The 60,948-nt window shown below is 43.5% G+C and overlaps 6 protein-coding genes across 13 annotated transcripts in view; 4 read left to right on the top strand and 2 right to left on the bottom strand.

Annotated features, from left to right (window-relative positions):
* The window catches only part of capsla (calcyphosine-like a), a 2,730-nt gene extending 1,626 nt beyond the window's left edge, over positions 1 to 1,104 (top strand). For all 4 annotated transcript variants that reach the window (XM_063218550.1, XM_063218549.1, XM_063218551.1 and 1 more), the window contains exons 4-5: positions 175 to 384; positions 658 to 1,104. In XM_063218550.1, the coding sequence (XP_063074620.1) occupies positions 175 to 384; positions 658 to 759 (312 nt within the window). In that variant the 3' untranslated portion in view covers positions 760 to 1,104. The remainder of the gene's footprint in view (positions 1 to 174; positions 385 to 657) is intronic.
* Positions 1,105 to 1,486: 382 nt separating this feature from the next.
* On the bottom strand, positions 1,487 to 22,633 carry ranbp3b (RAN binding protein 3b). Of its 4 annotated transcripts, none has more exons than XM_063218546.1 (17): positions 22,571 to 22,633; positions 19,206 to 19,261; positions 19,048 to 19,084; positions 17,821 to 17,907; positions 16,520 to 16,591; positions 12,553 to 12,618; positions 11,632 to 11,724; positions 10,003 to 10,103; positions 9,479 to 9,601; positions 9,258 to 9,355; positions 9,068 to 9,143; positions 8,491 to 8,587; positions 7,011 to 7,147; positions 5,166 to 5,286; positions 4,581 to 4,723; positions 3,309 to 3,552; positions 1,487 to 2,550 (listed from the first exon to the last, which is right to left on the bottom strand). In XM_063218546.1, exons 1-17 carry the CDS (start codon positions 22,590 to 22,592, stop codon positions 2,507 to 2,509), a joined length of 1,617 nt encoding a protein of 538 aa, XP_063074616.1. In that variant the 5' UTR covers positions 22,593 to 22,633; the 3' UTR covers positions 1,487 to 2,506. The 4 variants fall into 4 exon arrangements, with proteins under 4 accessions (XP_063074616.1, XP_063074618.1, XP_063074617.1 ...); XM_063218548.1 differs by having other exon boundaries at positions 9,479 to 9,598; positions 10,015 to 10,103; positions 11,632 to 11,736; XM_063218547.1 differs by having other exon boundaries at positions 10,015 to 10,103; positions 11,632 to 11,736.
* A 9,435-nt stretch (positions 22,634 to 32,068) lies between these two features.
* On the top strand, positions 32,069 to 36,976 carry ccl25a (chemokine (C-C motif) ligand 25a). Of its 2 annotated transcripts, none has more exons than XM_063220168.1 (5): positions 32,069 to 32,123; positions 32,906 to 33,014; positions 33,926 to 34,043; positions 35,303 to 35,396; positions 35,499 to 36,976. In XM_063220168.1, the coding sequence occupies exons 2-5, from the start codon at positions 32,951 to 32,953 to the stop codon at positions 35,511 to 35,513; spliced, it is 291 nt and encodes a 96-aa protein (XP_063076238.1). In that variant the 5' UTR covers positions 32,069 to 32,123; positions 32,906 to 32,950; the 3' UTR covers positions 35,514 to 36,976. The 2 variants fall into 2 exon arrangements, with proteins under 2 accessions (XP_063076238.1, XP_063076239.1); XM_063220169.1 differs by having other exon boundaries at positions 32,070 to 32,123; positions 32,903 to 33,014.
* Positions 36,977 to 41,609: 4,633 nt separating this feature from the next.
* On the bottom strand, positions 41,610 to 45,628 carry LOC134465968 (serine/threonine-protein kinase NIM1). Its single transcript, XM_063219866.1, has 3 exons — positions 45,313 to 45,628; positions 43,143 to 43,411; positions 41,610 to 42,380 (listed from the first exon to the last, which is right to left on the bottom strand). The coding sequence occupies exons 1-3, from the start codon at positions 45,626 to 45,628 to the stop codon at positions 41,610 to 41,612; spliced, it is 1,356 nt and encodes a 451-aa protein (XP_063075936.1).
* Positions 45,629 to 49,670: 4,042 nt separating this feature from the next.
* On the top strand, positions 49,671 to 54,525 carry pnhd (pinhead). The gene is made up of 7 exons (XM_063219868.1): positions 49,671 to 49,728; positions 50,397 to 50,492; positions 50,800 to 50,942; positions 51,170 to 51,446; positions 51,684 to 51,865; positions 53,030 to 53,088; positions 54,375 to 54,525. Exons 1-7 carry the CDS (start codon positions 49,671 to 49,673, stop codon positions 54,523 to 54,525), a joined length of 966 nt encoding a protein of 321 aa, XP_063075938.1.
* A 2,379-nt stretch (positions 54,526 to 56,904) lies between these two features.
* admp (anti-dorsalizing morphogenic protein) lies at positions 56,905 to 60,167 on the top strand. The gene is made up of 5 exons (XM_063219869.1): positions 56,905 to 57,205; positions 57,344 to 57,480; positions 57,632 to 57,754; positions 57,963 to 58,164; positions 59,004 to 60,167. Exons 1-5 carry the CDS (start codon positions 56,905 to 56,907, stop codon positions 59,426 to 59,428), a joined length of 1,188 nt encoding a protein of 395 aa, XP_063075939.1. The 3' UTR covers positions 59,429 to 60,167.
* Positions 60,168 to 60,948: the final 781 nt, after the last annotated feature.

Raw genomic sequence — 60,948 nt, forward strand, 5'->3', positions numbered from 1 at the left:
TTTTCAAGACAAATGTGTTATCAGTGAAATTACTCACAGTCAACAAACGGCTCCGTTTTAAATATTTTGTGCATAGCAATAGTCACCAAAACATTCCATTAAGATTTGAATATTTAATTGTTAAAAATTATGGTATCCCCTTGCAATGTGATGTTTTGTAATGTACCCCATCAGCCCCCAATGTCAGACACGAGAAAGCAGATCATAGGAAAGGCCTTCAATAAGCTGGACAAGACGGGGGACGGAGTGGTCACCATCGAGGACCTGAAGGGCGTGTACAACTGCCGTCAGCACCCCAAGTTCAAGAGCGGAGAGTGGAGCGAGGACGACGTGTTTCGCTCGTTCCTGGACAGCTTTGACTCCCCCAACGACAAAGACGGCAAGGTTTGGATGAATAGAATAAACAAAACTAAACCAAAAAATGCACATCATTATACCATTACACATCATTTGTCATGAGAGCTGTACAACAGATGACTAATGCCGGCAGCATCTGGTAAGAGGGGATGGAACAGAGTCAGTGCGGCCATTCCTCAAATCCCCCAACTCTCTAGCGGCATCTGAAGTGTTTCATTCATCCATAACATTGTCCACTAGATACGCATAATGAAATACATTTCTTTTCTTTTACTGACTTAACAATTCTCCTTTACACAGGTGACCAGCGAGGAGTTCATAAACTACTACAGTGGAGTGAGTGCCTCCATCGATGAAGATGAATACTTTGTCCACATGATAACAAATGCCTGGAAGCTGTAGGACAGCGTTTAACAAGTTGATGCTGAAACTGTTTTTGCCATTTTGGAGCATGTGTTCAAATGTAGTGCCCTTAGTGTGGCTCTTTGGAACTGCAGTTTATAAATAAAGTAATAATTAAATTAAATTATCAATAAGATCATGTTTTGAGGATGGAGCGTTCTCCATAATTGCTCCTGCATCTTCATAGCCAAGAGTTTACTTTTTTTTACTGAATAGCAAGTCAGCTGGGTATTTTGACATAACATTTTTCACCTTCACCAAAGGATTATACACTTCCTTTTTTGTTTTTGTAATGAGTTGTCTGTTGAGAAGAGATACATTAAACAAAATTACATTTTCACTAAACAGTGTGTGTTCCATATTTGGTACCATGTTTCAATATGTTCTGCTTATTTTGTTCTCTTCTGTATCAACACCCCCATCTGCTGGTCACTGGATGAACTACTACATTTATATAGTTCGGCTCTGCTGGCACACATGGCCATTCAGCAGTAGGGATGTCGACAGGGGGGAGAAAGGGGTCACTTGTCCCGGTCCCAGGAAGAGAGGCTGCCCAGAATTGGGCCCTAATTACATTGCATTGCATTTATTGGGTTTGGTTTGGAGCCCTTTCAGATCACTTTGTCCTGGCCTCGACCGGAGCGGTCAACGGCCCTGGTCAGCAGCATACCCAAATCACAAGCTACAGTATAGTGATCAAACAAATAAAAAACATTTCATATTGATGTCTGATTTTGAAGATTTATTCTGTAAAGCATGTAGGAAGCCTGGGATCCTAATAAAAGGTGTTATACAACATTTAAATGGTCGGCAAGGACCAAGAAACAAGGGTATGTGTTGCACTCTAACTCAGCACACGGACAATTTCAACTTGGGCTCTCAAAATAGAGTATGAAATGAAATTCTGAAAAATGTCCAACCAGCAGAGATGTTAAAAAAAGAAACAAACAAAAAAAATCAAAAGACTGGGTGGAAAATTCATGTAGGATTGGTGAAAAAATGGTTAACACATACATAGACTCCCAGAACATGGAAGACTGCATGGTTTAAAAAGTCTTAGCGAGCCAATAACAAAACAGCTTTCACTATCGATGTTAAGGAATAAACTAATGGACTTTTGTTAACAATCAGTGCATGGATGTCAATGTGCATACAAAAATAAAGAATTGCGAAAGGAAAAAAAAGAAAAATAAATTAGACTTTGAGTGACTTTCTGGGGAGGATGTGCTGGTATGGGGGTAGGGGGAGATGAAGAGGCGTATGGAATGGTGTAACCATTGACAACATGAAGGGTGCTGAGAGAGCGTGGTGTCCTCGTGCGAGGCTGTGGTGAGCAAGCGGTGGCGTTGAAAAGAATAGAAAAGGGGTCTCGTATTTAGAAACGTGCTGTGTTTCAAATGTAGAGGAGCTCCCTTGAACTCATCAATATGATGAGTATCCAAGTCCTAAGCTAAAATGGAAAAAGTCTTTTTTTCCTTGCAGTCCAACAAAAACCCTAAGACACACGATAGATAAAAAAAACAAAAGGATAATTCCAAAAAATTCCAGATGTACATTTATAAGGAGAGGGTAAGGGTGGAAAAAGGACAAAAACTGCACACAAGGGGTTAGACTTCTACTGTCAACTGCACTTGTCTGAAGGACCCATGTTGTTTACAAGATGTCCACAGAGATGCCTGCTTGGAAAAAAATAAGACAAAAATCCCTGTACAACAGCTTCCTAGAAGTCAGGTGGATGCCAGAGGTGCTATGTTCCCCCAGTGTCCTCAGTCTCCGTTCCTTCAGACGTGCCTGCAGAGATAGGAGGGAGGGAAAGGGAGAGAGAGAGAGAGAAGTGACTTTTCACTCCTTGATGCCTAAAACTCCAGCAAAAAAAAAGACCTGCTAAAAGCCCAAGCCATTTGTGGGGAAAGGTACTGCCAGCCTCTAAATACCTAAATATCTCAGCCTCTAAAGCACATAAAACATTAATTAAATTGTATTTACAAGCCAATACCCTTATCTTGCATTAAAAATGTTCACTCAGCTCTAACACATTTTAATTAAAAAAATAAAATAAAAAAATCACGAGACTAATGGTGAGTTATGCAGCTCCCAGCACTAGGATCAATGTCCTTATCTATATTTTTAATGCATCATTGCTGGGTACTATGGGAAAGGCATAGTAACACCTGAGTCAAGGAGCACTTAGTCATCCTACTGATATCTTCATAAAGTAGTGCCCCTTTTCATCCGCACAGAAAATAGTCACGTTTCATTGTATGGAACTACACTTGGCTCTTGTCACACGTGTGTATTTAAATACATGTGGAAGAGCTTGTCACCTCTAACTTCGGCCATACTGAGCTAGCTAAATGCTAAAAAAAACAGCCAACAAAACAAAATGGCATAGTGCCGTGCGGCAGACTGATTGTGGGCACACGCAACCACCAAAGAGATACACATGAGCTCGTCTCAGAACCGAAAAGAACATAGAACCGAAAAGAACATAGTTCACTATTGAAACAGGGTGGACTGCTCCTTTAACGTAACAGCATGTCTTTACTTACCACTGGTGGTTGGCGTGGCAGCGGTAGCGGTAGCAGTAGCCGCAGCGGTGGTGGTGGTGTTGGTCGCGGTGGTTGCCGTGGTGCCATTGTTGGGCTCATCGTCGCTGTCGTCCTCGTGGTGCTGCGGCATGTCGGGCACAGGGATGCAGGGGGCGGGCTCAGACTCCTGCTCCGCCCAGCTCTTCAGGGCCAGGATACGGTGGTGCAGCGCCGCTGCCAGCTGCCCCGCATCCTTAGAACTGGCCTGTGGGGCGGGACAGGAGGACAGTGAGTGGGAGTGGGAGTGCGTGTGTGTGTGACGTGTGTGTGTGTGTGTGTGTGTGTGTGTGTGTGTGTGTGTGTGTGTGTGTGTGTGTGCAGGAAAGCCGACAGAGGGGGCCAATCAGGTCAGTTGTCCCAGACCCAAGCAGAGAGAGGGGGCCCAAAACTGGGTCTTGATTACATTGTATGTATTGCAAAGAGGGCCCTTTTTAGATGACCTTGTCCTGGACCCAGCAAAAGCTGTCAGCGGCCCTGTGTGTGTGTGTGTGTGTGTGTGTGTGTGTGTGTGTGTGTGTGTGTGTGTGTGTGTGTGTGTGTGTGTGTGTGTGTGTGTGTGTGTGTGTGTGTGTTTTAGTGAGTGAGAGAGAGAGGGGCAGGGAGGGTGTCCAATACCTAGTCAAACTTAGATGTGCAAACAAGCTGAAATGTGCTTCAGATCAGCATTGTTTTTCAATCCACTGTGGAGGAATGGCCAACTTTTTTACATAACCATTCAGTTATGAGTGTTACTATTTCGGTCACAAATCCTGGCGGCTTGCTCAGTGTCAAAGTATGAGAGAGCGAGAGAGAGCGAGAGCACTGTTATTGTTGTCTGAATATTGTTGCAGCCCGGGATCTTCACGGGCCAAAGAAACTACTGTGTAACCACAGCTTTCATTTGGTGTGATGACTGACACATAACAGATCTCTAAAGTTACACACAACATGTTAACTGCAAAGAAACTGACATTCAATTTTTTTCACGTTAAGTGGAAAGAAAATTTCGACTTCAGCAAGAGATAAATTATTGGGAGGTGCTATGGCAAAGTACACTAAGCCCCATCCATATGGGTTTGCTTGCCCATGGGGACCCAGGTTCAGGTCCGATCTGACTAGGTCAATTCTAAACCCTACCAAATCTCTCTCTCCCACCAATTTCCTCACCGGTCAAACCATCCTGTCATGATAAAGCCCCAAGAAACTAGAAAAAAAACCTTTAAAAATACACTTGTTGTTAACAGTTCCACCTACCGAAATGAGGAATACTTTGAGTCCCTGGTCCTCTGTGTCCATGGCGGTGATGCGGACGCTCTTCTCGCTGGCCTTGTCCACCTGCATCTGAGGCCAGAGCTTGGTGTTGAGGATGAGGCGCAAGCTGCCCTGGGTACGCATCACTGGGGCACGCAAGTGGAGAACACAACAATACAAATTACCAGTAGTAGTAGTGGTAGTCTTCATTTGTCCTAGTATGGGCAATCGTTTTGCAGTGATGGCGCACACACACACACACACACACACACACACACACGAGGAGGGTAAAGGACAATACGGGTGTGATCAGCCAGGAAAGACAGGACTAGGCTGGACAACGGCAATGGCTAGAGGAAGGTCGAAGGTGATAAGAGTGTGCAGCTGGCGGAGGACAGCCAAGGAAAGTCAAGGGAACACTCAGGTTCACGGAAGGAAAAACAAAACAAAACCAGAGGCAGATTAAGGGCTGATTACCCGGGCAGGGCAGCACATAGGACAAGAGAGCATGTGGTAAATACCACTGGCCAGACGGCATTAGGCGGAGGAGGAGGAGGAGGAGGAGGGACCAGGGAGCAGTGGCCGTACCTAATCTTGACTGTAACGTGCCGTCTTCCGTGGACGCCATATCGTTGAGCCTCAAAAGACCCCGGCCTCGCTCGATCCACAGCTGCGCAGTCTTGTCGAACACAAACAACTTGCACTGCATCTGCAAGGGAGACAGCAGCCATCGATCGCCACAGTCAGAGATCAGCAGCCAGTATTCCACTCACTCTCCCAACCACAGACTCTATGTGGCATTCTAGAATCCTTGCTACCAAAGCTGGTGGGATGGAGCATAAATGCTTTGAGGACATTGACGGAACCAGGTTGTGTGTCTGTGTGCGTGTCTGGCTTTCTTTTTGGAATTTCAAGATGTTTTACATAGCCTCAAAGAGGCTGAGACACAAGACGTTTGTGGTAAATTCGCAAAGCTCCTTTTTGGCCACTTAGTCCAGCCTAAAAGAGAATCCGTCCTAAGCTAGTGGCAAGGGCAAGTATAGTGTGATATTATGACAACACATAAAAGGCCCTGCAATGTCTGGTAAGTGTTCGGCCACTGACAAATTCACCTTGTCTGGTATTGGTGAATAATCTCGCCTTGCCCTTGATAGATAACAATGAGCCCGTTTATATGCACATCAATAAACCGTTTATAATCAGGGTTTTGGAGTAACCGGTGTATTCAAGTGCTCATGTAAACCGACTTAACAGTTTATAATAATCGGTTTATGACAAATTACCCGTTACCCGTTCTAGAGCACACCCTAGCTACGACTATGGCATTGCTGAGTTCCTGTAACATTTCGACTCCGTGGTATCCTAACACCCACAACCATTCTATACAAAATGTGAAATTACAGGTACACAAAGTGGGAGGTGAAAGCATTCAGTGCTAACAATCCCATCGTTACCATTGTGATAACAAACCTTGGCTTTCTATAACAATCGTACACATGCATAGGCTAATTATAATTAAAGATGCACAGTAAGATATCACGTGACACTATGGTGCTTCCACCACAGGGAAATTTCTTTACCTGAACAGTTCGTATTTTTGCCATGGTAGGAATTGCTTGTCAAGGGATTTGTTTTAGCTTCTTTTGCTTTTTATGCTACTAGATATCTACCTAGCAAAGCAACATTCAGCCGGGATTATTTCATCCTGAGTAGTAGGGAGAGTATATTAAGATAATCAAAAATAATAGCATAAATATGGATTACATAAAAATCTGTACTAACATACTATTGACTATCTATTAGGTACAAAAAAGCCATCTGAGGAAATGTAGCAATTTCCCAGCGAAACAACCCATTAGCTAAAGGTCATTGTGTCCACTACAAGCAAATGTCCTCTGAAATGACTATGCCATTTTAAAACCAGAGATCACCAAGGCTGAACAGACCCCCACAATAAGAAGGTGATTTTGGAATGTTAACTCTTGTAAACAGTACATTTCAAAATACTGTATAACAAACTATTAAAACCGAATTAATAGTTTCAATAAAAATCAATAGCAAATTCAGACATTAGATTAACCCTAAATGTCCTTTGTTTTTTCCCCATTATGCTTTTAGATGGATTACACAACACTTGAGACTAAAAGGTGCCACACAAACAAAAACTGAAAATTGAAAGAAAAATGTCCACACACTCGCCAAGCTTTCGTTCAATGACCTTCCCCTAGGCAAACCCCCCAATGTTTTTTTTTCCCTTCTTGCTGACCCGATTTGCTGAAATTATTTGCACATCCGATAGATTCACCTTGCGTAGTATTTGTGGATAACAATGCCTTGCCTCGCCCTTTATGGATAAACATGACTGAAAATTGAATTGCTTTTCCCCCCTTCCTTTAAATTTTTTTTTTTTTTTTTCAATTATGTTTTGCTGACCTGTAATACGTTGCTCTCGGCCTCCTCCCCCGTCCGCACCTCCACCTTCTCCAGGATGCACCTCTTGGCCGTGGCCTTGGTGTAGGCCGCTGCAGACTCCTCCAGGGACTCCGCCGTGCTGCTGCTGGGGGCACCAGCTACAGAGACACCGGGACATCAGACACGATATTGATTGGTTCAGCAGCTCTGAGGATGTGCTCTGTAACCCCTGTGTTCTAACACCCCTCATATCGTATTTAGACAGATAAAGACAGAAGGCATGTCACACAGTACTGGAAGTAGTGTGTGTAAATAATCCCAATGTCCACACAAGGATACCCCACAAGAGGATTATTATATTGACAGACTTGGAGGAAACACAAACTGATTTCATGTACCTTACTTTCTAACTGGAATAGTGTGCATAAATGGACATGGCTTTTCGGGAGAAAATGGGAAAAGAAATTCCCTAGTGACAACTATGAACAGAACCAGGTTACTCCTGCAGACTCATTGACTGTGTCTCAAATCACGCACTTGTGCACTTCGGGCACTGTGTTTCAGTGAAAATTTTGGTTGAGCCAGTGCACTGAAAGTACCAGGATGATCCCCTAACTATGGCGGACAGTGCATGAATGATGGACACTGCAGTGCACGCACAAAACGACAGCCATCATGTTGACATCATGTGCCCATTGCCCTTTGGGATGAAGGAAATGTAAATACAAGCACCAGGCGCTGTGCATTGTAAACAGTAGCCAACCAATATTTTGACGAGCTCATGCCATGGTCTTGATATTTGGTGTCTGGGACACGTGCACTAACAATCTGTGCATGGGTTGAGACTGACATGGCTTCCAAAAGCAAGAGAAAAACAGCTGCAAAATTCTGCTCCATATCAGCTGCAATCGTCAGTCTTGCCATGTGGAGAAGCCGTTGCTTTTTGTACCAGTGAATTGCCCTGTGTAACTTCTGGGTAATATTTGAATCCTATACATGTTATTCTGAACACGTGATTATAATAGAAGAATTAATGTGTGTGTGTGTGTGTGTGTGTGTGTGTGTGTGTGTGTGTGTGTGTGTGTGTGTGTGTGTGTGTGTGTGTGTGTGTGTGTGTGTGTGTGTGTAATGTGTTCTTGAGTTTGTGAGAGATGGGACCATCACAACATGCACACATTTCTCCAAACCTTCCCCAAACCCAACCTCCTACTTTCCAAAAACGTTAAACCAGCTGTTCGCATACACACGACCAAGCAAAGGTGTGTCTGAAGACAATTGCATACCCAGTGCTTTTCAGATGAAGCACAAGCACTCACAATTGTAGCACTTTGGTTTGGGGAATTATGTTGCTTTAGCAGCTGTGGAGGCTTTAGGTGGCAAGGCTTTTCCGAGCTATATGTCCTCTCTAAAAAAATCTTCACATGTGTGCATGTATAAGATGACAACCGCAAGTGGAAAATGTTAAGGAGAATTAAGAACATGAGACATGAGGAGGTTTAACCTTTTTCAGGTGTGCCGTCTGGTGGGGACGGTTCAGAAACGGGGCCGGGGCTGTCCTTGTTGGTCTCCACACTATCGTCCACACCCTTGGGAGGACTCTGCAAACACAAGTGCACGCACGCACGCATACACGCACACACACTTTAACTGCTTGTGAACTTTCTCATTCATCTAGGTTATGTTAATCCAAGTAATTACAACCTCAAACTAGTAATCTTGTTAAAAAGTTGATCATTCTTCGACCACTTTTGCTTGGACCTAAAAGCCACCTCATTGAGTCACTTCTATGGTTTAAAACAGACATGAATAACAGTTATGGTTAACTAAAATATCCCACTCTTAAATGGCACCATTAGAGAGGGTTTGAATAGGTTTTTAACTATGCACCACCCCCCCCATCCCTTTGCAGTGAACATAGAGACTTTACAGAGCTGAACGCCGCATTTTCCACACTATGCATGTGCCGTTTGTTTAAGCACAAGAATGTAGAGTATGTTCATCTTCAGAAAAGAGAAATGGCCGGGCATGAATGTCTTGAAAAACATGCCCACTTTGCTCCTGTGAAAACATGAACTCACCAACACTCGATCAGACATATTCTGCCCAAAGACAAACTTGGCTTCTTTATCTGCACTTGCTGCTGCATTCTGAGAGCTGCCAACAAAGAGGGGACATTTTACAGTTTTAATTTAACTCACTATTTCAATCCCCATAGTAATGTATGCTTCAATTTGATTAAATGCATTGCATTGCATTGCATTGCATTACCTGGGAGTGCCTTTAAACTGCAGGAAATAATTGGTTCCACCAGACTGTGAATCTGATGAGTCTTGAGAGTCATTGGGTGGACTGCTGTTCTCTTCTACCTGAAGAGAAGCACAGCCATCAGAAAGGTTAATAACAGTCAGTCATCCAACGTACATCACAAAGGTTCCACTCAAGTCACACAGACAGACACACACACACACACACACACGAAAAGGGCAGACCTTGGCTCTTTCTCTGATGTTCTGGCCAAATACGAAACTAGACTCTGCGAGTGCGTCCTTCTTCGGGTGGCCATCGATCTTCTGGTCACTCGCCTCGCTGCTGTTCTCCTTGTCCTTGTTCTGCTGTAGTGGGGAAAGGGTCGTATAAATCAGACACTGTGTGTGTGCACTTATGAAGGGTGCTTCTACAAAGCTTCACAACTCAGGGACATGCATGACGAGGAACGGTTTGATTCAAACCTGGAAATCACTCAATTATAGCATGGCTGTTGTAAGTATTTGGTAAGCCAGAGTCTTTGGTGTATTGGCAAGCCTGATCGTAGAAGAAAGTGCTGAGCATGAGACCATCACAATTTTTGAAATAAGAATAACCTAATGACTACATTTTATTCTTGTAAATAAATCACCAAGCCTGAATACTATCAGCCCTGTATTGACAGAGCCACAAATTAGTATCCAAAAAGGGCCTGGGTTCGAGTCCCAGCGGGGCAACTTGACTCCCCTTCGCTACTTACTGCCCTCACCGGTTTGCCCACCTTGTCAACGTTGTTCTGGGTGATGTTTTGACTGTGTTCCGCCCCTTCATCTGATAGTTTCTCCACGCCGTTCGTCCCACAACTGGATTCTGCAAGGTGTTGCAAGTTCAAAAGGTCAAATGGTGTACAACAAGGTCAAAGGTTCACTGAAATCTCTGACACAGCAGGCACCTAACAGAGCTATGCTAAAGACGACAACAGGAGTCCACAACACACTTATATCATCAGAAAGGGGGTTGGAAGACACGACACTCCTTTCAAAAAAGTACAAACGGCTTTATTCCAACATCTAAACTTGTAGAATATTTGCTACATGTACATTTAGGAAGGGCAAGAAGGAGTTCAGTAAAACTGTAGTAAAAAGATGAAAATAAAGAAAAGCTTTTAAATACGGTTTCACCAAATTGCATCCAGTTCCTGTGTGCAACGCCTTCCCAAATCAGACTTTTGGAAAAACATACAGGCTACGTCTCAAATCACGCCCTTGTGTCAGTGCACTAACAGTCAGTGCACAGTGCACACAGTGCACTGAGGTCTTTAGTGCATAGTAGCGTGGAAAAATTTGAGCACTATGCACTGTGCCCTCGCTGGTAGTGATGGCTGAGCATGGCATTAGCTCGCCAAAATATGAGTTGGCTACTGTTTAAGCTTACAATGCACAGCGTCTGGTGCTTGTATTTCCATTTCCTTCACCCCAAAGGACAACAATCGCACATACAATACTTGGCATGAAAAGGTTGGTGTCCCATCAACATTACTTACAGAATTAGACTGTTGAACAAACTCTTCTACTGAACTGAATGCCACATTTCCTCCCTGTCATTGTCAACATGGCCGCCGTTTAGTGCGTCCAGTGTCCATCATTCAAGCACTACATTTTTTCCGCCATTGTTAGGGGATCATCCTGGCACTTTCAGTGCACTGGCTCAACTGAAATTTTCAGCGTGAGCGCCCTAGCCACTGAAAAACAGTGCCCGAAGTGCACAAGTGCGTGATTTGAGACATAATAGCCAGAGACACAGGCCAGGACGCCAGTTCTACTTCATCTACATTTTCCAGACTATATGCACATGCCAGATTGGCTGAGCTCCTCATCTGAGTCTTTGTTCAAACACCAAGTTTGTGTGCGTACATCAAGTTCCTTTCAGGGTTTTCGTACCCATTGCTTGACAAATGTAAAGAGCTTTTTTTAGCATTTCTGTGTGTGTGTGTGTGCGTGTGTGTGTGTGTGTGTGTGTGTGTGTGTGTGTGTGTGTGTGTGTGTGTGTGTGTGTGTGTTTTGTCTTCGAGCCAAGAAGACAACTCAACTGAAACAGATAAACTGTACCATGTGTGTGGAGGTACAAATGTGCAGTGTTGATGTTTACACATGTGCAAGTTGAGAAGGTATATGTTTGGGCATGAAAGAGCGAGTCAGTCAGTGAGGGCAAGAGAGAGAGCTGTGTGTGAGTAGAGAGGGAGCAACAGAAGAAGAGGTAGGAGTAGCGAAAGTGGTAGAGGGGAGGGGGAGACAGAGGGACAGACGAAGTACAGTCACTGTGTGTGTGTGTGTGTGTGTGTGTGTGTGTGTGTGTGTGTGTGTGTGTGTGTGTGTGTGTGTGTGTGGACAAGACTTACTGGTGTCTGTGAATGTCTTGGTGGGCGGTGCCTGCAGCATGGCGGGCCGTAGCACACTGCGTTGCTGCTCCTTGGGCTTCTGGCTGGGCACACCTGGAAGAGAATCTGCTGAGGGATTGGATCTGAAGCAGGGTGCCCCCCTCCCTCAAAACTCAAACTCCACAACACACACACACACTTGGAGTTCTCTACCTCCACCCCAAATACACACAAACGTTCAATCCAACACTTGGCCTGGCCCCTTCTGAAACACACACACACACACACACACACACACACACACACACACACACACACACACACACACACACACACACACACACACACACACTCCCACTTTAAGGGGCCCTTAACCCTAACCACCCACAATGTATGCCAAGCACAACAACATATTAAATCAAGCGCAATCCTCCCCTACCTCAACACTAGGGCTGTAACGATACACCCAACTCACGACTCGATTCAAATCGCGGTTCGATATGCGATTTTTTTTTTTTTTTAAACAATTTAAAAAAAAATGAATTACTTTGCTTTTTCACATTTACCAACATTGTAAATGAAATAACTGCAGTTATGTAGAATATTAAAAAGTTTAAAAATAATGTTAATGATGATGTGAAGCTTGGAAGCACCATCGCCTCATGTCACAGTCGTTTTCTGGACTGAAGAGTAACAGAAGTTTAAAAGGCTGTGTCACGATTCTGCCTTCGTGCACTGCAAGACAGGTTCGTGGCAGGCTCTGCACATCGCGATTTCTCGGTTCGATACAATATCGTTACAGCCCTAGAGAGCACGCATGAATGAATGCACACACAAAATGAGCTGTATGTTGATGGGACAAATGGCACTGTTTTTTTCCCCTTCACCCATCTTGTGACTGGCAGTGTGATGGAATACCCATCGTTGACAGAGCACCCTTACCTGCACTAGGGGCCTGTCCATGGATGAGTGTTGGAGGCTTCAAGCGAAATCCCACCGCTTTCTCCTCTGGAAAAACAGTGAGAAACGAGTTTTCATATCAGACACACAGAAAGGTGTATAAATTAGAAGTAGACATACTCTTACTGATACAATTACACTCGTACATGAGAATCAAGTTTATACACAGTTATTCCACTGTACCTAATGACATAGATCAGGAGTAAGGAACTGTTTTGATTACAGGGCCACTTCAAATTTTGAGAAGTCCTTAAACGGCCATACTATGAATGAACACAAAACAGGATTTCCCCCTGCTCTTTAGGTCTATATAGAAGGTAGTCACCTTTACAACAGTCCCCACATTCACCCTGAAAATATAACTTAAATCTATTGCGAATGTAATTTCTAAGATTTCTTTACAAAACATAGCATATTTCATGCGAAACTGCATAACATTAACATTATATTGGCGGCCCTCGACACATAGGTTCCCCACCCCTGAGGTAGATATGCTGATGTCTGATGATTAAATATTCCTAGAACTGGAAAAGTGGTGTAAAAAAAGGGACACTGAATATATAATATACACAACTGTTGAGGAAACATGGTGAGGTTTGTGTGTTTTGCAGGCATGGAAAAATTCTACACACCCTACATTCCACAGCGGCTGCAACCGTGACTTGGGGCAGGCAGAATTAAGTGAGGTACAGTGTTTCACGGTTGCCTTACCATTGCAACATTGGAATTACATTTTCTGCCCATTATTACAGCCGAATCAAAAATTTCAGCCACACGTCACGTTTGTCTCGTCTATTGCCTTGGCCGAGAGATGGTGTGCATTATATGTAAGTGTGAGCCCGCTGCCATGTTACCACACTGAGAAATGCCTCCATGTGTGCCGTCAACCACCACGTTTACACAGCCACAACCACATCAACACAAACTGAGGGTGCTGAGTGACAATAGCCAAACTCTGCCGAAACGCTAAAACAGACAACCACACCGCAGACGGTGGTCTTTCGCAGTGCTATGATGAGTATGCAGATCTTAACTACATCACACTCCTTTCCACCCTTTCACACAGGCAAACTAAGGCCATCACCCCCACATCCATCTGTCTGGATGTGGCTGGGTGAATGGAAAATGCCAGCCTGTTATGCATGCTTGACATTATGGAATAATATTGGTCAGCAATGTTGGCCAGTGGTACAGTGTAGGGCCCGTCAAGACTGATCCAGCATCTGCAATCTCACTGATGACTCAGCTGGTGACGTCCAATACCACATGTGGTGATGTGGTGCCCGTGGTAATGCAACATCAGGCTACACAACAGCAGCCACAGGGATTCCTGATATGGCCCTACACAGACTTAATCACTTAATTAACTCACGTAACTAGTCTTCGTTCCCTTAAAAAAGAAAATACAAGGCAGTCCCTGATACTTAATTTCCTTCGGGATTAATAAAAGTAGTCTACTTGTGGATACAGAAACAGCCAGCTTATAACATGTCTGTAACAAGACTTCATAAAAGAGACTTTATTCATGAGGATTATATTTCAATAAGATGACTAATTTGTGTTCTGCATGTCTTTGCAGCATAGCGCATTGAGGCACATTTTGGGACGTCATACCCCAAAACACATTTTCTTAAATCATATTCTTCAGTCTCCCAGGACAAATGTCATGATTCAGAAACCCTCGCTTTCTGCTACTGAAATAGGAATGCCAAGAACAGCAATTCAGCCTCAGGCCACATTATTCTATGTGGAAGCATGACAAAAATGTCACAAAACTACTGTCATGCCATGCCAAGCATGCATTCCGAAACAGCAACATCTGAACTTGAAGCAACTCACGACCACAAGCTCAAATGCAGCCAGCTAGACAGCAGACTCAAATGCCATACTCGCCATCAATGGCAACAAATAGTCTGCAGTTCCACCATCAACAGAATCAACTGCAGTAGCATCAGTAAAGCATTGCGCACATACGTACATGTACACGTACACACTTAACACATGGTGCAATTTCCCTTGTGAGTCACAGTCATTGTGCTGCTTTGCCTTAATCTAGCATAACCATATTAGGGAGGACAGGGGACCCACACACCTAATCTGGTCTCCACTCTGCCGTGTTATTCATCGAGGGAAAAAAACACACACACACCTCCCATGGGGTCGCTGTCTGTACTGTGGACATTCATAGAACTGGCACACCTGATTCGTGCCAAAGCTCTACGACTGGATCAGCTCAGAACATCAGTCGCACGCACGGCAAACGCGCACACACACTGTCGATAAATCAGGCTGACTAGTAGCTACCTAGCCAACGACTGACTAGCTATACCCGCTGACTAACATACCGTTATTGCACAGCAGGGATACAGAAGCAACACACCCTGCATGAGTGGAGAACAATCAGTGAACTCAGTGCTTATGGGGAGGTGCTGTGGCGAAGTATAGATACAGGTTTGCGTGCCCATGGGGACCCAGGTTTGGGTCTGGTCTGGTCTGGGTCAATTCCTAACTCCATCCCTCTCCCCCTCTATACCATCTCCTACTCTCTTCCTGTCATACTCGACTACACTATCATTTATCAAGACACAAACATTTTTTAAAAATCAGTGCTGATAAAAAAAAAAAAAATCAGTGCTTATGATGGACTGAAACACATCACACAGAACTTCTTAATATTTTGTTTACACATATGCAGTCGTGCACGTGCACACACGCACATACCTAGGCCCTTCAGAAAGGCAACACCAATGAACCAGGAAGAATATGCAGACAACCCCCACCCCACCCACATCCCCATCTCATCCTCCTCTCAGTGCTATTTTCTGCCAGCTTCCCTCTCCTCCCGTGCAGCAGAGATCAGGCCTGCCCCTCTACCCCTGGTGGACTGGCCTCCTTGTCTGCCACTTCTCCTTGTCTCAACAGGAGCCGGAAATAGACACACATGCGTCGCATACATGCATGAAGAAGCACTCCAGGCAATTTTACATCTCCTCTCCTTTATTCTGCTCCATACTCCCTCATCTCTTCACTCCCGTTCTCCCTTCCTCTTGACACTAACTTAGGCAGTCACCATGGTTACTCCAGAGCGCGCCTGACCCAGTGTGAATGCGGTACATTATTATGGTCTGTCAAAACAAGTGCAACTCTGCAGAGGGGATATTGTGTGGTGGTGGAGGTGGTGGCAGCTGTGTTGTGAAGGGCCGGCTGCCACAGACACAAAATCATGATAGCTCACTAACAAAGGATCTAGCCATGTTAATTTATATTGATACAAAATAGGAAAAGGATTAAAGGTGCAGATGGCATGTTCTACTGCACCACAGGATAACTAGGGGCTTCCAACTCAACATTGAAGTCAATAATTTACATGGCGACAAAGGGCCACAAGCGCTTTTTCCCTGCGTGGTAAACATGTGTGGGGTGTTTTAGAATGAATGTGTGTGTGTGTGTGTGTGTGTGTGTGTGTGTGTGTGTGTGTGTGTGTGTGTGTGTGTGTGTGTGTGTGTGTGTGTGTGTGTGTGTGTGTGTGTGTGTGTGTGTGTGTGTGTGTGTGTGTGGCCGGATTAAGATAGCTTGGGGCCCCTAGGCTACAGGTTGCTGACAAATAGTTACATATTTTGTGACAAATTTACATAGACCATGTCATTGTTACGAGCTAAGAATTAAGGATAGCATGTCTACCAACTGTAACCAACACGACAGATGAATTTTTCAATATTGCATCTTGTCACAATTCAGCATTTTTCACTTTCAGCCAATCACGAGCCCCCTGGCAGGTGGGGGCATCTAGGCTGCAACCATATCTAGCCTGTGCATTAATCCGGGCCTGTGTGTGTGTGTGTGTGTGTGTGTGTGTGTGTGTGTGTGTGTGTGTGTGTGTGTGTGTGTGTGTGTGTGTGTGTGTGTGTGTGTGTGTGTGTGTGTGTAATAAAAAGATTCAACACATTACCAGGCTCAGAGTCAGAGTTCCCAGTTGGAGACTGGCAGAAACTTGAGGGCATGAATACATTATTTTTTGCAACTGCAGATTGAGGAGAGAAGAGAGAGATCACAGGAAAGAAAACAGAAAGGAGATGAGAATACAGACAGAAGTGTGCAAGGGAGGAGGGGAGGGACTTACAGAGGAGAAGGGATGAAGAGGGAATTACAAAAGAGAACAGTAAATAAAAAGAAAGGTCAGAGAAAAGAAGAGATGAGGGAGAAAAACAGAAAGAATATGGTCAGGCATTTCCAATATTACAGATTTTTTTTACAAACGTGTACGTGCACGCACACACAATCATTATCCTTACTTCCAAAACACACATAAAACAGATAAACTCTGAAGGCTTTGTAACTGTAAATGCAGGACGAGAGCAGTACAAATGCCAATCAAAACATATGACTAATGCAGCAAGAAAACTCCTGATGCCATTTCAATCGGCTATATATACAAACACCACAGCCACAACGGTGTGCTTACACTGGCTGGTGAACATGCAAACAAGACACCAATCACTCAGGCTTTGCCGTCAGAGCATCTAATACTGAGTGGATACCTAAATATGAGACAATCTGCACGCCAGCAAGCAAAAAGCTTACTGCCTGTACAGACAGTAAATCTGTGTCAGACCAATGAATTCACAGTGGTAGCAGAAAATACTTCCCTTTTTTGTGATCAACATTTTCTCCCTTTTCATTGTTACATTTGACAGAACAAACAGAAATAAGCTTTCTGTTGGTACAATATGTCACACATTTTTTTATTATAACTGATAATTTGGGATAAAAAAAAATTGCATCTCGAGCAGTGCATCCGGCAGGAGGCAAAAGGAAAGTGTGAATGGATGCAAAAGTATGACGCTATTGCACCATGCGTGGGTCGATTGAGTAACACACTAGCTGCGGCTTCCCCTTTGCCAAACCACTACTGACCCAACAGGGCTGAGCTGCAACATGTGCCGTGAGGCTAGCTTGCTCCAGCTCAAACCAACCCCAAGCAAAAACAACGAAAATCAAACAAATCACTGAGAGCAAGGTCTTGGATATGTTTCGCAATCTATCCGAATTACCTCATGGGAGTTATAAATAGCCAGTATCAAATTGTGAGAACAACAAGCAACACAGCTCGTGGATGCCCGTCATGCTTTCAGAAATTAGCATAGCTTTAACCAACCTTACGAATGCATGCATTTTCACAGGCGTAACAGAGAGGCAAGATATGCAAAAGCACAACATCAACCTACACTCCACAACATAGTCCTTGCTCACCTGAGTTGGATGGTGGAAATTGTGTTAGAGATGATGTTCTCTCTCTCTTGACTGGAGGACTGTAGTCATTCTCCTCCCTTTCCGAATCTGAAACACAAACACACAAACACAAACACAAACACACACACACACACACACACACACACACACACACACACACACACACACACACACACACACACACACACACACACACACACACACACACACACACACACACACACACACACACACAGGGTTGTGGGGTATTGTACAACAAGACCTTCCTACTGAATCTTCGTCTATGTGAAAATCTTTGTACCCTTAAGTTTGCGCAAGGGGGGATGTTAATACGCAAGCTATGTATGAAAAGCTAGAGGTGATGTGCTAATGTGTTGTGCTTGATTTACTAACTGACAAAGACAAAAACTAATGCACACAAAATGATAATACTTCAGCAATGGAAAAGTAAGATTACATGCAACAAAACCAATTTAGACAAAATTGGTTTTAGTTCACAAATTTCAATCACAGCATTGAACTTGACCTTTGAAAGGTGAGGGACAACAAAGACTGACGAATGAATCCACTGGGGACACACAACAGAACTGGCTGTTTTTTTTGTCTACAATAGCAAGACTAAAATTTGAACAGGAAGATTTGAGATGTGAACAGGAGGAAAGTCTGTTGTTGAGATCAACACCTCCCTAAATGGATGTCAATACACCTCAGATAATAATGGCACAGGGTCATTACATTATAACAATTTTCCCCCATTGTCAGTGAGGGAAAAACAACACAACAACAACTTTTTGTGGTTTTCCCCATTCAACATCCCGACTGCGACTTGAACAGACCACAAGCACGAGGCAGGATGGGAGTTTCGATAAATGTAATGGACCCACAGTCTTGATGTGGCAAAGGCTTCCAAATAATACCCAGACAGCATGTGCAATTCTAAGATTGGACAGTGTTATGTACTAAGATTTGCTTGATGTTTTGGTTTGGAGACATGTGGATAAGTGGGGTAAATGGAACCGTAACATTTGTCCTCTCAGAAACACTTGTCCACTGCTAATGTGCCCTTCAGCAAGGCATCCAACCCATCTGCCCACACAGCTCTGGGTGCACACGTGCTTCCTGGACTCAAATGTGTGTACACTAATTGAAAATGTGTCTAATGCAAAAGACAGCACTAGTATTGCATTGGCTAGCTATATACACATTCACAAAGAAACAGACACTCACCCTCGCCATCTTCGGCGCTCGATCCTTCAGCCGATCGCTGGTAAAAAAAAAGATGCGTATACCAAGTGGGTTAGATACAGCACTGCTCAGGATTTAAATTCTTACAAACATGCATGCACACACACACACAGTATTCAACCATGCTGCTTCAAACTCACCTTTTGTGCTTTATCTTTTTGAAAGACAAACACAGGGGGAGCTATGGCTGGCTTATCTGCATATGACAAAAAAAGAGGGAGAGTTAAGCAAGGCACACACAATACTAGCAAAAAGAGCAAAAACCATAAAAATCTGTAATGTGCTGTAAGGGGTATGTACATCAACACAGACAAATGGACGAATATTATTGGACAGCTCTGCCTTTTGTCCTACACTTTGTGCATCTTAAAGCCATCTTCAAACGACTTGTTAAAAACAGAGTTCACTAAACCTTATGAGAGAAGGCACTACCAAGAAGGCAACCACATGAGCTCAGAGCCAGTGTGGATCTGGAAGGGAGGTTTATACATGTTCCACGCCAAGAAATACTAGCTGGGATCCATTATCAGCGCTGCTGAAATCTTTCCAAGAAGTTAGTCAAAATCTTATTAAGTCAGAAAGTGTGTTGCATACATTAGATGAAATACTGTCTATAAGCCAGTTAATTTTTTGTATATATTCAAGACCATGGCCATGCCTGAAATGTTCACGGGTAGCAGCAGATTGTCATATGCTCATCTCACCACAGCATTTGCCCATATGTTCACCAATGGATGATGACAAGCATGTCAAGTCAATGCAAAAAAAATAACTTTTTTTTCGCAAAAAGACACTCACCAACGGGTCAAAGTGGCTGGCAAGTTGGTCTTTTCTACCATCAAAACTAAAAGTTCACCAGCATTTACCCAGGTGGCCAGTGAGTGTTAATGTAGCCATGATGCTGAGCATATCAAGTCCATGCAAAACATTCTGCAGAGTAGAGTTCCAAATGTGCATGGGCATGTGCATGCGCGTGTGTGTGTGGAATACACAGGCCATAAAGGATTTGCACTTCCTGTGTGAACATGAAACTTGTGCCACCCAAATGTTGTGGAGATCTTATCTGCGGGTGACTATAAAATGAAGCAATCCAGAAAATTACAGGTCTGAGCTTGGACATATAAAGCACATGTGTAAACTGTACATGAGCAGTTTATTCAACTCACAGGCGAAGGCCACTTGGTAATAACAAGCTGGCATTTCGTTCACCAAGATCAATTTGATCCATCAATAATTAAGAAAAACTGGTCTACAACTAATCCTTGCTCCTTGAAATTATTGTTTAGTATCAGTGTCATAAGAAAGACAATATTGGCACTTCCTGGGAGGGGCAACTCCAATAAGGCCAATGATGGACAGACAAAAGGTCTGATGTAAGATCATAGAGCTATGGTGTCTCCCATGCCATCCAGGTATGGGCCTGAGGACAGAGCCATGATCAGCGTGAATACCAGTCTCTCAATCTTTAGGATAGGATAGGATAGGATAGGATAGGATAGGATAGGATAGGATAGGATAGGATAGGATGAGCCTTTATTGCCCCTTCTAGAGAGAAATTTGTTTTAGGCACAGAGAGTTTGTGAATTCACACAAACATGTTAACACAATGCAAAACAAAAATCAATTAACATGCAGGAGTGGACCCAACACAAAACATGTAAAACGTATAGCCTCTCATTCAATGAAAGCAATGAAATAACACAAACTGATGCGCTACGCTCTTGTCCAAGGAAGTATGTGACTTGAGGTGACATATCTGAGAATGTCTTGGTTAGACAGACTTGCGGGTTTGTTGATTTAAGAGTGATTAAACCATTGGCGTTTCATAAACTTCCAGATGTGATGGGATATCCTGACACGTGCCTTAACAGCCCGCATGTAACAGCGTATAAAAATGCATTGAAACAAAGACGCAGATATGAAAAATGTTGGTAGACTAGGGTCCCGCAAAGGCGCCTGCATTACCGCCAGTGGGTGGGCGTATCCGTGTTAGCAAGAAAGCTCAATTACTCGGAGGTTACAGTTAGCAGAGCACTCGACTGTGTGCGCAAATCACTTGAGCAATAAACTGTTCACAATACCAAGTTGCCGGGCACTAGCTTGACATCGCATTGACAATCTTTCGTATGGCCAGTAGTGTGAAAAAAGGATAAATTGACGCATGAAATAATCAACACAGTGCAAATAAATTAAATGCTACAGTTGTATCATGCTAGTAAACCAGCAAGTCAGTTACAATGAAGCAGCGAAGTGTTACCACGGTCTGTGAAAAAGGGAAGACTGACCATGGCATGCATCTCGTGAACAGACCTTGGGTTGACAGGTCTGCTGTAAACGTACGAACACGAGGCGTCAGTCATTCAAAGCCAACTAGTTCTACTGCGTCTGTGATAGCTCGAGACGATAAGTCGGCCTGACCAATGTATTGTGCACCCATTCCGCCAGCCCGTACACACGCTAATCTGGGATAAAGTTAGAGTCGCGGTGGGTTATTTTGAATGCTGCTGACCTAACCTGCATCTTACTGACAATGCGGATGCAGTGTGGTGCGACATGGAGTGCCATCAATGTTGTATGCGCCAGGCATCAATATTGGGCTCGCATTCGCAAATGTTAGCAGGCCAGTTGAACATCAGTTGGCAAACGACACTACAAACAGACCTTAAAACATGAAATGCCACATTCAGACAGACACTGGACGTAAATTAGTGCAAAATACTTAACAAGCGCCAACTCTGCTTTTCAAAAAAGTATTCACTGCGCGCGCATCGAAATGGGCCTAGAACTAGTTGTCTAGCATGCCCGAGGACAAGTCCATCACACTTGTGTCATGACTTGAGAAGTATTAACCTCTTGTATGAAATTCAAAAGAGAACTCCCCAAGTTCACTTTCGTTTCTATACAAGCGACATTGCCTAGAGTTATTACTCTCCACTCTACGTTCACTGTTTGGGAAATGCTGAAATTATCTGGAGTTCAAACGGTAAAAGTTTACATTAGCGAGTAAACTTGTTGGGTGGCTGAAGTGTTCAAGAAGGGTGTAGACTACCATGTTACTGGTCGAGTTTGATCTTCAACCGGCACCACAGTCAGTTACCAAACATAACATCAACTCTGCTTCATTGGTCCCCGCCTAAAATATTTAAGATGAGAATGGCTGCCACACTACAAGATAAAGCTAGCAAATATAGCATGTTTATCAGCCATACTCGGTAGTTCTGGGGAAGATGCGCGAGTTCTGCTAAAGGCATCTTAACCAGGTTAGCCTGTGTAAAAGTCGATGGCAACATAGCATCAGCTAAAGAGCTAATGCTAGCCAGGCGGTATTTTCATACTACCAGCTATCACATAATTATGTCATGCTAATTCCTGCAATGAAATCACAATTATTCGCTCGGCCATGTTTCTTGGGTATGTCTGCCTCAATAAAATAAACCATTCACTGACCAAGTTTCGAAATTATTTCTTTGTTTTGTTATATCAACGCTCACTCCCAAATGCTTACCTTCGTTTGCCAAGTCCGCCATTTTATTCTGTCGCGCACACCCACAAAGCAATGCGCCAGATATTTCTGATCCGAAACAAAGGTATTCTAGCGCGCTCTACCAGTGCGTTTGGAGGGGGCGCCACTGCCACTCCACAGAGAAAAGCAGAGTTTTAGGAGAAGACCAGAGGCACCTGTTGCAAGTAGGCCAGATGTAAACAAATGTCGCTTAAACCGTGTAATCAGTAAGAGAAGTAGCAGTGGACAACGTTGATGAAAAGCAATTGTGAGGTAAAATGTAGGCCTAATTTGCTGTAAGGCTACACTCTGTGGCACCAGTGGTTGTGTGTGTCTGGTGTGGGCCCCATTGGCTCTGCAGACAGGACAGATGGGATGATACAAACGCGAGGGATTGAACCATGATTTTTCTAATGAAGAAATAATCGAATCACCCCTATATTAACGCAGAGGCTAGATAGGGCTGCAGTCTAGGGGCCCCCGCCTGCCGGGGTGCCCTTATTGGGCACAGCCGCACAGGTGAAATATTGTGAGAGGATGCAATATTGTGAGAGGATGCAGTATAGAAAAATTGACTCCAGTTCGCAGATTGTATGTTATCCTTAATTCCTAGCTCATAATTATGACACTTTCTGTGTAAATTTGACGTAGGCCTAAATTTCCCTTCCCCAGGGGGGCACAGACATCTGTAGCCTATAGGGCCAGAGGAAATCTTAATCCGGCCCTGCTAGTAATCCCAAAATATCAGACGCACAGCAGCCATTCTTGCCTTCGAATAGCCTATCATATTATTTGCTTAGAAGGCCTAGGAAAGCAGGCCCTACTTATTATTCTTCAACAGTTTATCTTTCTACATTTCTCAATTTCACCTCTGTCAAGTACAGGGGGGTGAGGAGCCTTTTTCATTCCAAGGGGCACTTCAAATTTTATAAAGTTCTCCAAGGGCCATAATATGAACACAAACTAGGATTTCCCCTCGTACTTTAGGCGTACATTACATTACATTTACTACAGACCCCTCCTTCACTAGGTCCCCTGATATGATAAAATTTAATTGTATTGCGAATGTAATTTCTAAGATTGCTTTACAAAGCATTTCAGTGTTGTGGAACTACACAACATTAAAATTATATCGGGGGGCGGATAAGATGGCCTCGCGGTCCTTAAACACCCCCTGAGACACAGATTTGCCACCCATGGTCAGGGGGATCTCCATTCTACACCACTCTATTCATTCATACACATCATTTGAGATAGAGATGCGTCTCTAATGCCAAAACGACCACACGGTAGACACGTACAAAAGCCTCTATCCTCTTTACCTTTATGCAGGGGTTGCACAGCAGCCAGAGATCGTCCAGTTCTCTGGCATTTATCACATTCAGAGACGTATTAGAAAACAACTGTGATTTGTCATGAAAAACATTTTAGCCTAAGCTAATCTGTATTCATCCAAGTGCAGGACAGAAGGACCATGACATTTAATCAGAGTTATATACGTATTTGAACATCTTTTTGTTTCATTTCCCCCTATTTATTTATGTACTACCACACAGAAGAGACAGTTGAGAGCCATCTTTGTAAATTCTTGTATGAGTATGTTAGTTGTGTGTGTGTGTGTGTGTGTGTGTGTGTGTGTGTGTGTGTGTGTGTGTGCGTGTGTGTGTGAGAGAGAGAGAGAGAGAGAGAGCAGAGAGCAATTAATTCCAATTAATGAAAAATAGTGTAGGGGGAAAAGCATATTAAAATCCATGTACTCAGGAGCTAAGTGTGCCATCAAAATCGGATCTAAAAGAACAGATTATATCCCCCAAGAGTGCGGCGTGAGGCAAGGTTGCCCTTTAAGCCCAACTTTGTTTAATTTATATATAAATGAGCTGGCGACCATCCTAGAAATGTCAACCACCACAGGACCCACTCTGAACAACATCAACGCCAAATTCCTGTTGCTGTTTGCAGATGATCTAGTCCTTCTCTCACCAACAGCAAATGGACTCCAAATGCGGCTTGGGGTCCTCCAAAATTTCTGCCAGACCTGGGCCCTGGCAGTGAACAACAACAAAACCAAAATAATGATATTTCAGAAAGGTTCCAAATACCACGGAAGACAAAATACATTTACTTTAGGACCACAAACAATTGAACATGTCACAGACTACACATACTTAGGCCTCAGAAACAATGGAAGTTTCAATAAGGCAGTGAATGAACTGAAAGACAAGGCACACAGGGCTCTATATGCCATAAAAAGACAAGTACCCTTTGAAATTCCAATCCAAATTTGGCTCAAAATATTCTCATCGGTGATGGAACCAATAGCCTTATATGGCAGTAAAGTGTGGGGTCCACTCACAAATCAGGAATTTGATAAATGGGAAAAGCATCCAATTGAGACCCTGCATGTGGAATTCTGCAAAACCATCCTAAAAGTCCACCGACACACAACAAATAATGCATGCAGGGCAGAACTAGGCCGATACCCTCTTATTATCAACATTCAGAAAAGATCAATTAAATTCTGGAAGCACCTCAAATTAAGTGACCCACACTCTTTATGTCACAGAGCCTTGCAAAACCAAGAGCTGAGCAAAATCACCACCCCACATACCAACCAGGTCCACTGCTATCCCTTCCCACTAACACCTCCACACTCTACAGGCCTGCAAGACCAGATCCAAATTACACAACATACTCCACTAAACCAAATTTTCTTATACTTGAAAAATAACTATTATCAATATTGGCAATTGAAAACCAAAACACAAAGCAAGATGCAATGCTATCTGTCCCTAAACAGAGAGTATGCACTTGCAAACTATCTAACTCAAATCAAAGACCCTATCTTGAGAAAAATATTGACGAAATACAGACTCAGTGAACACCGCCTGGCCATTGAAACCGGCCGACATAAAAAAGACTGGCTCCCCAGAGAAGAACGTTTTTGCAGACAATGCACTGACAATATTGTTGAAACCGAGCTTAGCTTCCTAACCGAATGCAACAAATTTAAAAATATCCGTGAAATGTTCTTCCAAAAATTCGAGCAGAAACACCCAAATTTCACTTCCCTCCCAACCCAGAACAAACTCCCATTTATCATGGGTGAACAAGAACTGAGTTGTTTCTTGTCAGCCCAATACATTTTCACATGCCACCAGCAGAGGGACAATGAGTGATATACCTACATAGTGTATATTATGTGTATTCTTTAAATACCTTATGCTTATGCTTATGCTTATGCACACGGAAACACACACAAACACACACGAACAAACTGAGACACGCGTGCACACACACAGACTCTACATGCACACACACACACACACACACACACACACACACACACACACACACACACACACACACACACACACACACACACACACACACACACACAGACACGAACACACACACACACACACATGAACACACACACACACACACACACGGTATAATTTTATTATGTCTTACTGTTCCTCTTATTGTTGTCTTATATATATTATGTACCATGCTTTGGCAATACAAAGTTTCTTTTGTCATGCCAATGAAGCACTTTTGAATTTGAATTTGAGAGAGAGAGAGAGAGAGAGAGAGAGAGAGAGAGAGAGAGAGAGAGAGAGAGAGAGAGAGAGAGAGAGAGAGAGAGATTATTGTCAATGTCTTATTTAAATGTTTTAGTTAAACTGCACATTGGAGACTGGTCAAACGCAATTTCAAAGTTCTGTGCTAACCCTGTCACATGTCATTGCTAATTGTGCCAACACAAGAAGACATGTAAACAAATAAAAATGAATAATACACATAGGCTACCCATCTGTCTATCTTTCCCCAATAAAAATCGGGACATATGGCCCTCTTCGTTTTTATTGACCCTGTGTGTCCCACAAGTGGATAAAGTGATACTGTCCCATTTTTGGAAATAGGCTCATATTACACCTCCCCTTGAGTTAAATAATTGTGTTATACCTTTCTGTTGTATTTCCAAACGTTCCCCTAGTATGGCAGTGGAATGGCATGGCATTTTACCTCCATACTAGCAATTAACATTGAGTCCTATGAGACCAGCTGGTGGCTAACTGCTCTCATAGGACTCAATGTTAACTGCTAGCTTGGAGGTAAAAATTGCACTGCCGTAACTGGAGAACGGCAGGAAGTACAAGAGAACGGTAAAACTCAATTATTTAACTAAAGGAGAGGTGTAATATGAGCTTATTTCCAAAAATGGGACGGTATCACTTTAAGAGTGGAACTTGTCGAATAAGGCCAGGATGTTGCCAGGAGTTTACTAGGCTACTCTCCAGTCTCCGCGCATGAGATGTCCATCTGCAGGGAGTGATAAACAGCAGCACTTCAGCTGAGGCATTGGCGTGTGTGTGTGTGTGTGTGTGTGTGTGTGTGTGTGTGTGTGTGTGTGTGTGTGTGTGTGTGTGTGTGTGTGTGTGTGTGTGTGTGTGTGTGTGTGTGTGTGTGTGTGTGTGTGTTCTGCTTGGGGCAAGTATTCTAATAAATGACCGGATGGCCTTGGGGCAAGCATACTATTTAGCCTACTATTACTGATAATAATGGCCATTTAGCTTTGGATGTGATGTAGGCCTATTTCTAGATGGTTATTGGACAGTTTATGTTAGCTAGCTACCACTAGGCGGAGTTGTTTGCCAGACATCAGTTACAGCCAATTTGCTGATTTTGGCCTAATTGTGCGAATGCACAAAATGCACCTGCCAAAGTAAAAGATAATCAATATGAAATAGAAAAGCCTAACTTTTGTTTCAAAAAATGAATGAGCCTGTTTCACATGCTAATAATGATATATTATGTGACATGTCAGCCTAGACATTATAAAATAAATCTTAACACCTGCTTCCAATATGTTACCATTTCTATTTCCTCAAATCCGAGATATATGCCACTGGCCAATCATAGTGTGACCTTCGCTGAAGATACACCTTCAATGTTGTATTAAGGATTCATTTCATGATTAACAAGTCAGAGCATTCCCCTGTCCTGGGCAAATGGCTGCATCCCTCCTGTTTAATCAGATATTTTTTCCCCCTTTGTCTCTGCCCTACAGCCTTGACATTGAGAAGGTGGGTGTGCAGAAAGTGTGGAAGCCCATGTTCCTTGAGGCCAGGCTACCTCTCAGATCTGAAACAAAAGCCTGAAGAAGAGCACCTTAAGAGCAACTTCATTGAAAAAGGGGGTATATTTCACAACGTCTGAGATGCATGACACAGCCCTCAAGGCAAAACTCCAGGTAACCACATGTCCCACTCAGCCAGGCTTTAAACACATCCATCACTGCTACAGGAGATAAGAGACTCCTCAAGAATGCTATAATAACAATGGTAATTCACCTCGGGGCTCTTAAACCTTTGCCTGAAAGAAGTGAGGATGAGACCCATTAAGATAAGCAACACAATCTTGTTGTGGAAGAGTCGGAGCGGAGGGGGTCGTCAAGCACTGTGGTCTCGGTTGGGAGTGCCGTGCCGCAGCTCGACCCAAAACACAGAGTAACAGGATATCGTAATGGCAGTAAAGCAGATGGCACATGTTCACAAATCCAAAAAGTCAAAGAATGCACGCACATCAGTAGCACAGGTGCTGGACCAAACAGAAGATAACTGAAAGGAAAAGATTCAAGTCTGCAACTTTGTTCGATGCTGCTGAACAAAGTTGAATGGCACTGCACAGATTTTCAACACCGTTGTGGGGAAGAATGCTGTATTGTGTTAATTACAGTGTTCTCAGAATTAGTGACAAAGTCCTGAATGACTGTGAATGGGAATAGACTTAATTAATGACATGCAGTTCTAGTAGGAGTGTACTGCACTGACAAATAACATAATAATGGCAGCATGAAAACAGGCTGCATCGTGGAGCCAATCACATTCAAGCCTGGCTGAGTAATTTACTTTGAATGACAACATGATGCTGATACTTAACCTTCAGCTCATTAACAACCTTGTGAATCCTTTTGCTATTTTGCAATTTATCACCTCAAAACCATGAACCGTGGCGCCTTCTGGAGTGCCTTGCCTAATTGATTCCGGGTTACTTTTTGCCAGTGATTCTGCGGCTTCTTGGCCATGGCCATGGACCATGACCTAAATTTGTCAAAAGTGGATGACTTATAGGTTTATGGTTATGGAGGCACGTTGACCTCTAGATTTGGACAAGGAATAATGGGGGGAAAACACAATAGAAGTTATGTTTATTGTGTTCATTTCATGATCAGTCAGTCACAATGAGATGCATTGTTTGTTGAACTTATATGTTGGATTTGTCCACATTTAAATAATCCAAATGCAATTATAGAGTCACAACTAGGCCATTTGACGCGTGCACATTTCAGAGATGGGATTCAGTAGTAGTATTTACTACAATGTGCTTGCAGTCTTTTTTTACCTTAACCTGTGAAACCAAAATATTTAATTCATTAGTTAAGAGTTTTAATACTTCTATGACAATAATTCATCCAGCCTTGACTTGCACTGCTGTAACGTGCTGGCATGCTGGCTGAGTATTCCCGGCATGATTTGTCCTGAAAAAGTCTAACCTCTCCTCATTTGTTATTTTAGTTACAGATATACCTCACTTAGTGTATGTGGCAATGAGTGATGTGCCACTAATGCTGCATTTGGTGTCCTTTTATTTGGTGTCATCGCACATCACTGATGGGGTGTGAATGTGGGGTGAAAATGGGAAAGATTCTTGGCAGCCAGCAATGTTTTTGTACAAGGATGGCTGTCCGTGATGCTCTAAAAAATCATCAACATCATGTTGACTTAACAGACACTTAATTTTGTTGTTTTGTCCCTGAAATGTATGCTAAAATCCCCTCAACTGTGAAGCACAGAAAGATGGCACTGACCTGTGTTGCTGAACTGGTGGTTCAAAAAATAAGGGAAAAAAATGTGTGTTTGTGTCTGAACTGAAAGGTGAACTGAAGCACACACCACTACCAGGAAAGACACATCCCTTGCCGATAAAATGCCTCTGTTTATGAGCAAAAATGCAGAGGCTTGTTTTGAAGGGCTTGGTCAAAAGATATATTGATTGTGTATATTGGCAAACATTCAGACACTTCCCACAATGGCTTTCAACAGATTTATGGAGGTAATTTTTCTTGTCAACATAACTGAAAAAATATACTAAAAGTGAAAAGACCATTTTGAGGGATAAAGTAATGTTTTCTTTATTCTTGTTTCGCTCAAAAATCAAATGCCGGTGATCGAGGCATTTCACTGTTTCAAACAAAACGAAAGTTTAAAGCTGTCAATCATAGAGCCGTTTCTTTGACTTGTAAGAACACAGATATTACACAGCAAGCCAGATCCATTAATCATATTAGTCAGTCTGTCTGAACTCATTTTGCTTAGTCGTGGCAGGTTAGTGTGCTCAATGTGACCTTAGCTGTGTGAAACAACCGAGATAAAAACGAAACAGCAAATGACAAGGAAATAAAAGTGGCACTGAGCCGGTTATATATTTCACCACACTCCACTGAATGCTGGAGACAGGGAAGCAAAAGTGAGATCACGTCTTGAGAGAATAACACTATTGAGTGTCAGCCTTATGCTTATGATATACTGCTTTCTGCAGTGGAGCAGAGACCATTGGAATCTGTAAATAGGAACACGAGACAGACAGAGCGTGGGCTATTTAGCACAGTGCTGAAAGATGACAGTGTCATCACGGTATCATGAAATCTGATGCAAAAAAAAAAAAAAAACCTAAGTCTGACGATCTCAATTTCTGTAAAATAGGTTGTAGCATTCACATTGGCTTCTTGTTGGTAGTATTTCTGCCATCCCGTCACAAACATTTTGTGTGTCCACAACAGATATCCTAGTAGCCTACCTTTTGTGTTTCTTTGCCATCAGCCTGATTAGTCCCAACAGCTAAATGATGACAAACAGTTACATTTTGATTCCAGCAATCTATTGTCACTGAGGTCGTTTATCAGAGCAGCACAATTAATCTGATCACTTATCAGATCCTGGCTTCAAATAAGGTTATGGATTGACACACGCATGCACGCACACACACACGCACGCACATACGCACATACACACATTAACACAGCCTTCAAGCAAAGACAATTTCCTGTCATGGCGACACACTAGATAAAAAAGATGATTTGAATTTGAATTGCATATCAGTCTCTCATCAAAGGATATAATGACAGTAAATAAATCATGGATAGATAAGGCATCCTGCGTGATATTATGCTTACTGTTAAATATCGAGTGTATTGCCGTGGACTTTCACATGCAAAAAGATTTCTAGACCTTTGTTCAAATCTGCCCATTTTTGTTGTTGTTGAGACATAACTATTGGTAAACTAAGATGAAATGAAAATTCAGTAAATATGTCTGTGTGAATCTACTTTATACTTTTTCTGCTTTCTATTTTCATTGAACCATGATGCACAACATTGGCCTCTTTAAATTAATGTAGCATTAACTTAATGCAGACTGAGTTTTGTGACAAGCGTATAGTCAGACATGAGTGGAGAGTTGGGGTTCATATTCTGTCAAGTTTGAACAGCTGTGTTTGTTGGGTTAGGTTTCAGCATAACAAAACATTGTTTATAGCTATCCACTTTCCCACTGTCACCTCATGCCTTGCAGCATGCAATTAACTATTTCAGAAAACGATTCTGCACAAAATACATGGCATTGCAGTTAACATATGTACATTGCATTTAAAGCAATTAAAAAACAATGTAGGCCTATGACAATGCAAGACCATGTAAGCTGTGGTTCAAACACAAGACATTTGGCCACAATCCATGTGGTTGTATATGACACCAAAGAGCCACTGGCCACCTTTATGGCTGTGCAGATGGCGACAGGTCCGCTCCTTAATGCTGTTGTAGGTGAATGAAAAATGAAAGCTGTTACGCATCAAAGAGCAGTGGCGGCAACTCACAACTGATCAGTCCTATCCCTTATCAAACCTTTATGGACTTTTATGGGCAAGGTCATAGAAAGAAAAAGAACTAAAGCATTGTTCTCACACTCTCTTTTTTTATTTTGACACACATCCTTTGTCTTTGCAACCAACCCCGGATGAGCCATATCTCTGATCTTGTACAGAAACGAAAAAAAATCCAAAGAAAATGCTGAAAGTGGGGTGACCCCAAAGTCTTACAGGTTTCCCCTAAGTGATTCTCAAACTGTGGGCCGGGGGCCACTGCAGGGCCACAAAGGTGTTCCAAGTGGGCCCTGAAATCATTGTCTACAAATCTAAATAATATTTGTTGCTGTGTTGCTGTTGACTATTCATTTGAGTTGTATTGTTTATTGGTCCAGAGGTGGGCACCGAACATTTGTCAACATCTCAAGTGGGCCCCAAGTTGGAATATGTTGGGATCCCCTACACTATGAGCTTCCCTGCATATTCAGGTAAGGAGGCGGTACCAAGAAGGTGTCTTCAGGAATTGTGCCAAGAGGAGAGCTTATAAAGTGAGAGTGCATACCCTGCAGGCTGTCTTTACAGCAGTTATCACAGAGACAGACCAGCAAAAAGCACTTGAACCACCTTCTCAGAGGTAAGACTTGCGGAGCATGGTACACAGACTACAGGTACTTGATTATTGGATAAGGGGTGGTGGGGGTGATAACTTGTAAAATGCACAAATCCTGTAATTTCCTCCTCCAACAGGATTATAGCCAGCAAGCATTGACTGTGTTTGTATTATTGTCGCTTTAGCTTTACATGGGTAGCATGGAGGTTGAGTGTTAAAAATTACAACATAATGTTGCATGGGCGATTTATGTATAGCCTATATCCCTTTTAAGATGTGTTGTCAATTAATGCTGTTTAATCATTTCAATTTACAAAGTCTCAACACAGCAAATGAGAGAGATTATGGAGCTGTAAGAAAGATCATGACCTTTTTTTGTTCTCTGGGACTCCTCTCTGGGATCACATGCTTACATTCATTTCCCTCCACAACACTGTGATCTTGGATTAGAGGAGAGAAGAGCAGTCTCTCCCACTCCGAGTGCTTCTCATTACAGTTGTAACATTTTAAGGCACCAGTTCAAGGTCCAATGTAATGGCCATTTCAGACAGGCTGGATAGAAAGCACACTGGACCTTACTTACATTGTTACTGAATTGATGTTCAATTGACGAGAACGGAAAGATCAAACAAGTCTCTCTTGCTGCGCCACCACCAACCTTCCTTCACATCTCTCTCTCTCTCTCTCTCTCTCTCTCTCTCTCTCTCTCTCTCTCTCTCTCTCTCTCTCTCGCTCTCTCTCTCTCTCTCTCTCTCTCTCTCTCTCTCTCTCTCTCTCTCTCTCTCTCTCTTTTCTCCTTTCAGCAGATTTTACCAGGACGATCTCACTTCAGTTGTGAATCTGACTCAGCCATGAAGTTCATCACACTTATCTTTCTCATCGTCATCACATGTTTGTGCATGACCTTCTCACAGGGTAAGAAACAACTATATTTTTGAAAATGTGTTTGTGATACACAGGGTGGGCACCAGAAAATTACAGAGCTGTTTAAGTGAATGCTGATTGCTTAAATGAGAGGATTGCTTTGATGTGTTGCTTTTAGCTTCACCTTATTTCTGTATTCTACCCAATTCAGTGTTGTGGTGGAAAATTGTTCTTTAACTTCTCTCTTATCATAGTAAGTGCCTATTCATGCAACTATCGGTGTATGCTTGAGCGTGGGTGTTCCACTGTTTGCCTTTGATAGCCTTTATGTAGACCTATGATGATTAACCTGTAACAACTGGACAGAAGTGGGGCAAGCAATAAGATAGTTACACAGGTGTGGCTATTTTTAAATGCAAACATTTTTTTGTACATTTACGTGTAAGCACGACATGTGGATAAAAATAAAAACACCATTGTGACAGGTGCATTTTAGCCACCCAAATGAGATATTTTTAAAACCGGAAATTCTAAAACTGAGTTTACTTGTAGGCCTAAATGAGAGGCCAAAACCAATGCATTTTCAAAAATATCCACATACATGTAAACAGCTTCTCAATTTGATGCCCAAAGCAGTCCAGTTCCTTCAAAAGACTACGAGGTCACCTGTGGAAAATTAGATATGTAGATGTAAATGAATTACTGGTGTATTGGTGGGAAATCTGTCCATGTATGCTAACAATCAGGGCTCTAAATTAACACCTGCCAACTGGCCAAATGCTGGTGAAATTTCAGTTTGGCTGTAAGAAGAGACCAACTTACCAGCCACTTTGACCCATTAGTGAGTGTGTGTTTGCCTAGTAAAATGAACATCTGCTAGCCATTTTGGCTGGTGATAAAGAAAGTTAATTTAGAGCCCTGCTAACAATGTTTCAACATTATGCTGTTAAACGTGTGGGCAGGTTCCTATGAGGACTGCTGTCTGAAGTATGTGACGAAGTTAAGGCCCTCAATGCATAAAATGGCCCGGAGCTACCGGATACAGAAGCTGGATGGTGGCTGCAACATCCCTGCTATTGTGTGAGTTCCATGAAATCCTTTATTTCAGTGTAATGAAGATAATGATCATGATAATAATAGCCTAATTATAATAAGCTAACTATCAAAATGTAAAGGTCACAAATCTGGCAGTAGTCCAGGGCATCCCAAAAAAACTGAATGATTGTATAGTGGTGGTCATTTAGTTTTATAAAATTGTATAAAAAGTGTAAAAATTCATTGTAACACATTACATTAACTACCCCTAAAAATTGTATAGATGCCTTATAAATAAGGAACTAATTATCAACAAAACATTTACAAATGTTTGTAAATTAGTAAGAAGTACATTGTTAATACAAGTTAAATACTAAGCAGGCACATATAAAACTGCACATTTAAAAATATTTGTAAATGTGTTGTTATGATGAATTCATTTATAAATGTTTGTAAACCTTTTTAGGGGATGTTATTCTTAATCTTACCAAATTCAGAGGTAATTTTATTGCTTTGTTGCCACATGTTCTCAAGATGTCATTTTTCAATTCTTTTATCACCAACCATTCTAAAAATGATTATTGAAGGTCATGAGAACATAAAGTCCCAAGTTGGTGACAAAACAATTAAAGGAAAAAAAGTGAAAATGAAAGAAATAAAACATAAAAAAGGGAAAATCTGCTGAAAGGAGGTGGGAGGTAGAGAGAGAGAGAGAGAGAGAGAGAGAGAGAGAGAGAGAGAGAGAGAGAGAGAGAGAGAGAGAGAGAGAGAGAGAGAGAGAGAGAGAGAGAGAGAAAGAATGAAAGAATGAAAGAAATTCTAATCTAATTTAGTTTGGTTGGACTTGGTGAAGTGGTGAGCATGTTTTGTTAAAGGGACATCTGGGTTCCTTCCCCCTGGACTCCTAGACGGGTAATCTGTCATACAGGGCTGGTGGCCCGACACTCCGTAGGGGTTGGCTTGTGTGTGTGTGTGTGTGTGTGTGTGTGTGTGTGTGTGTGTGTGTGTGTGTGTGTGTGTGTGTGTGTGTGTGTGTGTGTGTGTGTGTGTGTGTGTGTGTGTGTGTGTGTGTGTGTGTGTGTGTGTGTGTGTGTGTGTGTGTGTCTTTCCCTTAGAGACTGGGCGACTGTGTAGATGGGGCAGCTCGTTGGTCCATCTTTACATAGGCCTAGTACAGTGGACTGAGCTTAATCATAACATAGTAGAAAATCAGGGGGGCAGTGTGAGGGGGGTGGTCTATGCCAATAATGGCCTGGCAGTTTTTTGATCCCAGTCCAGCTCTGTAATGTGCAGTGTCTTCCCAGGTTTTCCATGAAGCGGGGGAAGATGTTCTGTGCTGACCCAAAGGCAGCATGGGCGCAGAAGCTGATGAAGCTGATCAACAGGCACAACAAGAAGGTGATGATAACCTCAACATTCATTCAGCACACTTGATTTCATTCAAATATTTTGTTTGCTTGTATTAATTTATTTGTTTTGTGTATACTTGTTTTGTTGAAGGCCATCAAAGGGTGAAGGAGAGACTATCCAACAGACAACAGGAGAGAGACAGAAGCGGAGAGAGCGAGACAGGGCGAAAGAGCAACGATGCTTTCAGCTCCACTCTTTACACCTTCACAATTTTTCACTGCAATCGGACACTCCTACATGATGGGCTGTCTAAATGGGATCCCTCTCGCCCCTGGCTCTTCACTGCTTAGCTCACACCTAGCCTTCGTAAATGCAGCTGAGACGCAAAAACAGTTCAGTCGACTTTTCTCAAAATGTATTTTTTGCACATTAAAATGCACTGACACTAGTCTACACTCATAGGCGGGCACAGATGGGGATGAGGTGGTGCTAAAGCTGAACAAACCTTTGATTGGTATTGAATTCATGTAACAAAATGATTTATGACAAATTATTCAAAAGAAACACAACTGTTTTGTACTTGCACCTCAGCAGCTGGTTTGCTGTCACCTCCTGTTGGGTACAGACAAGAACAACAGCAACTTTAATAGGGCACTGTCATACACATAACTTGTTTGTATATTGATGCTGACAAGGAACCAGAGAGAGAGAGAGAGAGAGAGAGAGAGAGAGAGAGAGAGAGAGAGAGAGAGAGAGAGAGAGAGAGAGAGAGAGAGAGAGAGAGAGAGAGAGAGAGAGAGAGAGAGAGAGAGAGAAAGAATGTGACAGAAAACGTAACTAATCTAGTCATTTTTCAACACTGTGTTATCTTGTGTGTTACTGGCTATAAAATTCCCCCAGTGTCAGTGAGAGCAGTGTCTCACAAGACAGATCAGGGAGGATTCTCTTGTTCCCAATCTGCAGACTCCTCTCCATTCCTCTGCTCTCCACGGACACTGATGACATACGACAGGGAACACAACAAAAATGTATCTCAACAAGTTAACCAAGGGTGTTCTTTCACTTTTCAGTGTTCTGAGTGTATACAACAGGTGCAAATTATTTCTAGCAATCAGTAGTTTGGGGAAATCATGTTGTGGGTGATTAAAATAGCTTTTGAAGTGATTTCAATCAGATCAGATTTCAATGCATCGCGTGTTGTGTATCCCAGCTTATTAATTATCATTCTTAATAACTGATAATTCTATGACATTATAATTGAAGTCTGTCACAAAATGCAGTGTAGAGAGACAACACTAAACCAACAATATGAATGTTATATGCTGCTTTAAATCAGCGGAGTGTGTTGGCAGGATACCCTTATCCTTTATTATTATCCTCTATAGGAATGTGCTACAGCGAGTGCAGCTTTTGACATATTTAAAAGGTGATGCCAAACTTTACTTTATCCGTCGGAAGTTAATTGTCAGGACAAAGGTCTCTGCAACCCTTGTCGTGTCTTATTGATTCACTGTAGGTACTGTTAGGTGTTATCTTGTATTTCCCACAGAAGTGTGTTGTAGATAAGACTTTTTCACACATTTTTTACCACTGTTTGTAAAAAAATAAATAAAACTTCATACCGTTGAGCTAATTGTCCTCCAAGTCATTGTAACCTCGCGTTCACCTTTTGGTCTAAATAGGTAGACCCATTTTGGGCCAGTACAGATTGTGCTTAATGACTCATGTGACTGTTTGCTCAGCATTGGTTTGCACCATTTCCCAACTCAAGCCTGCCATGCCGGGCGCTATGTGAGGAGAAATGTGAGAGAGCATGACCACCTATCGCTCCAAGACATCACTGAACTATGAGAAATACTGAACCCACAGGTACAAGCAGGTGCAGCTTCTTTCCTGGTCAAGCAAACATATAGACTATGCACTGAAATGCTCTCTCTCTCTCTCTCTCTCTCTCTCTCTCTCTCTCTCTCTCTCTCTCTCTCTCTCCCTCTCTCTCTCTCTCTCTCTCTCCAACAAGACAGGGCAGAAGATAATGAATGACAGAGCGAGAGAAATTCATAGACATACTATTACAATGCTCACACACGCAAAATCATTTTCACATTGACATTATGCAGGTGTATGCATACACACACAAACACGTGCTCACACATGCACTTTGCATCTGCACACCCACTACATGCAAGCACACACACACACATGCGCATACACACATACATGCACACTGCACACATATGCTTGCACATACGCGCGCGCGCTCGCTCGCACGCGCGCGCGCACACACACACACACACACACACACACACTACAAGAGAGAAAGAGAGTGAGAGCATTAGTGAGAGCGTAACGTGTACATTTCTGTTGACAGCGTGCATGCTTGTTCCTGCCCTGCTGTCTGTGGTGTCATATTTTGAAGAGGTAAGTAATGGGGTAAAGTCCCTTTTTTTCAACCCGAGCAGACTCCTACATTTCCCGCACATCCACCAAACCTGTCTGGGCCTTGTTGGCCGCAGTGATAGAGATCTCACTCGATCATGTGCATGGCTCCCCAAGTGATTAATAGCCTCAACCTCTTCTGCCCCCAAACCAAAAACTAAAACCAAACCCCTTGTCATACCCCACTCCCCATCTTCTGTCATACCCCACTAATGCAAACAAGCCCTTCTGCCTGCTCACCTTCCTCCATGCTCCAAACCACCCAACTCCGCACCCCCTCCCATGCAAAACAGCTCCAGGCACAACAGCAAGTTTGTATTCTTCCGGCTGCTGTGCCTCCTTGCCTTGACCGCGGTAAATCGTCTCTTGATTACCTCGTGTTTCCATCAACATACTTAGACGCAACCTGTAATACAGCCAGTAATAAGTCATGACATTAAGCTGTCATTGGCTGTGTCATTATCTGATATTTGCAGGTGCAAGCAACCTCAGCACATGTATGCAGTCTCCTTTACCTTATGCCCATGCATTGATGCAAAGCACAGAGTGAACTAATGGATATTTTTTCAAGCAGCAGTGGTGTGTGCGTGTGCGTGTGCGTCTTAGGGGTATAATCAGTGATGGCAAGGATGATGAATACACAAAGAGACATTTTTTTTCTTCATATTGTGTTTAATACCATTGGAGTCGGTTCTGAAGTAGGGCAGACAGCGTTGAAAAGTGGGTCAAGATCATCAATTACTATAATTGCAATAGAAAGATAATTGGAGGTGCTAATGCAAGCAACTTATGCTTGCAGTCTTGCTGGCCTGCAGTTGTAGAGTTGGAGACTTGTGCCAAGATGGCAGTGAGTCAGGTTTGCTTTGTCAGAGTGTCATCCCACAGTACTTCCAATACCTGGGCGGCAGCCATATAGTAGGTCCTTCTATCTGATAATAAGTGACTGGCAGCTGCCTATGCGCCCCATGCTTTCACCTATTGACACTGAGTGAGTGGGTGTGGAGAAATGGTTTTGAAAATCTCTCTCCCATAAGCTGGTAGTAATGAGAGATTATACTGATGACTGGAATTACATAAAGCCCACACAGAGACATGCGCGACACACACACACACACACACACACACACACGTGGGCGCGTGCGCGCTCTCTCGCACACACACACACACACACACACACACACACACACACACACACACACACACACACACACACACACACACACACACACACACACACACACACACACACACACACACACACCCTGCTTAAGGTCTTTAAACAACTGAGTGCACGAAGAGCAAAGCATTGGAAAAATAAACAACTCTTATCAGTTTTATTGTTTAACTCAAGAACCGACAAAACTACAACTCCTTACTCTTTCCGGGTGTTAACTGCCCCTCATTTCATGTTTATGGACTTATGGACTGAAAAAAGAAAAAACAGTAAAATCGAAAAGGAAAACTCTTGTCTTGTCAAATCATTTTGAGTGGAATCTAGTACCTTAAACCAGCAGAAGTCACCATTCATTTCACAAGTTGGGGAAATTGCACCGAGGTCAACCAAACCAAAACTCAAACAAAACAAAACCAAAGCAAGTGTTATAATTATCCATTTACACAGTGAGGTGAGTTTTAGTATCAATCAGTTCAGTCAGTAAAAAATAAAAGTATTTGAAGGCAGTACCTGTTGCTGTCTCAAGCAGTGTGCCTGCATTTTGGTTCCATTGAAACGGCAGTTCCCTTTTCGCTGCGGTTCCTTTATTAAAACTAATTGTACACATTTTATTGTTTACATAGGTTGTTGTCAGCAGTAAATCAAATATTTATAATTATATAGATAAATAGATCCTTTAACCAATCAATCACTAGGTAAATAAATGAATACAGTAAGTGACTGATGACAGAATGTAATAATGATGATGCATTTTTAATGCCTTGTCTTACAGTAACTGATTGCCTTACAAATATCAAATGAACAAAAAATAATTTGCGTAATACTTTTCGCAATAGTTTGTCTGTCCGTATATCAGCCTGTATCTCTCTTTGTTTGTGTCAGTCTCTCTGCCTTCATTTCTCTAGTTAATCTGTCAGCGTCTCTCACTCTTTATCTTCCATTCTCAGGACATCTAACCTGTGATTCATCCAACCCATTACCTGAGGGCTTGCATTAGTCTGACATTGAGTGGCAGAAAAGAAAAGCTCAGCAAAGCACAGCAAAGGAAAGGAAAGCACAGTACAGGACAGCACAGGTGGTACATTTCAGACAGGCCCCAATGGCTTTGCTCTGTTCTGCACCAGACAGGCCTTATAACAGGAGTCATGCCAGGGCCCAGAAGTGAACAAACACAGCATGGCTCTGGGGATGTTGACACAATGGAAGAAATACGGCGGCAGGTGAAAACCGGGGAGGCGGCCCACCCTTGTACCCAACAGTTTGAGGATTGCATAAAACGGCAATAGATCATAAGAAAAAAGAGAATGGCTGTGGGCAAGCTGCGACGTTTTTATCAGGCAAGTCATTCATGAAAGGTGGCTGATATACAGTATACAGGAAATCAGAGAGTGCCAGAGGTTATGCCAAGAGTCACTAGCAGGCGTATGTGTGAATAATGGCAGGCTGTACACCTGTGGGCGGTGGAGGTGTAAAAAACAAAAAGTGCATCTTGAGACGATCTTGACTGACAGTAGACCTTTTCCCAGTGTTTCCTAATCAGTGGTAGAGCCCATAAAAGAGACAGTGCAGGGGCTAATTCTTGTGTAATCGGTTCAGCATGGGAGAAAGATACAACTGTGCAACTATGTCCTTGACTCTCCACTGACTTGTGTATAACAGATAATTATGTTTGCCGTGACAGTTAACGCCGCCAAGTGTCTGAGTCAAGATAAGACAAGGAATGCAGGTATTCACTCTGATGTACCCTCAGCAATGATAAGTAGCACAGAAATACTTAAGTCAGATTTTTATTTTGGTGTATTTTTGTTATGACTTGATGGTTAATTGATTATTGATTGTTAATTGATTGATTGTTGTGTTATGACGTGATGGTTAATTTCTTACAGTTTTAAAACGTATCCTTTTTCTAAGTCCTTTTGAAGTAACATCACACTGCATTATTTTTACAATCAATTGTTACATCAAAAAAAATACACGTAGGCTACAGGTCTTTTTAGATTTCTTACGATCTGCCTCTCTCTCTCTGCCTCACTCTGTACATGTGTCACCTTGAATAAAACTGTAAATGTGTAAATAACATTTTAACAATCATATCTCTATAAGGAACTCGGACAAAACAAACATCAGTGACCCCGTTTAGACCCTTGCAATCAATCACCTACTTGAGTTCTCTACCTTTGGCTGAAGTGCAAATAATTTTGAACATTCGGTTTCATTTCTCTGCCTCTGACAAGGGGGATTAAGTGCAGCCTTTCAGTGTGTCGCTGAAAGTAGCTTTTGGAGAGAGAGCAGGACCCCTAGTAAGCCACCTTTCAGCACTGATGGCATAAAACCAATCTGATCATATCCAACAGCTTAAAGTGCATGTGCAAAATGCATAGAAATGCAGCTAAACACTGTCAACAAGTCCGTAATAAGAATAAGTGGATGTTCAACTTCTCGTTTTGTAGTTGAACAAGAAGCTTCCCTGTCAACAAATTCACCAAATCGTCATCAAGCTGGTTCTAACAAAAACAACGGTTTGCACGAGTTAAGAAAAATAAAGACTCGCTCAAAAAATGTCAATATTACGAAATGGTATACGCCATTTGGAATATGGGGGGACAAGGTTCAAAAGGTCCCGGCCCCTATAGGCCTACTGTATAGACATGTCATAGGATGGTGCACATGTTTGACGGCACCTCTCTCCTCTGCACCATCATGAGAGGAACTGACCATCGGCGGACGGGCTTTAGGTCTGCAGGCGTAAACGACGTGTACCCAACCGCCTCCACCATGGTCCTCCTCTGCGCCCGGTGCAGCAGGATGCGGTACACCCCAGTAACGGGGCTCCGCGAGTCCGCCACGGGTCCGCAGTTGTTGAGCAGCTGCGCGGCGCCGATGCCCATCTCCTGCAGCGTGGCCTTCACGTCTCGCTCCTCCAGGCTCAACTGCCGCTGTGGCTCGGCCAGGTGCACCGCCGACGGCCCCCCGACGGGCGGGTACGGCTGGACGTACTCCACCCCCCGCAGCCACGCGCTGGCCATAACCTGCGCCACTGTCGTGCGGTCGGCCGGGATGATCCGCAGCAGGCCGCGGATCACGTGCTGGCAGGCGTCGGGCACGTACGGCGGGAGGGTGTACGAGCCCTGCAGGATGCAGAACTTGAGGCGCCGCAGGGTGGCGGCGTTGAAGGGCAGCGCGGCCGTCGCCATGAAATACAGCAGCACACCGAGCGCCCACAGGTCCACGGGGCGGCCCACGTACGACTTGTCGCGGAACAGCTCGGGCGCAGAGTAGGGCGGCGAGCCGCAGAAGGTGGTGAGGACGGCGTCCGGCGCGCTCTCCGTGCTAAAGCCGAAGTCGCCGACCTTCACGCAGTAGCTGGAGGAGTAGAAGACGTTCTCCGCCTTCAGGTCTCGGTGCACGATGTTGTTGTCGTGCTGCGTGACGAGGAAGAGAGGAGGAAGAGGGGAGGTGAAAGGTGGAGAGAAATAACATGCAGGCGTTAAGGGTTTACAGAGAGTAGTGGAGGGTAGGTGTATCAAAATAATGTCCTGAAATTATGTAGAAACATAAATCAAGTGGAAAAATGGGCAGAGCTCAGTGAGTAAAAAAGGCTAGATAAAAAACAACCCACACTCTCTGCAATGAAAGGGAAAGGACAAAATCCACTGGAGCAGACTAAAAACAATTGATATTCATCTGTGCATAGTGCTTTTCATCTTGATAACATGGTTAAACAACTGTACATAATAATACAGGTAGCCAATAAGTAGGCTACTACAGGCATTATACAGTAGATCTGCACAGAAATCTGCATTGCTGTGAATGGCAAATACCAGAAGATACAGGGGGGAAAGAGAGCATATTGTGTGTTAGAGAGTTTGTCTATGGGGACACTGATCTTATGCATATATTCCCAGGTTGGAAAGTCAGAAATAAATCCCTGATTAATCTGGGGAAACGTGAAGTATTATGCCTATCAGCTTGGCCCTAATTATATGTATATTGTCTTATGTATTCTGTATTTATGTATAGGCCTATGTACCGTATGCTGCTACTGGACACCTTAACTCAACTCGAGGCTTCACTGAACTCGAAGCTTTCTCAATTTTAATTAACTGACAAACTTAAGGCAGCAGGTCAACTTACTTACTTACTTAACTGGCTCCAATGTTTTACAATGTACTCTATCAACTCACCATGTGTTTGACCGCTGCTATGATCTGGGAGAAGACCAGCTTGCACTCCATGTCGGGCATGCGCCCCCTGGTGACGATACGGGAGAACAGCTCCCCTCCGCCTGCGTACTCCATCACCAGGTAGATGCGGTGCAGGCTCTCCACCACCTCGTAGACGCGCACTATGTTGGGGTGCGACAGCCTCTCCATGCAGGACACCTCGGAGGTGAAGAGGCGGCGGGAACGCCTGTCCAGGCGCGCCTTGTCCAAGATTTTGATGGCGACCCTCTCTTGAGTCCATGAAACAGCAGCACACATAATAAAAGAGGACAGAGAGAGGAGTCACAGAAAAGAAAGTTGGCAAAAGACAATAGCAATATGGACAAAAGCAAGCAAATACACAATTAGAGGTGTGATATCAGGGGTTTATGTTAAAATCTTCTCTAAGCACACTTTTTAAGCTTTTTTGTCCTACAGATAAATGCAAACAAACACAAATCAGGTATTCATTACTCATATTGCTCATAAACCAGTTCTTTTTAAAAGACATTTTATGCCTCAATTTGAGATTTGAAGGTGTAACAGAAAACCAGTGGGGAGAGATAGATGGGGAAGGATCAGCAAAGGACCTCAGGCCGACAAGTGGACCCGGGTCGCCGCATTGAGCTACCGGACCCCACAAAACGGTTCTTAATGTCTGTAGGAACATTGTGTTGAAAAGTCACAGGGTCACCTGGAAATGGTGTGGACCATGTTATAAATTGTTTACAATGAATAATGACCTACTGTACATGAGGACACTGCTCAAGAGCTTGTAAAATGTTTGCAAGACATGGTGTCCTGAAGAACAATACTGTAAACGAGGACAGTTTGCAGAAGTAAAGGTTTGTAAGACATAGTGTCCTAAAGAACCATGGCTTTCCCAGTCCTGACCTGGCCCTCTGTGTCTGGGTGGCTGGTGAACCAGACATACCGTATATAGTACATAGTACACTGCATGTCTATTATCTACTACTGTCTACTACCACTGTGTGATGAACCCTCGGGCTGCGACGAGATTAGCATGTGCTCATTGGCTCACTGGCCTCCAGACTGACCCAGTTACCGTAGCTACACTGAGGCTGAGACGCTGAGCGCAATCAGACACAACACAACCCTCATGTCTGTGACGAGCTAAGATGAGTAAAGACGCCTGACCTGCTCTCTAGCCCACCCCTCAGACAGCCTCAGACTTAACCTCTCAGTGCAGAATCTCAGTTATAACATTACTGACACCAAAATTTGAATGACCAAGTCCTACTGTTGTTATGATGTAGTTGAGTCTATTTTAGCAATGAGTGACTACACAAAGTGGCTACCATTGTACAGTCATTTCTTAGCTACCACACCACTTTTGAAGCTGATTGTGTATAGTCACTTGACCTACAAGTATTACGTATTTGATTGCATTACTTGTACTTTCATATTCCAACTAGGGTAGCCTCCCCTGTCTGACAAAAGACCTGGATATTTCGACAACCCAGTCGGCCCTTTTGCTTGCAAGCAATGACGTCATTCAGTGTCCAGGGGATTTTTTTTTTTTTAAGAGATAAAACCAGGCAACACTAATTACTGTCATATTTCCCTTTCCTTGGTCTCTTTAGAATAGCCTTATCCTGTGCCACGCAGGCTTGCCATTGGTAGGTTTGTTGTACAACGAACTGTACAAGGTGTCAGCAAGAAAAGGCTTTAAGTCTCGAGTGTCTTATCTGCACCTGGGATAGTAGTGCCTTCTAGGTGCAATGTAATGTAAAGAGTATTTGAGAGAGGCTTTATGTTTGCTGGGTTAAGCTGAACTTTTAACACTACTGTACTGTTCCAAGGGGCTTTTGCGAGTGATGAAATACACGATAAGGTAAATTAGGGCCTAGGCCTACTATCAATCATGGCAACAAAGAGTATGAGAGTTCAGATAAATATTTGAAACTAAAAGGACAAGCCAGATTATTAACATGAGAATATGAATACAACAATCTGGGTGCCCTACAGCATGGAAGCAACATTATTCTCTCACTGATGTGTTTTGTCATTATTTATGTTGAAAAAAGGTGTTGCTTTAACTTAACAGAAGGGGAGACCTCTATGTCAAAAAATACAAATGAATGATAAATTGAGAGCACACGTTATTCTTTGGCACGCATGTGGCCCTTACCTCTCGTCAGGGTGTGCACTCCCATCTTCACCTTGGCGAAGTTCCCGCTGCCTATCTCCCCCCGCAACTCGTACAGGCCCACGCGGCGCCCGAGTGTCAGTTCGGCCATCACCTTCTCCGAGTGGGTCATGTCGTACACAGCCTGCGCGAAAGGCGCACGCTTGGCCTGGGGCTCATCGCCGGGAACAGGGGGGCTCCCTGGTCGGGGCTCAAGTACTTTCCCATCATCCATTGCGCTGGTCTTGTCCGGCTCCCTGGGTTTGACGTCAGTCGTGCAGGCGATGCACGGCGTGGGTGCTTTATGGTGTGAGGGCATTTTGAGGTTTGTTTGACCCTTGTTTTGTCCAAACAGAGAGCTGACAATGGTAATGCCTGCAACTTCTGCTCCCAAGTGGTATGTTATTTCCAAATAAAGCACTTCTCCTCAAATCGCTGGTCTGCTCAAGTAGGGTTGATCTATCATCTTTGTCAGTGAAGCCCTGGTAGGCGAGGTGACAAGAGTCCTCAGCAGAATTCCAAACAGTCCAAGGGTCACAGCAGTTCCAAACAGTCCAAATGTCAGAATTCCAAACAGTCCAAGTGTCAGAATTCCAAACAGTTGTCTTACTGTGGGACACAAGGCCAGCAACCTATCATTTGATGAATCAGAGATCCTTATTGCAATTCAAGAGGACAAGAAAAAACAGTCAAAATACAGTGCAATAACAATGAGTGTCCCTTCCCTATCTGTGCAAGTCCATCATTCTGGGAAAAGAAAAAAATAAGTCTAGGTCTGGTCCTTTCCTGAAAAGTCACACACCTTTTCAATCAGAACTGTTTCCAACTCAAGCCTTCCTTTCTCCCAAACAGCCTCGCCATCACCATGCACTCATCCTCTCTCTACCGCCACGATACCTCTGTCTACCTTTCCTCTCTGCTGCGGCGGCTATCCCTTGCCCTGTCTGTGTCTGAGTCGGTCTGTGTATAGGACTCCACTGGTGTCCACGTGCTCTGCTCCGCTGCGCTCCACTGCTCTGTGCTGCGCTGCGCTGGACAGTGTGCTGCTGAGTCTAGTGTAGGAGGCTCCCTTGGTGTACCTAATCCCCCAGACAGGGGCCGCGCCACTGCTCTCAGCTGCCAGACAAGACAGGCAAAGCTGTAAGGTGTCTGGCTGCTGCTGCTGCTGCACTTTCTGCACCGGCGCTAGAGAGTGACCTGTCAGCCACCACCTGAGCGGACAACTGGAACTGACCGGGACACCGAGCGAGTGAGCGACCACTAGCCCACCCTCCTGTCAGGGTGAAGGACAGTCTAATGACATTAGAGGTTGTGTGTGTGTGTGTGTGTGTGTGTGTGTGTGTGTGTGTGTGTGTGTGTGTGTGTGTGTGTGTGTGTGTGTGTGTGTGTGTGTGTGTGTGTGTGTGTGTGTGTGTGTGTGTGTGTGTGTGTGGTTACATACCGATGAGACTGAATAAACTGTTCATCACTATATTGTCCAGTGTTGCAACTAACAATGGTCATTTTCCACTGCACTTTCCATTGTCCAGTACGTCCAAAGGAAATATATTGTGCACCTGCAATTTGTATTTTCCTTCAACATGTCTTCCACACCATAAATGTCTTCAGGGGGCTTTCAGAGCTTCAATAAACCTAATTTTTGGTCTGTGATCACAAACAATGAATATGCAGAATACAGAATTAAAGTACTGAGGGAAGAAAACCCAGGCCAAGGAACGAGACACACAAGTTCTGTGAGACACGTGTTTCCAGACAATACACATACACAGGCGATCAGACAGGTGGAACTATCTTTCACACATACTGACATACATGCCACTACACACACACACGCACACGCACGCACGCACGCACGCACGCACGCACACACACACACACACACACACACACACACACACACACACACACACACACACACACACAGATCTAGGTCTCACATGCGAGGCATTAACTCATGCAGGTGATTCATACATGTAGAAAAGCTGATTATGACATGTGTGACTAAGCACACATGGTTACATGACAGAAATGAAAGAGAGATAGAGAGAGAGAGAGAGAGAGAGAGAGAGAGAGAGAGAGAGAGAGAGAGAGAGAGAGAGAGAGAGAGAGAGAGAGAGAGAGAGAGAGAGAGAGAGGTGAAGGATATAGTATGTAAGTATATTACTCTATGCAAAGTCTTGGAAAACAAAATTGTTCTCTGATTGAGTCACTACCCAGACAACAGCTTGAAGGAGCGTGATGACAGGTTTATTATGATGGCATAGATGGTGATAACATCTTATACTGCAATCAGTAAAAATAGACACCGAAAAATAGAAACTCACACTACAGCTATTTTAAAAGAGGATATTACCTTTTTTCGGATTAAGGGGATGAAGGGAGTTGTTTTCTCACTAAATATCCACTTAAGTCATTTAAAGGTGTCAAGTACAACAAAATAAATAAGGAAAAAACCACCAGCTAACACCTATTCAGTTTGGCCACTACCTGGACTAAAAAGGCTTAAGGGTGTAGTGTTGTTAATCTCTGATAATATTGCTTGATGAACCCTTGTTATTTCTCATTGAGACCGACTACGATGCTGAGCAGTGATTTGTAGTGACTGTTTCTGTTGATTGAAAAGAGCCCCTCCCACGGGTATCAGTGTATTCATGCCAATGGCTGAAGGTGTAAGCCCACTTCAATCACTACAGAAGGCCAAGGTGAAAACGGGTGAGGATGAGGGGGAGACTTCAAAAGAATCGGCAGTTTCTGCTACGGAATTCACATATTAAACTTACTGCATCACCGTGCCTGCTGACGGACAGGGAGAAACATACCGCTATTTCCTTTCTCAATTTTCAAAAGGGTTTCTCTTTCCCTTACTCTGCCATCACTCTTTTTCACCTTTAAAAAAAATGACGAGTTTTCCTTCTTTCATGTTTCGCTATCCTGCTCAACTTATTGGGAAAGAATGTTTTTTTGGCTCACAAAGTCAGAGGCAGACAAGTTAGAACACACAAAAGTTCCCAGTTTGAGAATGCCCTGTCCTATTCTGAGTGGGTTTATTGTGTTCGCGGAAATTTATTGGGTTTGGTTTCAGTAAGTGTGAGTTTTACCGTGGAATGAGTCCACATGTTGAGACCTTTTTATTACTGACAGGCTTTGAATATGGTCCAGGCCCTGTTTTGGCTCTGTTTCTACGTATTCACACTACTAACATCAAAACTGGATTGTGGCCAAACCAAGCAGTGCTATCATAAAAAATGAACTAGCAGAAGACACAAAAAAAGTTATGGCACGGTGTGCGTGTTTGATACAGATCGCCTACTCTGCCTGAAGCGATGGAGGGAGGGGGAATAGGTGAAGGGGCAGCGGCAAGATCACACAGCGTTGTCTCTCTCTCTCTCTTTCTCTCTCCTTCGCTCTTTCTCTTTCTCTATTTACTGAGTCTGAGAAGCCTTTATCACTAATCCGTAATGTGAGGGCTGAGCTGTGATTATGTCATCTGAATGGCATATATGTTGTTGTGGGTTGCTGTGGCTTATCCCCTTATTACGTACAGTGGTGTTGCGAAGGGGGGCTCTGACCTGGCCTCCGAGACTGTGACCGTTGGGGCCACCATTTGGCCCCCGTGCTGAATAAACAGAAAGGTGGCCGCAGCCGCACTGCACCAAACCCACCCTGACACACACACACACACACACACACACACACACACACACACACACACACACACACACACACACACACACACACACACACACACACACACACACACACACACACACACACACACACACACACACACACACCTCATGAGCCCCACCCCCCTCGCTGATCTTGTTTACTCGGTCGGGATAGTTTTTGTTTTAAGTTGGGGCGCTAAACACCCCCCCCTCCTCCTCCCTTGTAGATGAAACATGATTAATGCCTTTGACTGAGTGGTGCTTAAGGGTCTCAAAGCCTCTTAAGCACTTAATTAGGCAGATCTCAGGCACACGCATCCACCAAGATCAAGACCCCCCCGCCCGCCCCCCGATGTAGCAAGGTGAAAACTCCCAAGGTGAAAGCTCCAGGAGCTTTTTCAAGAGGGATTAGCTTTGATGTGGCCCCTCCGCCTTTAAACTCTCCTCCCTCCCTCCCAAAGAGGTGACTTTTTTGAGGCATGGGAATTTGATTAGGTCCTGGGCTGCCTCTCTCTCTCTTTCGCTCCCTTTTTTCTCTTGTCTCCCCTGAAACTCCACACCATCAGCCGGTGACAACTGGGGCCTGAACAACAGGCTGATATAAATATCCCCGTCCGCTGGGACAGAAGGGTCAGTGCGGAGTCACACACACACGGTGAGCACAGGCCACTGCTACCCACGGAGGCACACACTATGGATACACTACTACCCCTCAAGCTCTTCATCCTCCTCTGCACTCTCCAGCATCTCCGTAAGTACCGCTGGCCATCGTTTGTTTATTTATTTGTGTGTTTACTGAAGTATTCATTGATGTGTACGCATGTTTGTGTGTTTAAATCTTGCCAGGGGCTGTACATATCACAAGAGATTATTTAAATGTTGCTGGGTACTCCTCTCATAGGAATCCATGTTTGATTATGCCAATTCTACCATGACCATGAGTGTTGAAGTTGACAGTGAATCAAGTGTTGTCGGTTGAAACACTTGCTGGATATACTGCATGTACTACTGATGATATATGTCAGTTGGTTGCTTACATTACAAAATAATATTGCTCTGATAAGTGAAACCTGACAAAAAAAGAGTTTTCATGCCCTGCCGACCGTGGCCTAACGGTAGGACACTGGGCTATGCCAGCGACCCGGGTTCGATTCCGGCCCGGGTCATTTGCCGATCCTTCCCCGTCTGTCTCTCCCCACTCATTTCCTGTCTCTCCTCCACTGTCCTGTCAGAAATAACAGCAAAAAAAGCCCTAAAAAGTATTCATTGATCATTGTTTCCATGTCAAGCATGGATGTATTTCCAGTGGAGTATGGTCTGAGTGCTGCCAGTGTCCTCCTGATAACCTTAATGCCACAGATGTGTCCTAACTGCCTGCTACTGCTGCTGACGCCTGTCTGTTGTTCTTCGCCATTTTAGTGGGTGCCGTGCTGCAGGAGCATATGGAACCCCGGAATCTGTTCAGAGAGAGAGCCTGCTGCAGGCGTCAGAGCCACCTCGTTTACATCGGCCGAGGTACGACCCCATGGCTGCACTCACAACTGTGGCGCCCCCTACTTGCCACACGGAAAAACTGTCGTTCAACGCTTTTGGCTCTTGTTATTACCCCTGTGTATATCCACTTGACAAATGCTCTGTTAAGGATGTGGTTTGGTCATGATATTGACTGAAGATGTTAATACAAAATTATTTTACTGTATTTTCCTTAAATGCTGATATGGCAGGCGTGTTGCATGATATGCATTACTGCATTTTACGTGTATATTTAATATGCCCAATGTGCCCTAATCTGGGGTTTTTTGTTGTTATTGTTGCTTCACAGATATTTCAGGTAGCCCAGTGAACATGGATGTGGGAAAGTGCAGAAGCCACTGCGCTGGACCAGTGAAAACCACTTCACATGACACAGCTACTGGTGTTAATCCCAGGCATCCCTCTATGCTGGATTATCTCAGGAGTAAAAAGGTGATCTCACTTAAAACTGCCATAGCAACAACTTAAAACAGCCCCTAGGTGTCGCAGCTGTGCACAACTCTGCTGTTGCCATCAGGTCCGCAAGTAGGCTGATCTAACAGACATTAGAAGTATGGTTTGGCTAATACATTGTTATAATACATTAATAAATAAAAATGTATGCATACGGGATAAACTGCAGATTTTAATGAGCCGTTGCGTTTGTTGAACTTTATCAGGTTAGATCAAGCGAGGCTGCCTCTGCGCACATCCCAGACCACTCCAACAAACAACCGTCCTGCGGAACAGGACAGACGTGCGAGCCCACCGGTTTGAGGGTGGATAAAGTGATGCTTTTCGACGGGCTTCGAGAGGTGGAGATAATCGAGGAATGCCACTGCGAGACCATAGTGACCCAATGTATGCGCGTTCCCGCGCTCAAGACCTTCAACTTCGAAACACCCTACGAGGCAGTTGTTGACGTGGGAAAATGCGCAGGCTCGAAATCTGACAAAGGTGCTCCACTGCTAGTTTTGTTGAAATGACAATTTATCAAGGAATATTATCAACATGCTCAATATATCAAAGCATGCTCAAAAGAAAATGTAACATGCGACTCTCATACCCTGGCGCGCGCACGCAGGCACCCACCCACATTTAACAGCATGCCTAGTAGTAGTAAAAAACAGTATTTGATTGCTACGACTTTCTATGCTTTGTACATTAACATTAGTCTATATTTTTTCCCAACAGAGGGGTTCTCTTGTGTCCCTACAAAGTTCGATGCCGCGCTTTTAGAGACGCCAAATAAGGTGGACCTTGTGCAGACGGTGGAGAGCTGTGAGATGAAGGAGGGCTGCTACAGAATTCCATACATTGAATACCACTACGAGCTGACCTATGACCCCGATGGGGCAAAAAGTGAGAAACTGAAGGTAGGCCTACGCATTTTTGTGTAGATTTTAATAGTTTACTGGTCTGCCCTAATAATTTTGATTTTGATTTTTTTTTTTTTTTTTTTTTTTTAATCACCCATCTGTGCCTCCGTTTTGGCTCATCCTTTTTATTTTTTACCAAAGGGTTTTTCCAAAACCACTAGTCTGAATTCACACGTTTGAAGCATATGCTAATGTCCCCCACTCAGGAAGTGGAAGCTTGCCATTGGGATTGAGGTGCCAGACATAGCTAATAAGTTATCTACATTTGTCAGACTCCTCACATTGACCCAGGATAATCCATTTCCTCTAAATTCAATCCACTTTCAGGGTGTCGCTTGATCCTGAGGTTCATCATTTATGTCAGTTAAGCTTTATCAAGCAAGAATGTTTTATTTTAACTTGCTTCTGCAAACTGTTCACAGCTTATGTAGACCTCCTTGGTTCATAGACATTGCTTAAATAGTTCTAGAATATAACAAAACTTCTAGAATTATCACTAGAATTTCACTGCATGTCATTCTTTCATAGTATTTCTATGGACACGATGAATAAAATCCTTGCAACAAGAGAGATATATGATTTGAAATTGTTTAGACTAGGGGATGATAAGACTAATCATGATCTTTTTTGTAAGTTATTGGAGTGGCATCATTTTCGCATTTCAAAACATTCCATTAATAGTTTCCTCCTTGTATCAATTTCTTTATTCAATTTTTGTAAAACTTTCTTTGTAATCTTATAAATTACATTACAATTTATGTAATATATTTGAGGAAACCATGCATACAGACACTGCTTTCTGTACAGTTTCTGTAGCATTTAATTGTGTGTGGTACCAGAATCCATACTTATTTCATTATCAATTTTATTTTAGAGGGTAAAAAAACAAATGATGTCACTACCCTAGCAAACAGTTGACCTCGTCTGATCCCCACTATTGCCAGATAAACTCCAGTTTGTTTGGTTTGCGGCTGTCTAACACCCCTCCCCTCAAACGTGTGAGTGCCCAAATGGTACCCGCAGGTGTCAAATCAAAGCACTCAACATGCTAAACGGCCTGCCCCCCAAAGCCCTTTTCAGCCCCCCCACCCCCACCAGTGTTTGCAAGTGCTAGTGAGCTAATGGCCTGTCCTCTCCTCTTGTCTTGCTAATGTTTCACAGGAAATTGATGTGGGCAGGTGTCTGGGGAGCTGCACCACAGGAAACCGCTGTCTTCTCAGGTACGCTCCAACACAGCTGGGACAATTGCACACCACACGGCACCACACTCCTGTTCTCCTCCCCTGCCCACTTCTCCACGGCCTTTCCACTTACACAACCCCCCAACTTTCAGACACCATTGCCCCCCACCCTTAACCACCACCGCCACCATCATCATCATCACCATCCTGCTACCCCCACTCTTGTTACCCCTCACACCCCCCAACCAACATGGGCTGTCTTTAACACCTTCAGGGATCAGCCAGGATTGTAGCAGCTGAGAAAACACCTCTGATTTAATTTTCAGTTCACACCACCAACCTGGCCAAATGTCCCCACTCCCACTCATTTCGATGTATGGATTAAGTCTAAAGGCTACATATTGGGTAGAAACAGCCAAAGCAACATAAAAAAATAATAATAAAAACAACAAAAACAAATGGCTACTCTTTAGAACATCACAATATACAGACCAGGGAATATGCAATACCTTACTGATCTTGGGGATGGGGCATTCAATTAAACCGAATTTTATGAATCAAGGCAATCAGAAAATAGAAAACAGTTTGTTTACACCAGTGTGGCGTTTCACTCCGAATTTTGACAAAGTAAGGTTGGTTCGCACACTGATAGAAAGACATGTGGGCTGACCCAAGTTTTTTTAAATAATTGAGAACAAAGCTCTTGGAGAGCTGCATTCTGAAATTAAGTAAGTAATAAGTAGGCCCTATCTCAGTCTTGTTCTTGCAGACTGTGTGTGTGTGTGTGTGTGTGTGTGTGTGTGTGTGTGTGTGTGTGTGTGTGTGTGTGTGTGTGTGTGTGTGTGTGTGTGTGTGTGTGTGTGTGTGTGTTGTGCATGTCTATATCAGTATGTTAAAACGAAAGGAATCTACAAGCGTAGCTAATCGCCACTATTTTAGTTTAAAGTTGAGCAGTTATTCACCACCTATAGGCTCTGGGGCCCCAAGCGGCTGCCTGCCTAGCCTGGTGACAAGATGCGCCTCTGCATATTTGTAATTTAAACTGCACATTGGAGACTGGTCAAATGCAATTTCAAACTTCTGTGATAACCCTGTTACATAGATTTTTGACAATAAAGTACATTTGACTTGAGTTGAAATGTCTGCTCTGCTCTTCTGTAAATGAAAACCTCCTTGGGTCAGACATTGTGTCTTTCTTGCAGTGTGTGAAGCATCCTGACTTTGTGAACAGCTTGGGTCCGCACATCTGATTAAGTGCCTGTACATTTAGTGCAACAATACTCTTTTGCATACCTAATTTGATTTTATTCTTGCCTGCATTATAGGAGTGCCGCTAACCCTGAAGACTGCTTGCTGTGGGCCGAAGGAACAGGGAATGCGTGTGTCCCTCAGGGCTACGAGAGCAACACATTTCTAAACCAGCATGGACAACTCCGCACAGTGCTGTCCATCACGTCCTGCTTATGCCAATCCTGAACATGGCCTCTATGGACATACAACAGACACAGACATTCTGAACTGTGCACACACAGACATGCAAACACATACGTGCAAATATGCAAACATGCACGCACGCACGCACGCACACGCACACACACACACACACAGACATGTGTGCACGCGCGGACACACACACACACACACACACACACACACACACACACACACACACACACACACACACACACACACACACACACACACACAGAGAGACCCTCATCAAACTATCTGCCTGATATCCTGACATTAAATATATTCCAGAACTGAACTCTGACATTCAAAAACAGACAGACACCTCTGAAGATGGACATGAAAGATTATCTTCTTCAGTGTGTTGGCCTATTTTTTCCATGTCATTGGAGTCTCTATTTTAATCAAGTTGAGTGGGTGCTGCCTGGGTCAAAGTTAAAAAGCCCTCAGCACTGAGAATGTGCTTTGAAAGAAATGCCCTCCACAGTTCATGACAATGAGCATTTCTTCAGCTGACGTGTTGCTATCATCCTTGTAATATATGTAAATATGTATTAATTAATTTTGTAAATAAAATTTATGTGAAAATTCCTATCCTGTCATTTGTCACGGTTTTGTCAGATTGCATTCAAATATATTGTCATTATACGCCGAATAATAAATATTTTAAATAATAAATGGAGAGTGCTATAAACAGTGGTATTGACATACACCACATTGGATGTGCAAAATAACATGTAAATATGAGTTGCACCTGTAAAATAAATTCAGCTTTGTACATCTAGATACAGTTGACTTTCTCTTCCATCATTTTGTAAGCAGACACATGCTTCCAGTCAAACACCACTCGCGAGCGATGACAAGAACAAAACTGTGTACGCGAATAAACATTTGACTGGAAGTGCACGGTGTTTTGGAAGTCAGAGGGATATGTTTGCAGTGCAGCCTTTCACCATCCTCACAAATAGTTGCAGACACGTGTTTGTAATTGCTGAAAATAAACGTCTGCTTTTCATGTATCCACTGCGCCCTCCTCTTGCGGGGACTTGTTGCATATATCATACAAGCGAAAGAAAGACATCTACTTGTTAGCTTCCTAGACCGTCTTTGAACATTTTAGTTGTGTTGTAATGTGGTCACTTTGTCAACACCAACTGCCACCCATGATGCACGCGTAGTGGTTGGGCTGAACAAGAATGCTATGTCACTCAAGTAAAATTCAAAAACAAAAAACCCAATTCATACAAATCATACCAGATGTATTCATCTTTTTAAAAAAGTAAATATGTACTTGAATTATTCCCATGTACCCTTTTTCACATTTAGCCCACAACGCATGCCTTTATCATATGTCTGAAAACAAATGAGAACTGTGCGCGCAGAGGTGGAAGACAGCATTTCGCTTCCATTACGCACAGCTCACACGGTTTCCGGGTGCCAGTTGGACTCCATTAAAGAGATTAATTAAGGTGCATAGAGCTGATGGGGCTATTGTTGGATGTCTTCCTTAAATGTCCTTAATTGCCCCGGGAGGAAACAAACGTTAAGATGTGCAACACAGTCAGACGTAAATGGTGCGCAATGACTGTACATACTCAGGTTGTTTTCATCATATCAAATTACGCACAACGCTAAAGCACATGATCCCTTAAATTGATGCGCTCATTTGCATCCTTTGGGTACCATCCATTCGGCAAACCTCCTCAAATTACTTTTCCAAAATCCAATTGTTGTATTTGACCAGGTGATAGTAAATTAACGAGGAGTGTCCCTATCTGGCTCCCAATGTTTGCCAAAGTAATAGTCGTTCCAGTAGAACAGTATCTCCATTTGTCTAAATTAATGGATCCATTTTTCGAGACATTAACCTCCCGTGGTGGGCAAACTTCCTTCCCGTTCTCTGGACAGAGGAAAGGCCATTCACAGTTTCCCCACTGTGATCACTGCGCCACTAAGGCATACGTGGGTGTTTCCATATTATCGACATTAAATCACGTCTTTATTATTAACGTTATTTTAAAATTTCCACACGTTTTTCATAGCTTATGGTACAATGAATGTGTTTTTTTTTTTTTAGAATGAAAGGCTAGGCAATTTCCTCCCCACCTCTCTGCAGCTGATGTGGTTCCCCTGAGTAAACAGGTTCACACCTTGTTAACACCGCCATTAGTTTGCCTATACATTCGCTGATTGTTGATTTACATTTGCGAATAAATAGCATGTTTTACTGCTGTTGTCCAAAGACTTACAAACACAGCCTCTTCGTCTGGTATAAAACGAAGTCGTTGCATCCTCCTTGTCAGTCGGGTTTCAAGCTTTCACCAGGCCAGACAGCAACTGCACTTGCTCTGCATTCAAGTGCATCGACCAGCAAAGCGTTCCAGAATGTTACCTTTTGTGTTCATCATCTTCTCCCTGATGAGAGTTCTCATCGCCAGACCCTCCACGGACTACTTCGGAAGTCACTTAAACTCAGCAGAGGAGCCGAAAGAGGTCCGTTCGAAGGCCATCAAACAACTTTTGGAAGTTTTTGGGATGGAAGATCCCCCTCTTACTCTTACTCGAGGCCACAAACAACCGCCTCAGTACATGCTGGATTTGTACAACACGGTGGCGGATGTGGACGGAGTTACCAAGGACCCTCATCTTCTGGAGGGAAACACCGTGCGGAGTTTCTTCGATAAATGTAAGACCATACTTTATAGTGACCATCTGTACTTTGAATATAGATAGAATGTATATTCATTTAATGGCGTGCAAATAGCAACAGAACACATTTGTAAGCAGGCCTAGTTGCTAACTGAATCGTCATTTCTCTCTTCAGTGCACAGCGAACAGATTGAGTACATGTTCAATTTGTCAACGGTTGGGAAGAGTGAAAAGGTGCTCACTGCTGAACTGCATCTGTTCAAACTCAGGCCCCAGTCGTCAGTGGCTTTCAACAGGCATCATTACTGCCAGGTAAACATTTTGTGTGCAGTTTTTCCTCATATCCACAAAATGGGTAATCCTTACTGTCTGAGAAAGTAGAGAGCAACAGTAGCCTACAATGTGGTACCCTGATACACCAGAGCCCTGAAAACCTTTTTCTTCTTTTTCAAAATGAAAACAGGTCAGCGTCTACCAGATTTTGGATGGGGAAAAAGTGGACACTTCCCAGGGCAAGAAACTCTTATCCTCACGCCTCATTCCTGTCCACTCCAATGGCTGGGAGGTGTTCACCATCACCCAAGCAGTAAGTGGACTTTTTTCACTAAATTAGTGTGTGTGTGTGTGTGTGTGTGTGTGTGTGTGTGTGTGTGTGTGTGTGTGTGTGTGTGTGTGTGTGTGTGTGTGTGTGTGTGTGTGTGTCATTTGTTCTTGATATCGTCACCATTATGCTATCCAAATGACCTTCGAGGTTAGATGCTGAGCTGATGGTTTACGATTTGTCCCTTTTGTAGGTCCGCTCCTGGATTACGGACAAGAGCAGCAACCTGGGGCTCCTGGTGACTGTTAAGACGTTGGCGGGCAGTCAGATGGACAGCAAGGTGCTGCGTTTCGCCTCTGGCCGTCACCACCACCACAGCAAGCAGCCCATGCTGGTGCTGTTCACCGACGATGGACGCCGCACTGCCAGCCCCGAGGTCAACACACAGGGTAGGTGTCGGTGGATATTCTCATTCCTCCTGGTAATGTGTTTCAAATACATTTGTTATAAGCATCTGTAATTGGGGAATGAGGAGTCTGCAAAAGTCATTTTTTCTTTGTTTTATTGTAATTCCATGGTCAATTATGTTTCCATCATTGTCTTCATCCAATTCATCTTCACCTTCATCGTCATCAGATTTTCTACTGTTGTGAATCTGAAGACAATGGTGGAAGCATAATAGACCATGGAATTTAAAAAGAGAGAGAGAGAGAGAGAGAGAGAGAATTTTAAGTGTGCAAAAAAGTATTTTAAGTGTGTGACTCCTCACTCCAAAATTACAGTCAGCCTTTGTCCTGCACCTTTTCCTGGGATGTGCAAACTCTTCACCTTCAACTGAATATAAGCAACTGGACATCTCAGAGCTTCAAGTAGATTTTGTTCCCCCTTATTCAAAGTCCAAGGAGTATTCCAAGTTGCTCATACCTCAAATGGTTGATCTCATTGCCACACAGGCAGTCGAGGGAAACTGGTTCAAACCTGGCTTTCAAAGAGATGATTATACAGTATCTCTGCCAAACTGAGAGAAATGTCTTTTTGCCAAACGTGAAGAGATTGCTTGCCCTCCTAATTAGGGAAAGAAACTTGTAGAAACATGTAAGAAAATGCAGGAAGATAACACATGCATAAGTGAAGTGCACTAAATTGTACCACCTAGGGTTTTTTACCAAAGCTTTGAACTTTGGAAAAAAAAAAAACTTGAAAACAAGGATATGTTTAGTAAACAAGTATCTGTCTTATCACTGTAAACCATTAGCCCATGTTCTAAACCGGTGTCTCTCTTCCTCATCTTCAGGTGACGAAGGCTCCTTGCCCCCCACTCTGCCCATGCTGCCGATGGCTGGTGCCGGTCCTGCCCGCCGCAGTGCCCGCTCCCTGGACTACGAAGACTACACAGAGGGCACGTCCTGCCAGCGCCACCCCCTCTACGTCGACTTCGAGGAGATTGGCTGGTCCGGTTGGATCGTGTCTCCTCGCGGCTACAACGCCTACCACTGCAAGGGCTCCTGCCCCTTCCCACTGGGACAGAACATGCGGCCCACCAACCACGCCACAGTGCAGTCCATCATCAACGCCCTGAAGCTCACCAAGGGCATCGAGACGCCCTGCTGCGTGCCCGACAAGCTCTACTCCATCAACCTGCTCTACTTCGACGACGACGAGAACGTGGTGCTCAAGCAGTACGATGACATGGTGGCCGGCAGCTGTGGATGCCGCTGATAACTGCCACTGACATTGGCAACAGGGCTCTATATGAACTTTTTTCGACACCAGCCAAAAATGTTTTTAGATGTTAATATTACTCGCCAAGCACACACTCACTAATGGGTCTAAGTGGCTAGTAAGTTGTTTTTTCTACCAACCAAACTGATATTTCACTAGCATTTGGCCGATTGGCTGGTGTTAATTTGGAGCCCTGATTGCCAGCGACACTCGTACTGCTGTAGCTGTAACTGCTACACCTGCCGCCCATAGCTCCTGTGTGGCTCAGAACACCTCGCCTCAAACCATGCCAGGCTCTCTGTTAGTCACACTGCTGACATTGTAGCTCCCCGTTAAAAGGACAGTCTGTGAATCCATCTATCCATCCAGCCATGTCTCCCAATGAACTGTAAATACCACATTTTACACTCATTTGTAGTTTTTGTGACACTGTAGTGTAAACTCTCAATTTTTGCTGATGTCTGTGATCGTACTGCTCAAAGGGGTTGAAGGCATTAAGTGTTAATATTCTCCAATAGTCTTTAATAGCACAGTGAGGTCCTGAATGGATGGCCCATTGTGGTAATGTGGAGACAAAAGAAGGACCACTGCTAGTGTTTCTATGGTGGTCACTAGTGGACCGGTTGTCATGGTGTTGCTTATTGGACTTAAGTTGTGATAGGCCACCGCTCATCTGTTTAGAAGGTGCAGGATTCAGTAGAAATTTCTGTATAAAAAGAAGACAATCCGCACACTTCAGGTCAATTTTTGTGCAAAGAAGCTTTACTTGACTTGCAAGCTTTCGGTCCTTAGACTCTGCCTGATGAAGGTCTAAGGACAGAAAGCTTGCAAGCCAAGTAAAGCTTCTTTGCACAAAAATTGACCTGAAGTGTTGCTTATTGGACTGTCATAACTGGTGAGCTAAAAAGACAAAGGCTTAATTATGGCGTTGTAATATATGTACATAGATATAAATGTTTAATATATGGCGGGGTTTGCGTCAACCTGTAAAGGATGTAATTTTGTACATAGCATGGTTTGAACTATTATAAATCTTAAAAATAATAAATCGAAAAAATGACTAGTGTGTGTGTATATGTGCCATCTGTAGTATGTAAAAGACCATATCATACCGTCTACTATGCTGTGCCCTCTTCCTGCCACTAGAGGTCCCTACTGAGGCCTGTAGCAGTAGAAGACCTTAGCCAGGCCAGAGGTCACACTGGATATGGAGGATGGCCTCTTCCTGTTCACCTGTGCTGCTGCAGGGACATCAGACTTCACTCCAGCTGCAAAACATATAGCAAATATAGCACTCTCACATATTTCCACTTATGCAGTAAGCCTATTCAACAGTCATGCTGAAAACTACAGACTTACACTCAATAATGTAATGCTCAATAATATATAACCTAATAGAAACGTAAGGACGATTGTAGGTCATACCTGCATAAGTGACCACAGAATTCTGTTCAAAAAGTAAAAACAAAAGACAAGTATTGAGGAAATGAAGCAAGAGTGGCAGTTTATTGATACGT

The sequence above is a fragment of the Engraulis encrasicolus genome, chromosome 16 (assembly GCF_034702125.1).
Source record: "Engraulis encrasicolus isolate BLACKSEA-1 chromosome 16, IST_EnEncr_1.0, whole genome shotgun sequence".
NCBI classification, from domain to species: domain Eukaryota; kingdom Metazoa; phylum Chordata; class Actinopteri; order Clupeiformes; family Engraulidae; genus Engraulis; species Engraulis encrasicolus.

What these genes read in the sequence shown, in the direction of transcription:
- ccl25a (XM_063220168.1), top strand. Translation starts at nt 32,951, where the DNA reads ATGAAGTTCATCACACTTATCTTTCTCATCGTCATCACATGTTTGTGC. An exon ending in GTGCATGACCTTCTCACAGG is followed by an intron (nt 33,015 to 33,925) that starts GTAAGAAACAAC and finishes ACGTGTGGGCAG; the next exon opens with GTTCCTATGAGGACTGCTGT. An exon ending in TGCAACATCCCTGCTATTGT is followed by an intron (nt 34,044 to 35,302) that starts GTGAGTTCCATG and finishes GTGTCTTCCCAG; the next exon opens with GTTTTCCATGAAGCGGGGGA.
- admp (XM_063219869.1), top strand. Translation starts at nt 56,905, where the DNA reads ATGTTACCTTTTGTGTTCATCATCTTCTCCCTGATGAGAGTTCTCATC. An exon ending in GCGGAGTTTCTTCGATAAAT is followed by an intron (nt 57,206 to 57,343) that starts GTAAGACCATAC and finishes TTCTCTCTTCAG; the next exon opens with TGCACAGCGAACAGATTGAG. An exon ending in ACAGGCATCATTACTGCCAG is followed by an intron (nt 57,481 to 57,631) that starts GTAAACATTTTG and finishes AAATGAAAACAG; the next exon opens with GTCAGCGTCTACCAGATTTT.
- pnhd (XM_063219868.1), top strand. Translation starts at nt 49,671, where the DNA reads ATGGATACACTACTACCCCTCAAGCTCTTCATCCTCCTCTGCACTCTC. An exon ending in CTGCACTCTCCAGCATCTCC is followed by an intron (nt 49,729 to 50,396) that starts GTAAGTACCGCT and finishes TCGCCATTTTAG; the next exon opens with TGGGTGCCGTGCTGCAGGAG. An exon ending in GGAAACCGCTGTCTTCTCAG is followed by an intron (nt 53,089 to 54,374) that starts GTACGCTCCAAC and finishes CCTGCATTATAG; the next exon opens with GAGTGCCGCTAACCCTGAAG.
- LOC134465968 (XM_063219866.1), bottom strand. Translation starts at nt 45,628, where the DNA reads ATGCCCTCACACCATAAAGCACCCACGCCGTGCATCGCCTGCACGACT. An exon ending in AGTGCACACCCTGACGAGAG is followed by an intron (nt 43,412 to 45,312) that starts GTAAGGGCCACA and finishes CATGGACTCAAG; the next exon opens with AGAGGGTCGCCATCAAAATC. An exon ending in TAGCAGCGGTCAAACACATG is followed by an intron (nt 42,381 to 43,142) that starts GTGAGTTGATAG and finishes CTCGTCACGCAG; the next exon opens with CACGACAACAACATCGTGCA.
- ranbp3b (XM_063218545.1), bottom strand. Translation starts at nt 22,592, where the DNA reads ATGGCGGACTTGGCAAACGAAG. An exon ending in GGCGGACTTGGCAAACGAAG is followed by an intron (nt 19,262 to 22,570) that starts GTAAGCATTTGG and finishes TGTCATATGCAG; the next exon opens with ATAAGCCAGCCATAGCTCCC. An exon ending in AAAAAGATAAAGCACAAAAG is followed by an intron (nt 19,085 to 19,205) that starts GTGAGTTTGAAG and finishes TTTTTTTACCAG; the next exon opens with CGATCGGCTGAAGGATCGAG.